Consider the following 72,089-nt stretch of genomic DNA (forward strand, 5'->3'; position numbering starts at 1 on the left):
AACTGAATCTCTGTAGCTATTAAACACTAACTCCCCACTTTCTCCTTCCAGTTCTTGGCATCTGCCACTGTGCTTTCTGCCTCAGTGAGTGGACTCTTCCAGTGTTTGTTCTTTAAAGACCGTTTTACTTTATCCTTCTGTATTAGCAAGGGACACAAACTACATGGTAGTGTTCGTGGGTGTCTTCTTAGTATCTAATTTAAAAGGATGTATGCGTACTCTTTGGTTTCCCAGGTGGCACTAGTGGTAAAGAACCCACCTGCAAATGCTGGAGACATAAAGAGATGCAGGTTCGATCCCCGGTCAGGAAGATCCCCTGGAGGAGGGCATGGCAACCCACTCCAGTATTCTTGCCCAGAGAATCCCATGGACAGAGGAGCCTGGCGGACTATGGTCTATAATGTCACAAAGAGTTGGATACGACTGAAGCGACTTAGCAGGCATGCACACATGTGTGCTTATTCTTGGCTGTTTATATTGATAGAACCAGAGAATAATAGAGAAGAGTCTTCTTCAGGCACCTGGCATTTAAGCCTCAAGTATAAGGTTTGTTGATAGACTGAAATTTGAGTGGTACAGAAATTATCCAGGTATTTCTTCTCCAACTGTCGAGCTACTGAATGTGAAAATCCAGGACAATGTAATTAAAACAGCGTTTTAATGTATTTTAAAAATGATGTATTTATTTTTACATTGTACACAGATTTCCAGCATAGTATTGGAGCGAAAGCACAGAGTCAACCTACGGAATGCAAATAAGAAATAAAGACAAAATGAATGTGGCAGAGATCCTTGGGCAATTGTGTAATACCTGAATCTGGGGCCCAAAGAAGGGTGGGCTCTGGTCTATCTGATCGAATGAGACTGGCCAGGCAAGTTACATGATTCCCATTTATGCTTGGGCTGAAATATGCTGATGCTGAAGCTGAAACTCCAATTTTTTGGTCACCTGATGCGAACAGCTGACTCATTGGAAAAGACCCAGATGCTAGGAAAGATTGAAGGCAGAAGAAGAGAGCAACAGAGGAAAATAGGGAGACAGAGGATGAGATGGTTGGATGGCATCACCGATTCAATGGACATGAACTTGGGCAAACTCTGGGAGATGGTGAAGGACAGGGACGCCTGGCGTGCTGTAGTCCATGGGCTTCCAAAGAGCTGGACATGACGAGGAGACTCAACAACAACATACTTGCCAAAAAAAAAAAAATTTTTTTATTTAGTGGTTTGGAGATGGCAGAGGGGGCTTGTAAAAAGTCAGATCTACAAATGTAACATGTCTTGACAGGCCAATAAATTGAGAACAGTAAAGGTGAGACTTTTGAGACCTGTGTTTAGATTAGCTATCTGTATTACTCAAATTCCCCTCTCTGTGGTATGGGGAGGAAAAGGGGGAGATGGAGTGGCTGGAGGTCACACAGCTCCATGAGCAAGGCCAGGAAACAGGATTCTCCTTTGTGGCTTTGAGCATCCTGAGATTCTGGGGGACACATGAGCAAAGAGCTGAAGAAGACATCCAAGTTCAGTAAGCTGGTTTAAGAGGTCTGAAGGGTTGTGAAATGCAAACAGGGTCAGAGATCATTATCAGAATCAAGAACTATAAAGCTAAGGATTTATTAAGTAACAGTTAAGACATAATTGGGCTGCAGTCTTGGGCAACAGCCAGGATGAGATGTTTTCTGTGATCATGGCCCATGATGAGTGTAATCCAGGCAAGTTTAAAGGTCTAGGAAAATTACAGGCATATGGTACCCAAATTGCTAAACAAGTTGCAAGTATTTTACTATGTAGACTTGTCCAAGGTGCTATGTCACTATCTCCTTTCCCTAAAACCTGTCTCCTCTAGGTGTGGGACATTAGCCCAAGCTCTGTGACCAGCCTCATATTCCTGTTATGGATCAACCACCCAGATGCCAGATGCTAGTGTAATGGGGGAGGGGTGTCCTAACAAGGTAAGTTCTCGACCCTCCACGATTCTGCCTGGACTAGAAATGTACATCCCACTTTGAGAGCCCTGCAGTTGTCTGAGAAACTTTGGGTCTTACACAAAACCATTTTCATGTCTAATACACATTTAGCTCTTGCAGAAGTGATAATGGGCCTCCATTTATTCTTTTAACTTCCTTTGACTATTGAAAGAAGTAGTTATAGAGTTTGCTGAGAATCTTTGCAGCCCAAGTGCAAGAAAAATGCATATATCATGGATAATATAAATGTGGTATATATGTGTGTGTGTGTACATATATATATATGGCTTCAGAAATCAGCCTTTGCAACCTCAGGTCCTACTTCTGGACCAGATGATGTTTTTCTTCTTGGGTCATGTGATATGTGCTTCAGTCTGAATAACATTAAAAATATTTCTCTTAGCAGGATGTGGTGGGTTGTTTTCTTTTTTAATTTCAAATAACACCACTCCTTGAACTGGGAACAAACAATTCACTTGCAGCTCGGCTCTGCATTTATTTGTAATTTTCACATAAATCAACTTATATGAAAATGTATTCATAATTTGAGCTTTCTCTATAGCGATAAAATGTTTCTGCTTCTGTGGTAGAAAATAGCTTATTATGCAAACAACATTGCCACTCTTACATTATGCATGGGATTTACCTGGAGAACATCACAAAAGCTTCAAGAAAAAAAAAAGAAAAAAAAAAAAAGACTGGGGAGGGTGAAGGGTGCTTCATTTACTGCACCACTTACCTGTAATAATTAGCTACAAATGAGCTAATACCTGTATTTAGCAACTTGTTTAATATTGCTTTGGTTAATTCAGTGAAACAATGGAAGGAAAAGAAAAAAATACAAGGGAGGTCTCCTGACAAATGGTGCCTTTCAGGATGTCAGCCCAGTGAAAAATGAGATCTGGTGGTTTCAAACTTAGGCCAGTGGTGGTGAGTAATTAATGCCTAACTCATTTGAACTTGCATGCTCGATCTAATTTGGGATATTGAGAGTTCACACTGATTTGCCTTTAAAAAAGAATGTCTCTGTCAAATAAAGTGATTGTATAAGATTGATATGGAGATCTCCGACTTGGATGTATAGCCTATTTTATATTTACAAAGGCAGCAGCAAACAGTATTATTTCTAACTGTGTGTGCAGTGGGACCACCATTTCTGGAGGGAAAGCTGTTGTCCTTTCTAGATAGGATTCAAGCAGGGATCACTTTGGGTATAAATGGTGTATGGTACTTATTTTTTCACTCTTATAATAAATACATTTTGAATGCCTTTTCACTGTATTCAGGCCTGTGGATAAAGCAATAGTATAATATGACCTCCTATGTTACCTCCTTTGTAACTGGGGAGGGCAGTGGGTAGGCAAAGAACAAGTAGCATAAATAAATGAAATAATTGCAAGATGAGTGATAACTGCTATGAAGGAAACACACAAAGAGCATTATTTAAAAAGTATGGGGGGAAAATGAAGAATATGGAGTGTTGCATCACCTTTAAGATATAGAGTGTAATCCTTGACAAACGATTAACCTCTTTAAACTTACTCTTTGTAAATTACAAAAAGAAGATATGTACATGAATTATCATTATTTAACATAGTTTTATACAACCCTACACAGTTGCCCTTCATGAATCCACTATCTTAAATCACTGTTTGTGGTCCATTTGCTCCATCTGGATGATCCCATTTCAAAGGATCAGATACCAAGGAGGTCGTTCTCTGGTTGTGGCTTCTCAGCAGTTCACAACTCTTCTTTGTAAGGCTTGTGACTGCTCCACTGGGTATTCTCCAAAGGTGACTTCTTTCATTGGTCCTGCTGTAGAGTTTCTGATGTCTTTGTTTCGGTCAGGATTTGAGGCTTATCCTGGAGAGAGGAGGTGGTACACGGTTAGACCAAGGTCCAGGCCTGGAATCACGACCCTGGTATTTCATTCCTAACTTCATACATAATAGCTGCTTCATGTTAGTCAGCCTACATACCTTTCTGAACGTCTACTCCTTGTCATGTTTAAAAGTTGCATAACAATAATACCCTTGCTCCAAAGAAAAATAATAATAATACCCTCTCTCATAATATCTAATAATACCTTTCTAAGTTGATGAAGTAAAATTATGAAGTAAAATGAAAATTCCTATGTTATGTAAATAATTTCAGGCCCTAGGAAAAAACAGACAGTCCTGTAGTTCATTTTATAAAACTAATGTAATCTGATAAGTGTATATTGATTTCACTTGTAAACATGATGCAAAAGTCTAATTAAAACATTGGTTTACCAAATCTAGCCCTGTATAAAATGAATAACACACCATAACTCAGTAGGCTGTATTATCAACATAAAAGTTCTTTAAATGAGCAAACTAAAAGAAGAAACAAGCATGGATTTAAATTATAACATACTGTAACATAACTTTATAAAATTAAATAGCCATTCTTGACTAAACTATAAGCAAAATAGGATTATAGGGATATTTACTTAAACATGAAAAGACTATCAAATCCTTTTAGCAAATCTAATATGAAGTCCAGTGTTGAAGTTATTTTGTTTAAACTCAGGAACAAAATAGAGCTCCCTTTTATGACTGCAATTATTTACATTGATTTGGAGGTACTAGCTAATGTAATAAGATGAGAAAAGTAAGTAATAGATATAAATATCAGGAGAGATAATGTATTTGTAGTGATATTGATTGGTTACTTAGTACACCCATGGAGACTAAAAAATGTTCTAGATTTGATAAGGTGTTTGGATAATTGATGGGAGAAGGCAATGGCACCCCACTCCAGTACTCTTGCCTGGAAAATCCCATGGACAGAGGAGCCTGGTAGGCTGCAGTCCATGGGGTCGTTAAGAGTCCGACACGACTGAGCGACTTCACTTTCACTTTCACTTGGATAATTGATAAATATAAAAAATCTGTAATTTTTCTTTTTTACTAGTGTCAGTAAGCTAGAAATAGACTTTGAAAAAAAATCCCAATTATAAGCACAAAATTTAAAATACAGAAGAATAGTTTTACATGATTTGAACCCATATTAAAAAAAAACCTAAAACAACTTATTGAATAAATGGAGAGATGTACAATCATCTATAAGGAATACTTAAAGCTGTGTAATTTTCTGTTCTTTCAATAAACAAATATTTGCAGTTTCATTCAGAATTTTTAATGTTTTTGTTGAATAAAATAATTTAAGTTCAAATGGAAGAATAGGTATCTTAAAGTGGGTGCATGCTCAGTCTCTCAGTCTTGTCCAACTGTTTGTGACCCCATGGATTGTAGTCCCACCAGGCTCCTCTGTCCATGGGATTCTCCAGGCAAGAATACTGGAGTGGGTTGCCATTTCCTCCTCCAGGGGATCTTCCCAACCCAGGGATTGAACCCATGTCTGCTGTGTCTCCTGCACTGGCAGGCAGATTCTTTACCACTGAGACATCTGGTAAACTCATCTTAGGGTACAAAATGCAAAAGAATAATAAGACATACTTCCCTCACTAGATAGTAAGCCTAGTTTTAGAGCCACTGTAGTCAAAATGGCTTGTTATTGGCATAAAATCAGATAAATGTAGCAGTGAAACAGAATTGAAACTCCAGAAAGAGATCCAGGTGTTCATGAGAATTGCCCATATGTTAAAAGTGGCATTGCAACCTATGAAAAGGGTGGCTTATTTAATAAATGATGCTGGCAAAATTGGCTAAACATGTGGCAGAAAGCAAAATTTGTAATTCCTACCTCTTAATACAAAAGATAAAGTCCAGATGGATTAAAGAAAGTAATATGTCGATAGCTATTAAAACGAGTAATGTACCTAAGCTCCGACCTTGCAGAGTGAGTAGAATTCTAGCCAATAGAATTAAAGCACCAGTATGTAAGGACGTGTGTACTAATATTTATTACAGCACTGCTTTCATTGGCAAACAAACAAAAATTGGAAACAACCTTACTTTCCATCAAAAGAACTATTGAATAAGAAGATCCATACATTGGAATTTTATGCAGTCATTTCAAAGAATGAATTCCACTTCTAATTGTTCACTTGGAAGGATTTCTATAATGTAATTAAAGGAGAAAAGCAAACTGCAAAATTATGTGAAGAGTATGATTCAATTTTTGTATCTATATATTATATACACATAAAAAGGTTTGAAAGTGTATAGCTGGCCATTAATATCTGTTTTCTCTGGGAAGAGAGTGAGAATAGAGGAAGATTTAAAGAGAGATGCATAATTTTTTCTTTATACGTTGTTAGATTGTATCACTGGTTACAATGAGCACATGTTCATTTAAAAATTTTAAAAATGATTAAAAATATTTAATGACCGAATGAGAGTAGATGTGATATGCTCTGTCTGATTGGCATTATTTCTTGCCTTTGCCTAATTTTTTTTTTTTTTTTGGCCCTAGAATAGAAAATCAGCTTATTGAGAATGGGCCAATTCTTTAATTAAATAATATTTTTCCAAATATACTCCATGAAGTAAGCCTTCCTAAAGAATCCCAGAATCTCAGCTCTTCAAATCCCAATTACTTCCCTTCAGACTCTAATTGTTTTTCAGTCACCCAGTCGTGTCTGACTCTTTGAGACTCTGTGGACTGCAGCACACCAGGCCTCCCTGTCCCTCACTCAAGTTTGCCCAAGTTCATGTCCATTGCATCAGTGATGCCATCCAGCCATCTCATCCTTTGACGCCCTCTTCTCCTTCTGCCATCAATCTTTCCCAGCATCAGGGACTTTTCCAGTGAGCCGTCTGTTCACATCAGATGACCAAAATCCTGGAGCTTCAGCTTCAGCATCGGTCATTCCAATGAGTATTCAGGGTTGATCTCCCTTAAGATTGACTGGTTTGATCTCCTTGCTGTCCAGGGGACTTTCAGGAGTCTTCTCCAGCACCACAGTTTGAAGGTGTCAGTTCTTTGGTGTTCTGCCTTCTTTACAGTCCAGCTCTCACAACCACACGTGACTACTGGGAAGACCAAAGCCTTGACCATATGGACCTTGTCGGCAGAGTAATGTGTCTGCTTTTCAACACACGTTTTAGGTTTGTCATTCCTTTCCTGCCAAGAAGCAATTGTCTTCTGATTTCATGGCTGCAGTCAGCATCCACAGTGATTTTAGAGCCCAAGAAGAGGAAATCTGTCACTACTTCCACCTTTTCCCCTTCTATTTGCCATGAAGTAATAGGGCTGGATTACATGATCTTAGTTTTTTTAATATTTGGTTTTAAGCTGGCTCTTTCACTCTTCTACTTCACCCTCATCAAGAGGCTCTTTAGTTCCTCTTCACTTTCTGCCATTAGAGTGATATTATCCGCATGTGGTTAGCATCCACATAGTCTCTAATTACTAATATTAAAAAAGTACATTGGACAATGTTGTTTGTTGTTTAGTACCTAAGTTGTGTCTGACTCTTTGTGATCCCATGTACTGTAGCCTGCCAGGCTCCTTTGTCCGTGGGATTTCCCAGGCAAGAATACCAGAGTGGGTTGCCATTTCTTGCTCCAGGGGATCTTCCTGACCCAGGGATCAAGCCTATATCTCCTGCATTGGCGGGTGGATTCTTTACCACTGAGCCACCAGGGAAGCCACATTGGACAATAAGAACAATTGAAAACAATTAAAAACCCTTTGGTTGGAAAATGACATGAGATCAGTCTCCAAAGGAACAGATCGTAGGGCCTGTGGAATTCTGAAAGGATATTGGGGTTCCACTTGGGAATGCTAGGGCCCCCTCATGCCTGACTGAGAATCTGTTCTTTCTAGGGCCCCATACTACCTCTCAGTCTGGACAAAGGGCACCAAACCTACTCCAAAATGGAAATATTTTCTCTCCCACCAATTTAGAAGACCTCTGAACATTTTACAGACTCCTATCCTGAACTGTGAGTATCACATAGCTCTGAGGATGGTGTGTTGTTTTGAACTCTTTGGTTTTCAAGACACTGAAGTAAACATTTTCATAGGCTGGCCCTGACCATTTTCTGCCAGACCTGGCACGACACCTGCAGTCAAACTGATGCCAGCTTCTGTCTTGTTCATTTTACTGCGGATCCGGTGAAAGTTAGAGATGGTTTGCAGTCTGGTGAGAACCGAAGCCTCTTGGTCCAGTGCCATGAATCTCTAGGTGTCTGACATGGGCCAGGGTAGCCTGGGGAGGCAAGCTGGTGAAATGGATGAAGCACATGCTCCAGGATTAGAGGCACGCCAGCCCAGGCCTTCGTGTGTGTGTGTTTGCAAGGCTTAGAATTGCCTCGATAATGATCACAAGCACGTCCTGATGTTTGCAACCTGTGAGCAGATGCCAGCAATTGACTGGCTAAGCTGGATGAGTGTCCCAGAGGATGGGCTGTTGGCAGCTGTTCTTGGTGTACCTTTAAGCATCGTTACTTGTGAGAGAAGAAATAAAATTTGAGCAAGAGAACAGCTTGGCTTCATTCCTTGAGTAGTGGGAAAGGATTGTGACTCAACCTCATCTATCTGTATCCTGATGTTAAGAGTAGCTCAGACGTAAATTTCAAATTAAATAAGAAAGTCTGAGAGAATGCATTATGAGCTCAGTGCTCAATGAACAAAATAGAAAAAGATTTCAGCCAAGGGAGTTAATTTTACTCTGGGGATAAGTTTCTGTTTCCTCTTTAAGCATGCTTGGAATTCAGTTTGTTTGTTTGTTTTTTTAATATAAATTTATTTAATTGGAGGCTAATTACCTTACAATATTGTATTGGTTTTGCCATACATCAACATGAATCTGCCATGGGTGTACTCCCACCTCCCTCCCCGTACCATCCCTCTGGGTCATCCCAGTGCACCAGCCCTAAGCTTCCTGTATCATGCATCGAACCTGGAGTGGTGATTCATTTCACATATGATATCATACATGTTTCAACGCCATTCTCTCAAATCATCCCACCCTCACCCTCTCCCACAGAGTCCAAAAGACTGTTCTATACATCTGTGTCTCTTTTGCTGTCTCGCTGGAATTCAGTTCTGAGGGTCAACTATTGGCATTTACGAGATGACTTCTTGTATTATACAGCATGAATAACTGTAAATACAGTCATCCTTCGTATCTATGGGGGATTGGTTCCAGGCCCCCTGCCCTCACCTTGACTACATGCTGTATTATGAACAAATCACACAAACATAATATCAGTCACAAGAAGCCAGATATGAAAGAATACACTCTATGATTCCGCTTATATAGAATTCAAAACCATGCAAAACTCATCAATGGTGTCAGAAGTCAAGAATGTGGCTGTCCCTGAGGCAGGAATGACAGGAAGGGGCAAGAAGGGGTTTCTGGTCACAATTTCTTGATCTAGGTGCTGAGTTTATGAGTTTGTTCGGTTTCTGAAAATTTCATCTACCTGTATACTTATGATAGGTATATTTTTCTTATGTATATGTCAATAATTATACAATAAGGAAGTAACAAAGATGTAATGTACATTATTGTGACTATAGCCAAACATATTGCAGTGCATATTTGAAAGTTGCCGAGAATAAATATTCAAAGTTCTTATCACACACACACATATATATGTACCTATCATAACTATACAGGTAGATGAAATTTTCAGAAACTGAACAAAGTCATCCACGCACAAAATTTTAACTTCATGTGGTAATTGATGGTAATTAGAGTTACTGTGGTTGTCATTTCACAGTATACAAATATTGAATAGTTATGTTGTACATCTGAAACTAATATAATGTTATGTGTCAACTATACCTCAATAAGAAAAGAACCTCCCCCCCCAAAAAAAAAGTAAAAAGAAAAATCCATTTCTTGTGCCTTTCTTACCTGCTTTAGTGTCTGTGGTAGACGGCAACTGTTCTTTCTCCATGACACTTCCATCCTCCAGGTAAATCTGTAATCAGGGCTGCAACTGACTAAGTGTTACAGTCAGCCCTCTGTATCCTCTGCATCCATGGAGTCAGACTATCTTGGATTAAATATATTTGGAAGTAAAATTCCAGAAAATTCTAAAAACCAAAACTTGAACTTGCCACACATTGACAACTATTTACAAAGCATTTCCATGATATGTACAGCTATTTACATTGTATGTACAGCTATTTACATAGCACTTACATTGCATTAGGTATTATAAGTAATCTAGAGATGATTAAAGTATTCCAGATAAGCACAGATTCTATGCAAATACTTCACCATTTTATATAAGAGACTTGAGCAGGCTTGGCTTTTGGTTATTCATAGGGGTCCTAGAACCAACCCCCTGTGGATACCGAAGGATGACTTACAAACTGTTTTGAGTCCTTGACTACTTAGAATGACTTCATTTGTTACAGTTTTTTCCACCTTATATTTTACAGAGGAGGCGGCCTAATAAAGAGAATAGGTGCAGACAGCTTTAAATAAATGTTAAGCATGAGGAAAATAAGGCCCATTAACCTCACACAGTGAAGGGTGCTATAACTGTAGATAGAAAGACAGCTTTCATCCTCTTCACAAATTTGCCTAGGGTCTGGTCAGCTAACTGAACTTTTAATCTTTGTTCTGGATAGTTTCTTTATTTATTCTCTCTAGTGCCAGGGCATTGACTGGAAACCCTCTGGAGATCTTTTCTCCTTTTTATTTCAGATAATTAAACCTATCGGGACAATAATCATGAATGGTAAAGCTGTAGAATCTTTCAAGCATGGTTAGGAGATGAAATATTATTATCTTTCTAATAGAAGGAAGACCTCCAGCATCCTCCGGCTGTGAGTAGACCACTTTTTCTGTGGGTGGTCCCAAGCAGAGACCACATAGGAGTGAATGAAGGCAATGATGACTTCTGCTTGGCCATTAGGTCAGGACCTCTTGCCTTCAGCTCAGTAGCATCTTTTCAGCCCCTATCCCAACCCTTTTCCTCCTGAGCCCATCCCAGCTGCCCATGGCTGACTTACCTGTGGTTTGTTTGCAAATCTTACTTAACCATTATTTATGTTGAGGTCTCCTGGTACCCGCTCTCTGCACAAATCCATCTCTCACCCCTGAATTATGAGCCCAGGCATCATTCTGAGTGGTTTCTTTCAGTGAGAGATGGCCATCCGCCTGTTGGTACTTGCCTAGCATTATACTTACCTTTTCTCTCCAAGAGGACTCCACCCCAGCTTATCTTGGAATATTTTTTCACTAGGGCTTCTGCTGTCCCTTCCTCATATATCAATGGATCTTAGCTGGCACTAAATAGACAAAAAGGAGAAGTGGGAGGAGAAGAAGGAGAAACTGATAAAATGTGCTAGTCTGTCTTCACGGTGCTTTAGTTCAAATGTTAATTTCTTATACAAACCTTCTCTAACCTCCCTTTCTAAAATGACTATCATTTTCTATCATAGTACTCTCTTTGTTTTTTTCACTACTGAAATTATCTTGTTAATTATTTTACTTGTTTGCTGTGTAATTCTCTACTTCTCCACGACTGTAGTCTCTATAAAGAGATTCTTACCTTTCTTGTTCACTGTGACATCCTAACATGAACAGGACTTGAAACCATGGTAGGACTTACCTGATAATTTTGAAAGAATAGGTGAATCACTAAAAATACACTAAAACATGGAGAAAGTTTGAGCTACTCTTACTCTGAGTATAATATATGAAAATTAAAATAGCCTTGATCACTATCAGTTCAGTTCAGTTGCTCAGTCGTGTCTGACTCTTTGCAACCTCGTGGTCTGCAGCACAACAGGCCTCCTTGTCCATCACCAACTCCTGGAGTTTACCCAAACTCACATCCATTGAGTTGGTAATGCCATCCAACCATCTCATTCTCTGTCGTCCCCTTCTGCTCCTGCCCTCAATCTTTCCCAGCATCAGGGTCTTTTCAAATGAGTCAGTTCTTCGCATCAGGTGGCCAAGGTATTGGAGTTTCAACTTCAACATCAGTCCTCCAGTGAACACCTAGGACTGATCTCCTTTAGGGTGGACTGGTTGGATCTCCTTGCAGTCCAAGGGACTCTCAAGTCTTTTCCAACACCACAGTTCAAAAGCATCAATTCTTCGATCCTCAGCTTTCTTTATAGTCCACTCACATCCATACATGACTACTGAAAAAACCATTGCCTTGACTAGATGGACCTTTGTTGGCAAAGTAATGTCTCTTATTTTTAATATGCTGTCTAGGTTGGTCATAACTTTCCTTCCAAGGAGTAAGTGTCTTTTAATTTCATGGCTGCAGTCACCATCTGCAGTGATTTTGGAGCCCCCAAAAATAAAGTCTGACACTGTTTCCACTGTTTCCCCATCTATTTGCCATGAAGTGATGGGACCATATGCCATGATCTTCGTTTTCTGAATGTTGAGCTTTAAGCCAACATTTTCACTTTCCTCTTGCACTTTCATCAAGAGGCTCTTTAGTTCTTCTTCACTTTCTGCCATAAGGGTGGTATCATCTGCGTATCTGAGGTTATTGATATTTCTCCCGGCAATCTTTATTCCAGCTTGTGCTTCATCCAGCCCAGCATTTCTCATGATGTACTCTGCATATAAGTTAAGTAAACAGGGTGATCATACACAGCCTTGACATACTCCTTTTCCTATTTGGAACCAGTCTGTTGTTCCATGTCCAGTTGTAACTGTTGCTTCCTGACCTGCATACAGGTTTCTCAAGAGGCAGGTCAGGTGGTCTGGTATTCCCATCTCTTGAAGAATTTTCCACAGTTTATTGTGATCCACACAGTCAAAGGTTTTGGCATAGTCAATAAAACAGAAATAGATGTTTTTCTGGAACTCTCTTGCTTTTTCGATGATCCAGCGGATGTTGGCAATTTGATCTCTGGTTCCTCTGCCTTTTCTAAATCCAGCTTGAACATCTGGAAGTTCACAGTTCACATACTGTTGAAGCCTGGCTTGGAGAATTTTGAGCATTACTTTGCTAGCATGTGAGATGAGTGCAATTGATCACTATAGTCATAGTGATTTTGTCTTACAATATCTAACTGGTCAAAGAGTGTAGAACACCCACTTGGGTGTTACACCATGATGCCAACTTAGACTTTCTTAGGATAAGTGCAGATCATTGGCCTATGTGGAGAGGTTGCTTCTGACTCTGGAGAGGAGTGTGGCTTTTAGTTACCGAGTTGGGAAAGCATGCAAGGTGAATTCTGAGTTAAGCTTCAGGATTTTCTCCCTAGGGAGATCTAGAAATTGCTAAGACTTTACATTAATATGTAACCAAAATTTAAACTCATATTTCAGCAACAAGGAATAGTAAATAATGCATTGCTTCATGAAGATTTGCTTAGTTTATTTACTTACATTATTTATAGGTTATGTTGGGAATAGACTTGGCTTGCTTTGCTTTGTTCACAGTAACATTCCATAAATATAACAGCAAGCGATAAAATAGCATTGATTCAGAAGTGAGCTCATGGCTTCATAGAACATCAAACATAAAAGCTGTGTTACAATGATAAATACTAAATCTTTAAAATATCTTTAAAATATCATTGGCTTTTTACTGCCATTACTTATGCAGTGTGTATTTCAGATTTTCCTATTCAGTATTGAATATGAAATGTATAATACTGTGAGTTATATCCTGAGCTTTGGTGCAGTCTGTACAAAATTGGCATTTTGAAGTTGTGGATGGTGGCAGAAGAACTTGATTCAGGTTCAAAAGATCAACCTAAATAGTTCAGGAAAATCTCAGGAAAAGAACAATTGGCAATAAAATATATTAGCTTTTTTTCCTATGTGTGACGTTTAAGTGATTTGGGCAAAAATAGTGAGAATTAATAAAAGTTGTGAGAAACAGACATAGAGAACAAACATAGGGACACCAAGAGGGAAGGGGAGATGGGATGAATTTGGAGGCTGGGATTTAAATATATATACACTATCGTATAAAATAGATAACTAATGAGAACCTACTGGATAGCCCAGGGAACTCGACTCAGTGCTCTGTGGTGACCTAAATGGGAAGGAAATCCAAAAAAGAGAGGATGTATGAATACATACAGCTGATTCACTTTGCTGTAGAGCAGAAACTACCAAACATTGTAAAGCAACTGTACACCAGTAAGAATGAAAAAAGGTCTTTTATTCTTTCTATGGTAGGAGATGCCTTTGTTTTCCTATTTGGTGTCTCCTTGAGTCTTCTCAATTCCAGAGAGTGTCCACATGGCCTCATGTTGGTGTGATATAAGCCAAGATGGTGCTGTGAAGACCAGGGGAGATGGGTGTGCTAAGATGTAGTGGTGCTAAATCTGGACCTTGCAGTCAGGTAGGTCTGGCTCAGGTTCTGGCTCTGCTATTAACAAGTTGTATGTCCTTAGGCAAATGACCATTTGAGCCCCAGTTTTCTCATCTGTGAAACAGAGATAATCCCATATTCCTAATAACGAGACTATCCAACAAGGTACTGTTTGTAGAGTGTTGTGCCTGATATATAGTGAAGGTCTATAAATACCCTGTTGCCTTGCAAATATGCTGAGGGAGAGGAGATGAAGGTTATCGTGGCCATGTAACCAAACTAGGATTTGCAAATTACTTGGTATTTATAACAGAAATGAATTACATGAAATGGTCATAATTATAGATTGAAACCTCACCTTAACACTACTTGGCATAAGGCATGTCTGTCATGGACTTTTTTTCAAGAAAATTTTTAAAAGCTGGTTTAACAAAAAAGCCTGTCATACAGGTGGATTTATGCATGTCTATTTCTGTGGCAAAGGCCTGAGGGCAGTGTGAATATATTTTAAAAACAGAATCTGTGATATAGCCGAGTCTGAGTGTTGCATAATTTTGTGATTTTTTTTCAAAGCCCTTATGAAGGTACAGTTGAGTTTTTAATATAATGAAAGACTTAAAGGAAAATGGAGAAGATGGAGGGGAGCAAGCCCCAGGAGGGATGGCCCCCATATGGAATCAGTCAGAGCAAGCCTCAATATTTATGGGGCACCCCTCTCTATCTGCAGTCAGGTAGTCTGTGCTTGACTCTCAGATTGGAAAGCAGTGGCTCTGATGTTTAGAGCCCCTTGTGAGGTGACCTGAATTACAGCCTCTGTATACGGAGACACAGGGGATTTGTTACAAAATTATCTTTTCTCTCTTATGGCATCCTCAAGACTTACTTAATCCTCTCTCAAAGTTTGAAGAATACATAAAAATTATGGTATCTTGTTGGGAGTATCCTTTTAAAAAACTGTTCACCTTTTAATTTGTAAAGTTTCATTTATTGCTAGGTTCAAGAGTAATGTAGTGAATGGCCACATATCTTAACCTGGCCAACCTGTTATTATTTTTGTACATTTGCTCTATCTAGGCATATCTCTATCATAGATGATATGTAATATATTTTATTTCTTTGTTTCATGCTGAACCCTTGGAAAGTAAATTGCAGAAGCAGTGATGGTGGCAGCCAGTGTTTCCTGAGAACATTGACATTGTGAACCCATCAAATCTGGCATATTTTGCATTGATCCAAGGCTATTATCTATTACACCATCCATATTCCAATTTTTCTATTTGTTCTAAAAGTATCCTTCCTAGCAATTGTTTTTTTCCACTCTAGAGTCACACATTGCGTTTAGGTGTTGTGTTTTTTAGCCTCTTTTAATCTGCAGCTTTCCCTGGACCTTCTTTTTTATTTCCTGACATTGCCATTTTTGAAGAGTACTGGCCCCTCATCTGGTAAGATGTCCCCCAGTGTGGGTTTGTCTGATGGTTTCTTTATGATCTGTTCCGTTTTTGTCAGGAATGCCCCTGCTGGGAGGCTGTGTCCTTGTAAGTGCCTCATCACAGGGGATATGCAATGTCAGTTTGAACATTTCCATTGGCATTAAAAAATATTTCTAATAGTTTTACTTCTTATTCGTTAACATGAAGACTCTGGAGTATTTCTTAGTTGGAAAAGTCTCCTTGAAAACCTTACTACATGAAACATTACAACCATAAGACTTGCCACCATTTCTTGGAAAAATGGTTGTAGATTCATCATTCTGGTCTGTATCACTAGCAATAGTGCTGATGTGTTTAAATGTTTAAATATCTTAGGGACTTCTGCTAAGATGCCTTGTTATCAGGAGAATTCAATTGTGCTGGAAGTCTGAGGGTGCTAATTAATCACTGTCCCCTTTCTACAGGTTCTTAACACAAGGAGTAAAATGCTGATCAGCTTTGTTATGAGCAAGGCTGGAGGATGTGGCAACGTCTCTAATCTCCCTCTCCAAAGCAGAACCTTTAATGCTATCCCAGTCCTGACCTATTCATGCTCAGCCCATATTGGAAAGGTTGAGGCCTGACCAGGCTCAATCTGTCCGCTGCCTAGTTGGGAGAGGAAGGAGCCAGCCATCTTGTTGAACCCATGCAGACCTGAGAGGCGGAGGGCAAGTGAGAAGGGTGGGCCCAAGCTGGCCCCACTCCTGAAAATGGCCCATGATTGTCCTAAGGGGTCAGTAACTGAGGAGAGAACGTGCAGATGCTCCAGTGTTCCCCTAGAGACCAGAGATGAAGCCTTGTCTATGGTTCAGGGTAAGAACATGGAGATGGAAGGAAAAGTATTCTTATAATATTGCCCACGTTGATTTCTCAGGTTGTATCAGATGGGGTGGAAAAGGAGACACTTTGAAGACTACTTGGGAAGTGAAGTTACTTCTTCCCAGCTGATGCTGCAGATTGCCAGGACATCAACTTTCCTTTTCAACTTGGGAAAAGCTATTGAAGAGAGAGGAAGCATTTGTCAGTTTTGCCAGCCTAGTTAGACCATTACTAAAACAGTGTCTCCTGAACTGTTGTTCATTTTCATAAACAAATAATATTGATACATTCACATGATGAAACATTTTAAAGTCACAAAATTTACAAAAATCGCCTTTTCCCCTTTTCCCTCTACTGTCCACTCTCTTCCCTGAGGCACCAGGCTGCCCTGTACTGTTTTATTTTATGTTTTTAGTTTTTAAATTAATTTTTATTGGCTATAGTTTCTTTACAATGTTGTGTTAGTTTCTACCAGATAGTAAAGTGAATCAGCTATACATATACGTATATCCCCTCTTTTTTGAGTTTCTCTCCCATTTAGGTCACCTTAGAGTGCTGAATAGAGTTTCCTGTGCTAAATGGTGGGTTCTCATTAGTTATCTATTTTATACATAGTATCAATGGTGTATATATGTCAATCCCAATCTCCCAATCCATCCCACCCTCTCCTTCCCCCGTTTGGTATCCATACATTTGTTCTCTACATCTGTCGTAGAGATTTCTCTATTCTATTTTTGCAAATGAAGTCATCTATACCATTTCCTAGAGTCTACATATTTGCATCAATATACAAGACTTATTTTTCTCTTTCTAACTTACTCCAGTCGGTATGACAGTCTCTAGGTGCACCCCCTGTACTGTTCTGAGAATTTATTCATCTTTCAGACGAGTCTTAATCACCTGAAGCTTCCTCACCCTTCCCTCCCGGTCCCAATCTTTTGATATTGAAACCATTTAAAATCAGAGTCCACCTCCATGCTCTGAGTGCCTCCTCTCCTGCTCTGGATTTTCCATAGCACTTACCAGTTTCTAAGACATGGTATCATCTAATTTTTAATATTATGTTTGTTGTTTATTTTCTGTCTGTCCCACTGGAAGCAAGTTCTGTAAGGGCAGAGATCTTTGTTTGTTTCCTTCTCTAGTGTAGCTTTGGCACCTGGCTACCAGCCCACAATAGGTAATCAATAAATGTTGTTGAAATCTGAAGGAATAAAGCCATCTCTCCCTTTCCTCCAGACAGAAACTGAGGAGGTAGAGGATCCAATTAAAATATATCACATTACCCCTTGAACTGAAGACTTCTCCTTGCATTTCTAAGGGAGCAGCTATTAAAAATATATGGCTCAGAGCTGGGTGTCTTTCTTATTTTCTGTGGGTCTGAGGAGACATGGTTTGGAAGTGGAAAATGAAGAAAAGAATGGAACAGTGTCCTGCCTATTGATGGGATGCACTGACTCTTTTGAGAGGGCAGCGTCTTGAAATTGCTGAGCAGTTAGAAAATGATTTCTCTTCATCTGTCCAGGTTAAGATGTCGCAGATGAAATGCATCTCTTCCCCACATCAAGCCTGTCCAGCCCCTCAATATGCATTAAATCCTTTCTATCTGCCGACGATACCCATGTTTATGTCTCCAAGCCTGACATCCCCATGTGTACGTTCTGTCTGATTTGTCCCCCTCTCCTGGCTTCGCCATCTCTGTAAATGGCACCATCACATACATACACAGTGGCTCAAGTCCCAGACCTCCCAGTCATCCTTGATTCCTCTTATTGCTTCACTCCTCACAGCTCATTCAATGGCAAGTCCTCAGAGTTCTTCCTCCAGAATGTATTATATCCAGACACTGTTCACTGTCCATCTCCGCTGCCATCACCCTCATTCATGTGACCATCAGGTCTCCTCCGGACTGCTGCCAGAGACTCCAACTGATCTTTCTTCTGCCTCCCTAGTCCCCAAGAATCTATTCTCACAGATCAGCCTGAGGGAATTCTTTCAAAGACATGAATCTGATTCTATCACCCTCCTGCTTAAACCCCTCTAACGTCTCCTATGAAATTAGGAGTCAGCTGCTCAGCATGGCCAGGGCTCCACCTGGTCTGGCTCTTGCCTGCTTCTCCATCACATCAAGGTTCTCACACCTCCTCCTTTACTACAGTGAACTCTTTTTTCCTTCTTTGAATATATGGAGCTCATTTCCTGCTTCAGGTCATTTGCACTTGCTTTTCCCTTTGTCTGGAAGGCTCTGCTCCAGAGTATTGCTGAACTCCTCATTAGTCACATTACCTACTCAAAGAGTCCTTCCTGACCGTGCTGTATAATGCCTTCCCATGCCAAATGCACAGGTTTTATAAACAGTGCCTGGAATCATTTTGATTACTTCCTTACATCAATGAGGTTCTAGAAGGAAACATCCCACTCAAATGAAATAGTGAAAAGGAAATTAATAAAGGGATTGTTTACAAAGATATAGGTGGGTAAAGGGAAAGCAACAAGTGATGATGGTGGTCTTGGTAGCAACATCAGGGAAGGCTGCCATCTCTAGATCTGAATGGGGCAGGGGCAGGGAACAGCTACCTGAAACTGGACGGAAGAGAAATAATTTACAGGAGAGGCCATCTGGCGGTACTGTGGCCCAGCGGAGAGGACGTCAGCAGGGTAGATATTCAGCTCTGGCTCTGCTGCTTCCACCCCGTCTTTTGCTAGGTCCTCATTGGCCCAACCCAACCAGAAGCCAAAGGGCAAGGCTGCCTATTGATGCGATCTGCAAAGGTGGGTCTCCGTGACACACAGTAGGCTTGTGACAGAGGATCTGGCAGGGCAGACAGAGGGTACTCAATATCCAGCACATGCCTCTACTAGAATGCAGGCTTCATAAGAGGAACAATGGTCCCCAAAATCTAGGAGAGTTCCTGGCATGCATAGGTGCCCAATAAATATTTGTAGAATGAATGAATGAATAAATGAATGAGAATTCTTTGTCTTTAGGGGATGTGTCTGTGTAGCCCAACAGTTATTAGCTATAAAATTGGGAAAATATATAGATGTGCCTCAGTTCACACTGATGGGGCAGAAGACCATGAATGGACTTACTTTGGCAGGTCTGTGCCCTCTGGATGCTGTACAGTGGTGAGCAGCTGAGAGCCTGCCTCTTCCGACCCTCCTCTTGAAGCTTGGGTCAAGGTGCTGCTGTGCACTCACCTCTCAGACTTAGAGAGATACACCTTGGATTGGTGTGTGGGAGGGGATTCGTTCAGGATTGAGACCAGTCTCTGAAAGGAGAGGCTGCAGTTTCTGGGTTAAAGTACCCAGAAGATGGGTACTTTAACAGAAATGTGCAAACTAGAAGGTGGGGTTCCCCGGGAACCGTTACCATCTGGAGGTGGCATCTGAAAACCCTTAGCTGCCGTTTTATGTAATACTTCTTGCTTCAAGTCAGAAGACAGAATGTCAACATTAAAACTGTTTTTCTTAAGGAAGAGATGCCAAGGATCACTGCATCTGTGCTTGTATTAAGGGGCAACAAATGATATATGCAGATTTGTTACTAGGAATTCTCCTCTCTTGATTCCTCTTAATATCATTAGTGAGAGACTGGTTCCTTGTTTAAGATCAAATGGGATTAGACCTTGGGGGAAGAATGGTCACTGTGGGCCTCTCAGTTTTTGCATCAGGAAAAGTTAGAGCGTGAGAGGAGAGGGAGAGAGGGGGCGAGAGAGAGAGAAGTTGGGAAAAGAAGAGGGAGTGGTAGGTGTGTTAGGCAAGTAGTCAGACATGAGTAGGTCGCCACCTAATTCTGGATGGGATCTTCATTCCCTCTCCACCTGGATGCTAGTGATCAGAAGGCACCAGGAGGTTCTCCCGCTTCTGGTCAAGGACTGCTACATTTTCAGCCTTATCAGGACCAAACGAGATAAAACTCAACAGCACAGGTTGGCACAGGCATGCCAAGACCTAAAAAGTGACTCAGAGTGACCCAGGGTTCATTAAGCGATATTTGTAATAAATTAGCATTGTGGTTTTTACTGTCCCCCTCCCCCATGGTTTCATTCACATACTTGTGTTTAAGTACCTGTGCTCTAGGAGAAAAGTTATATAACCTAAAGCTGTCAATCAACTTGTCAGTCAAATAACACAGGACGAAGGGAGGGATCACCACTCTAAAACATCCAACTCCACCCTCATTACTTCCCAGATGGCTCAGTGGTAAAGAATCTGCCTGCCAACACAGAAGATGCAGGTTCAATCCCTGGGTCAGGAAGATCCCCTAGGGACTAGAAGGGCAACCCACTCCAGTGTTCTTGTCTGAGAAATCCCATGGACAGATCTGGCTGGCTACAGATCAGGGAGTCTCAAACAGTTGGACATGACTGAGCACGCATGCATAGCCCATTACAGAGCTGTTTCTGGTTCCCAGACAGCCTGCTCTCATTCTTTTTTGGAAGTGTATTTTGCTTTGCTTAATAAACCCTTGCTACGTGAAACTTCTCTATGTCTCTCAATTGAACTCTTTCCTTTTGGAGGACAAGGACTGAAGAATTGCCATTTTGCCTGTAAGATAGATCAGTCTTTTTTTTTAATTGGAGTTTAGTTGATGCACAATTTTACATAAATTACAGTTGTACAATATAGTAACTCACACATTTTAAAGGTTATAGTTGTGATACAACTCTGGCTATGTGCCCTCTGTTGTGGAACAGCCTTTTTAGGAAGGGGAGATAAATGTTAATCTCTTCTTTGTGACATTGCACATATACAGTCTTATTTATCCCTATGACAAGCATATGATGTCAGCAGTATTATTGTTTCTTTTCTATAGAGAGGTAAACAGATTAACCAAGAGATTAAGTAAATCATCCAAAGTCACATAGCTAGGCAGTTGTGAAACAATTCTCTCTGTTTGAGAGAATCCTGTACCTCTCTCAAATCCTTTCTTTCCCCTGCTAGACAGAATTAGAATGGAAGGTTGCTGGGAACTCATCTGGAACCTAATGGACTTCTCCTTTCCTTCCTGGCATTTCTCCAACACAGTAGGCCCTGCTCTGAAAGAGCTTCCCAATGAGAATGAAGGATTGATGGGATGGGGCCACTGAGCCCAAATGGAGTGGGAGGAAAGGAATTGGTTCATTTGTGTTTCACACTCTGATATGGTGAACACAAATCTGTTCTGGTTTAAGAAAAAAGTCTCTTAGTCATGTCTAACTCTTTGTGACCACATAGATGTAGCTTGCCAGGCTCTTCTGTCCATGGAATTCTCCAGGCCAGAATACTAGAGTGGGTAGCTACTCCCTTCTCCAGGAGCTCTTCCCAACCTAGAGACTGAACCCAGGTCTCCCACATTGCAGGCAGATTCTTTACCATCTGAGCCACCAGGGAAGCCCAAGATAAGAGAGAGTGAGTTAAAAAATATCTTTCTAACCAGTCAACAATGATTAGGAAGCAATATGGATAACGCACTGGTGGTTAATCAAGAGTGAATATTGCAGAGTAGTGAGTGTAATGATCTTCATTTCTTGGCTTTTAAGGACAGAGGATAGAACTCTCTTAGAGAACATGGAAATATTGGCTCAAAGGGCTTCTGCTCTCTGCATGCTGTTTTTGTAGTCAGAGAACATCCTCTATGTAAAAGAAATTTGGGATTGGGGAAGGAGAGGAATATGGTAACCCAAGATTTTTCTTTGGTAAAAATAAGAAAGCATGAGAGGAATAATTGTTGCCAGAAAGGTTTGTGCAGAAAAACACAAAGCCACCCCTAGCTCTATCTGGATAGTATCACATGGAAGATATTGTACCTTCACACCAACCATGTCCATCGAGCATGGGGCAAGGCAAGCCTTGTATAACACTTTTATCCCATATTTTGAGGTCTTTGAGGTTTAGAGATGATTCTATTGCCCTGGTTTCAAACTAAAACAGCACTATGTACTTACTAGTAGATTTCACTAATGCCCACTGATATTTCCAGTTTCCTCCCCTCCTTGGACATAGGAGAGACTATGTATTCCTGCCCCTCCAGGAGTTTTGGGTGGAGCAATGTGACTAATTCCAGCCAATAGGCTAGGAATAAAAATGATGTGTGTCCCTCCTGGGAAAAACAATAAGTGTTGGTGTGTTATTTCCCATCTTCCCTCTCCCAGCAGGGTGAACCAGGAAGCATCATGCTGAGATGGAGAATGCCTAAGATGAAAGCCTGAAATGATGAGCCACTACATGGAGAATAAATGTCCCAAAGAGCCATCTAGGTCTGCAATAGGTTTGGTGTGTTCTGTTGTGTTAATGCCTGGAGATTTTGGGGTGATGGTTATTGCCACAGCCTAAGCTAGCCTATTCTGAGTAACACACACATACACACACGTAAATTGAGAAGAATGTATAAAATATGCCATTGGTTCTGTGTCTAATTATCTTCTAAGTCAGACAAATGGCATAGAGGATGGGGATTCAAGGGTGAATCCCCTCCTCTGCCTTTTGCCGTCCACTGCTCGACTGGGTACTTGTAACCTCAGCTTTTGGAGCTACCAGCTGTTCTTGTTTCTCAGGTGGTCCTTGCCTGAACCCACACTTTTTGTTCTAACTTCCCTTACCTGGGATCTGGCAGCCTCTCCTTCCTCACCTCTGGGGTACATTTCCCTCATTTCATTTTGTCCTGAGGAGAAGACTGAAGGTACTTAGGATTCTTGTGTAAGAATCATCTCTAGGGCAGTCAGAATTTTCCCCTGTTGGGATGTCTTCTCTTAGCAGGGCTTCTAAGAGTTCTGACAGAATCCAGTATCTGGATTGTCTGCACGTTGGTCTGTGCTGTGTCTTAGGAAGAGGTGTTTGTGTGTTTGAGGACAGATGGCAAGAGCAGGGAAAAGGACCGCCATGCTGCCACCCTGAGAGACAAGAAAATGAGGCTCATCTCTGCTAGAATTCTACAGATGCCCAGAAAATGCTGCTGCTGATGGCACCTGGCTTTTCATATATAAATGCTTTTCATTTTTTGTTTCTGCCCTAACCTGAATGTGGTGTCAAGGGAACTATTAATGGCTGCTCTTTAGGGACATGTGACTGGGTATTTATATATTACCTGCCCACTTCATAAAGTGCTAATGAATGTTTGCAAAGCTCTTTGAAATCCTCTGGTGAAAGGTGCAACGTTAAGTGAAAAATATTATTATTATTATTAGAAGGTAATAGACAGCTTTGAATGATCGGTCGTAGGAATAATTGACACAGCATTAAAAGAAGCGCCAGAAATCATCCAGACTGTTTCAGCTCCTCCAGCCCCATCAGCCTCCACATTACATATATTACACTGTTTCCCTGACACCCATCCTAATAACCATATAATTCACACGTTAAATCACCACTTCCAGGGAAAGGTTGAGCTCACTCATAGCTCTACCGATAGTGACACTGAGAGGGTATTAAGTGTTGAAAGGTCTGAAATGGAGAAGTGCTTCATAGATGGAGAGGCCAGATTTAGCCACTGAATGGCCACCACCTTTAAGAGGAGATGAGCATGGAATGAGTCAAAAATACTTGGAGAGGAAACTTTAAAAATAGATGTGAGATTGGAAAGCCTTGAAAACAATATAAATTTGAAGTGAGATTGCCTATTCAGAGCAATATTTTTTATTGTTTGCCCCATCTGGTTTGAAAAATAGCAGCAAGGGTTTCCTAATGTCTTTAACTTGGAGTTATTTAGAAGTTCTGTCTTCTCAGTAAAATACAGTTTTGGTCAGAGTTGGGAAGTTGGATCCAACTCACTTGCTAGCTCTGGCTGGATGGCAGTAGTCGCTTTAAGTACAGTGTTGAAAGAATGATGGAGGTGTGTTTATACTTGGCCGGAAAGTGTGCTGTGATCTATTAGCAATGTCTGCCCTGGGACGGGGTGGAGGAGCCGTGGCATGTATGTGGGCCAGGCCTGACTGGGTGTGAGTATGGCTGAAAGGATGGCTCCAACTTAGTTCAAGGTTGCTTTTATTCTGACTTTTAACCAAAGCTATTAATATTAAAAAGCATTCTAAGGGCTTTACTCTTGGTCAGACGACCCCAGGTCACTCAGAGGATTAAGAACTAGCGGCCTGTTGTCTTTTGTGCTGGGAAACCACTTATGCTACCTCCTAAGGCTGTACTTCTGCCAGTCCGCAAGCTTGTCTCCCAGGCCTGGTGTCTGGGCTCTGGGCCCTCAGCTGCAGGGTCTGGGCACTGTCCACTTGTGTCCAGCACCTGTCAGGGGCAGGCCAGTGCGCCACAGTGCACCACAGAGTGTCTGTGTCAAGTGGTTCTGGAGTGGCATTGGGAAGGTCTCTGAGCCTCCTCTGGCCAACAGGCTGCTGCTTATTATTCACCATGAAGGGGTTTATATTGCAAACAACTTTGCTTTGAGAAGCTTAGAATTCTATGATTTCCATTTGGTTTAGAAAAGTAGATACCGCAGCGTTGTTGTATCAATAGAGAAAGGAGGAGGGGTGGCCAGGTGGCCTTTGGGGACCATTTGCTCAGTAACTTTTGTAATAGTACTAACAGCTAACATTTATTGAGCACTTACTGTGCAGGAGGCATTATTTTTCTAAATATTTGTTTTCATTACCTCATTTAATCCTCTCAACAGCTGGACTGTCCATTGTACAGATGGGAGCACTGAGGCTTGGATTTTCTCAGGCCACACAAGCAGGGCGTTAGGGCTGCTTTTGAACCCAGGTCAGGTGAACTGGCACTCACTGCAGTGCACCCACCCCTCCCTGTGTGCCGACCTGAATCCTTGTTGCAGCAGATAAGGCTATCTCCTTTGACCCCTCCTGGTGGTTATTAAACAGTCTCCACAGAGAACTCAAATGAAATATTTTGGTTGTCTATTCTGTCCCTTTAAAACTTCAGTCTCACATGTAACCTTTGGATAATGTGTCTACTGCAAATGTCACATTTACAGTTTGTCCCAAAGGACTTTGGTTTAAAATAGTGGGTAACATTTCCCTTTTTTTCCCCATTATTTGATTTAGAAAAAACCATAACGAGGCAAAAAACGAAATTGGTAACATCTATCATCAATAAACTCGCCCTTGATGCCAGTCGTCTCTTTCATTTAAGTTAATATGTAGAAGCAATGTAGCTGTTCATTCTCTTCCTTCTTTAGGTGACATAGAGCCTTTTAAAACAGCATATAATTTCTTATCCTTTCTTATTAGCATCCTAGTTGCTTGTCAACCAGCTTCATTGCTTCAGTGGGTAGACTCTTGGTTTTGGGGTGTCATAGTGACAAAAGCGACTGCACTTTCACTTTTCACTTTCGTGCACTGGAGAAGGAAATGGCAGCCCACTCCAGGGTTCTTGCCTGGAGAATCCCAGGGACGGGGGAGCCTGGTGGGCTGCCGTCTATGGGGTCGCAGAGAGTCGGACACGACTGAAGCGACTTAGCAGCAGCAGCAGCAGTGACAAAAGCACTGAGTACCTTTATAGCTTTCCTACGAATTCTCTTCAAGGCAAAGTTGTTATGTCTATACTGGCACGCACTGACTATGGGGCATATCATTAAAAATTACTTGTCATGGAGGAGCCCATACATCAGAATGAAGTTGCTAATGTATCAAGATTCTAGTGAGGATGATGGAATTACCTTCAGAGATTTCAAATGTGGGTTTATGGATGCCTTTTGACTGTGCAAGGCTGAAGTGGTTGAAATTTGATAGTATGAAAAGTCATTGGTTTACTAAAAAGTAGCCTTTGCTTTTATTCTCTCGGGTTCCCTTGGGCCAATTCCACTGGAAAATCATTAGCATGTTCACATGAATAATTTCAACCCACCAGCAGGTAGTGTGGAGATCTCAATCCAGTTTTGTTTTGTTTTTTTAAGTGGAACTTAAAATGGATGTCTAGATACAGTCTTCTCTCCCATCCTGATGCCTGTCCTGTTTGTCTTTACCAGACAGGGAGCAGGGAGAGAAACAAAGATGAAGGAAAACGAGGGGAGCCAGGTTGATCTTGAAAACCTTGCGAGACTGCAAAGAAGTTGTAATTCATAATGCAGAGAATATCATTGGGAAAGCTGTTTGACTTACTGATATCTGTATAACATCAAATAATTTCCAGTAGGGAGTGATCTTAGAATTCTGAAAAGACTAAAGGTGATTAGACAGTTGGAGAGTGACCGCTAGACCACTCACTTTGGGTGGGATTTAGAGTCACCTCAGTCCCTGCCAAGATCTTTTAACAGTCTCCTTCAGCCCCTTAAAGATTGGAGCCAGGTCCTAATCCTTTCTGCATCTATGCTGAATCCTGTGCTATGATACTAGGTGCTTCATAAATATCTGTTGGGTGATTGAACTCTTAACTCCCAATGTCAGCAAAGGATGAGGCTCTCTGTTCCCACACCACTGTGGTGCCCATGGAGACAATGAGAGCAGTTCAGTTATTCAGTTCTCCCTAAACCTGGTTCATCGGATGCTCTCAGCTATGTATTTGGAACCTCCTTTTCCTGTTCAGTATTGTCTCCCACAGGACTTCTCAGTCTGACTCCATAACTTGTCATCCACTTCTGATTACTAGAATAGCTCCAATTGTATTATTAAAGACTCGCTTCCCAGGTGGCTGCTAGTGGTAAAGAACCCACCTGCCAGTGCAGGAGACATAACAGACACAAGTTCAATCCCTGGGTCAGGAAGATCCCCTGGAGGAGGGCATGGCAACCCACTCCAGTATTCTTGCCTAGAGAATCCCATGGACAAAGGAGCCTGGCAGGCTACAGTCCATGGGGTCGCAAAGAATCAGACAGGACTGAAACAACTTAGCACACACGCATGCAGGGCTCGTCTTTTTTTTTTTTTTTTATCTTTGCTTTTTTTCTTTTAAATTTTATTTCATTTTTAAACTTTACAATATTGTATTAGTTTTGCCAAATATCGAAATGAATCCGCCACAGGCATACATATGTTCCCCAGCCTAAACCCTCCTCCCTCCTCCCAGGGCTCATCTTTGAAAAAAAAGTCAGTCTTGCATGTGATTTAGATCTGTGCCCTTCCCTCTCTTGTAGTATGGGTAAGAGTGTACCTGCACAGTATGTGTAAACTTGTTTAAGTGTATCTAATTGTATGTGTAAAGGTGTAAGTGTGTATGGATGTGATAACCATGGTATGTGCCTGTGTGTGTGTATTTATGGAGGGGAGTTGGTCTTGCTCTTGGACAGCTCCTCCTTCTTCTAAGAACTCGCTTCTCCAAGGTGCTGGGAGCAAGGGGAAGAAAAGGTCAAATACCTCCCTGCCATTCTGGGCAAGTTTCATCCGCCTCTCAGTTGGCCATCAACGCTCTTCCTGCTCAGTGTCCATGTAGGAATGGTGGTGATTTTGATGGTAATCATTTGTTCTTGTCTATTGACCAAGGGCTCATGCCCAAGCAGTTCCCTGAGCATTAGCAAATCCTTTCAAGATTCTGGGCTTTCCTCGTGGCTCAGACAGTAAAGAATCTGCCTGCGATATGGGAGATCCAGGTTCAACCCCTGGGTTGGGAAGATCCCCTGAAGAAGGGAATGCCTACTCACTCCAGTGTTCTTTCCTGGGGAAATCCCATGGACAGAGGAGCCTGGCAGGCTACAGTTTATGGGGTCGCGAAGACTAAGCGACTAAAACGTTCTCACTTTCAAGATACAGTGCATTATACACAGAGCCTGGCTGGTGGTATACCATTGCATTTCCCTGATGTGTGCACCTCATTGTCCTTCATGCTGTGAGGGTCCCCAGTCTCTGCTCCAGGAGCTAACTCTCCAGCATTATAGGCTCCACCCCCTGTACCTTTCACCTCCAAAAACTAAAGGTCTTGGCTTCCTTTCCCCTGACAGTTTCATGCCTGCCTCTCCTACCATGTCACATTTTCATACTTCTTTTTTTCATGGTCACAAGCACTGGAGCCAAATCACAAGTCTCCTAGCTAAGCAGTCGTCTAACTAGGTGATGAAAGGTGGGTCAGCTCTTCCTTTAGGAACGCTTTTCTCAACCAGTGCATCTCTTGAGGCCTTTGTTGGGATGAATGGAGGGAAACGTCTTACTACAGTCCCCCTAATGCCACCTCCTCATTCTTAAGATCACCTCTTTATATTGACTGGGGTGACGTAAATGGAGGCAGTTGGTGATAAAGCCAGTCCAAAGATACTTCTTGCCAATTCTTGTAAGCCTTGGAGAAAGGAGACCACCCCTACTTACAGTGACCATGCTTACAATGTGGTGTATCGGGCCTTATCTCCCATTCTAGGACAGTAAGAAAAGTGCTAGCATATTTTTGTACAGACTTCAGATGAGCATTCTAACTCTTTATTTACAGCCAAACTACACTTAACTTTAAACTTAACAAGTAGCATAAGCTAAGAAGTAAAATAAGAGGCAAAAGGTAAATAAAGAATAAAATGAAACAAATTAAAAATACAAAGCAAAATATTTACTAAAAATATAAGTCCATTTAATAATAATAATGGCTTACTCTATGTCAAATACTGTTCTAAATTGATGTGTATTATCTAATCCTGGCAACAATGCTATAAGTTCTTTTAAGCACTTATTTATTTATTTTGTTTTTGGTTGCACTGGGTCTGCATTGCTGCTTGTGGTGGGAAGGAACAGGTAAAATTAATTTAAATAGTATATTTTACTTAACCCAAGAGTTGGAACTTAAAGAAGGCTGAGCACCAAAGAATTGATGCTTTTGAATTGTGGTGCTGGAGAAAACTCTTGAGAGTCCCTTGGACAGCAAGGGGATAAAGCTAGTCAGTCCTAAAGGAAATCATTCCTGAGTATTCATTGGAAGGACTAATGCTGAAGCTTCCAATATTTTGGCCACCTAATGCAAAGAGCCGACTTATTGGAAAAGATCCTGATGCTAGGAAAGATTAAGGGTAAGAGAAGTGGGTGTCAGAGGATAAGATGGTGGGATGGCATCACTGACTCAATGGACACCAGTTTGAGCAAGTTCTGGGAGATGGTGAAGAACAGGGAAGCCTGGCATGCTGCGGTCCATGGGGTTGCAAAGAGTCAGACACAACTTAGCGACAGAACAACAATATATTCAAAATGTTATCGTTTCCACATGAAATTAATATATAACTATTAGTGAGGTATTTTACATTCATTATTTTTTGTTCTGAGTCTTGGGAATCTGGTGTGTCTTGCATACCTACAGGCACATTCAGTTTGGACTGGCCTCTTCCACATGCTTAATAGCCCTGCATGGCTGGAGGCTCCTGGAAGGGGCAGTGCAGCTGCAGAACGCTTAGAACAGTGCCAGGCACACAGTAAGTGTTATTCAAAGGTTATTGATTATTTTACTTTCCAAATATTTTTCCAATCAATCACTTCTCTCCTTCTCTGCTGACACCCCTTAGATCAATTTATCCTCATGTTTGTCAAAAAAGATGGATGGACCTCCTAACTTGGCCTCCCCGAATTTACTAGCCACAGCCCTTGGCCACCTATTTTTCACCCTGAAACCCAAGAAATCCCTTGAAAATATGTCTCTGGTCACTTCCTCACTCCATTGCCCCTGAGCCTTTCCTGGGTTGAGTTCCTGCTTCTCTGTGTGTCAGCCGCTCACCTTTGTTCTATTCCTCCGATGGTCACTTCCTTGCTGAGCTTTGACTGTGTTGCCCTTTCCCCCCACACCCCCATTTCTACTTCCTCTGGCACCTCTGTTTGTACTTTCTCTCTCCTTTATATCTTCCTCAGGAAGCCTTTTCTGGTGGCTTCCAGTCTCTGTCAGATGACTTTGTTAAAATGCTGATGTAGAATCATATTTTCTTTCCAGAGCTCTTATCGCTCTAATTTTGCTTTCATTACTGCAATAAATTAATTAATCTGTCTACTGCCCCAACTTGACTGTAAATTCTTTCATGGCAGGTGCTGCATTTGTTTCTTTTCACCATTTTTTCCCCCACACCTAGCCCTCAATGCCTGACACTTTGTGGACTATCATGAAATGTTTTAATAAGTAATTGAAATAGGTTAGTGTGCAATTATTGCTCTGCAGGACCCTACAAAATCAAAATAAAGGGAATTTAAAACAAGGAGGAAAATGCTGCAAGGTCACCTTTTAGTTTAATTTAAATTCTTAAAAGATAAGAGCAAAGAAATAATGCACCACATAATAAGATTCAGAAAACTTCACAAACATAGTAATACCCAGTGACGTTAGACAAAGACAGGCACTGATTGTGCTGTTAACCACCCCAATCATGGAAAATCAGCCTCAAAAATGGAAAAAAAGGAGATAGGAAGCAGGAAGGATACTGTGAGCCTGGTTTTACTTCTCATGTGCCTGAAAAGTTGTGCTCAGTGAAACACTGGGGGTAAAGGTAGCCTGGGGCCTAGATGACCCAACTTTTAAAATGTGACAGTCTTATACTGTTTTCTCATAAATAGTTAAAGTATCATGGAAATTCTAGTATCTCAGCAAATAGCAATTAAATGAAGTTGGTCGATGAATCAACAAATATTTATGTCTTCCATATGCTGTGTGCTGCGAATACAGAGGAAAACAAGACAGCTGTGGCGTCTGTATTATAGATTTAGGAACACCATCATTTCTTTCTTCCTTCTCTCTCGGCCCTGTGTCAACTAAGCCCAGAGCTGAGAACTAGATTAGGTTTAACATACAGTATCAGGACATGTAAAATAAGTGACAGTAAAAGTGGTTCAGTGACTCTAACAAGGTAGGCGATTCATTCTTCCCACTCGCCTTCTAGGAGATGGTGGAGAAACGAGTGGAAGAGTCCTCCAATGCTTCTCCCTACCGGAGTGTACGGTGCAAGACTCCTCTTTTCTAAGAACACATGAAAAATAGATGAGCATATCTACTCACTGCTAGCCCTGAGTTTCTAGCCTCATCAGTTGGGTGGAGAGAGAACACTAGAAAGAGGAGCAGGTTGGAAATGGAAAGAAAAAGAGAGATCAGACGACTTCCATATTGGACAAGCTAAGTTATGCCCCTATAATAAATTCCTCACAAAATCGCAGGGACTCACCTCAACAAAGTTTTAGTTCGTGCTCACACAATGTCTGTTGTGCCTTTGGCAGCTTGCTGGAACAGCTCCTCTCCAAGCAGGAAAGAAAGCCACTCATTTTCATCTTGTGGCTCTGTGGTCTCTCCCACAACTTCCAGATTTCCAGGTGACTTCTAGATTGCTGACGCAGTGGAAGAGAGAGTGGGCATTCACTGCCTGAGACTGAAAGTGACATTCACTTGCGTTCACAGTCCATTGTGCAGAGATAGTCATATGGCTTTCCCTATCTGCAAAGAGGGCTATAACGTGTTGTCTTCTATGTGCCCAGGAAAAAGGACATATAGACGTTCGTGGACATTAAGAATGCCCATCACACATTTGATGCATTTAAGATACCCCTGAAATGTCCAAGTGGAAATATCCTATAGGCATTTGGATACATAGATCTGGAACGGTGAGTCTCAGACTTGACTGGATCAGGATCATCTGAAGGAGACTGTTAAAATTCAGATTCCTGGGTCCTGGTCTTAGAGGTTCTACTTTGGTAGGTCTGGAGTTAACCTATGGAATCTGAACTTTAAACCTCTGCAGAGGTCATAATTTGACAAACTCTAGTCTAGAACTTTAAAAATTCAGCAGAATAGGGATGGTATTAGTTGCCACTGGGGGAAGTGAGGTCACCATTAGAAAAAATCTTTCGAAGAGGGTGGAGTAAGAAAAAGAAAAAAAGATCCAGCCTAAAACCCCAGAAAATTCCAAGGGGAAAGACTAGTGCCAGAACATGGGATTGGGAGTGCCCATTTACGGCAGATGCTGCTGAGAGATCTTCTTGTAGGATAAGAATTGAAAAGATTCATTGTGTTTAGTGACCAGAAGGTTACTGATAATCTCAGCAAGACATGAAGGCTGACATCAAGTCTGTGTTCACTGAAGAGTAAGTGTATTAGTCCCTCAGTCGTGTCTGACTCTCTGCATCCCCTGTGACTTTAACCCTCCAGGCTCCTTCATTGATGGGATTTTCCAGGCAAGAATACTGGGGTGGGTTGCCATTTCCTTCTCCAGGGGATCTTCCTGACCCAGGGATCAAACCTGGGCCTCCCGCATTGCAGACAGACTCTTTATCGTCTAAGCCACCAGGAAGTCCCACCAGGAAAGAGTCAGTGGGATTAGACAAACTGGGGAAAAGTTTTTGAGGAAGTACGGCTGCAAAGAGGAGACAGGTTGGTAGCAGAAGGGGAGGGGGGCGGGATCAGGAGGATTAAGAAAATATTGGTGAGACTGAACATGATTAAATGCTAATAGTGAGAGTAATGTTGAATAAAGAGGAGATGAAATTGTCAATAGATTTCCTGCGAAAGTGTGTGTGGGGGTGGGGTGGAATTTAAAAGAATGATTAGGAAGACTTGGCTTTAGCTTGGCAAAGGGAACACTCCTTCAGGAAGAGATGGGTATAGAAAACCAGTTGACTGGTTGTCAACTTTGGGTGTTTATTGGAATCACCTAAGAAGCTCAAAAATATGTACTTTGACCTGCCCCAGCCCTGAAATTCTGTTTTTTTTTTTTTTTTAAAGATTTTTTGATGTGGACCATTTTTTAAATCTTTATTGAATTTGTTTCAGTATTGCTTCTTTTTTATAATTTGGTTTTTTGGCCACCAGGCATATGAGATCCTAGCTCCCTGACCAGGGATGGAATCTGCACCCCCTGCATCAGAAGGTGAAACCTAATCACTGGACTGCCAGGGAAGTCCCCTGAGATTCTGTTTTGTGTGTTGTACAGGTTTGGCATCAGGATTTTAAACAGACTCTCCCAGATGATTCTAAGGCATGACTGAGGCTGTGAGGTTTTCACTGAATTAGGAACAGCCTTGTTTATAGTTTTTCTAGATTCTTAGGTCACAGTTTGGACAGTACTTCTTAGAGAAGACTTCCAGGATACCAACTAAATTAGGATCCTGGATGTATGTTCCTATGTTGTTGTTGTTGCTTAGTCTCAGTTCTTTTGTGATCCCATGGACTGGAGCCTGCTGGGCTTCTTTGTCCATGGGATTTCCCAGGCATGAATACTGGAGTGGATTGCCATTTCCTTCTCCAGGGGATCTTCCTGACCCAGGGATAGAACCTGCATCTCCTGCATTGAGAGACAGATTCTATACCACTGAGCTGCCAGGGAAGCCTGTATGTTCCTGTACATACATATATTTAGAATAAATACTTAGATATTTTTTCTTTTGACACAGGCCTGGGACCTGGGACCCTTTGGTGCAGTGCTGCAAAGCTTGCACCTGGACACACCCCTCCTCCAGCTACAAAATACAAAGAAACTATAAGGGACTAAAAATAACTGTGTGCATGCTCAGTTGGGGAAATTCTGGACCAAAAGATACAAAGACAAAAAGCCCAACTGCCACTTCTGAAAAGCCAGGAGCAAAAACAGGGTGTTGGGAGCAAAAGCAGTGTACTCTGTGTGACCCCCTGCACTGAACACCACCAAAGGGTGGGCAAACCACCTAAGCCACCAATCCCTGGACACACCCTGACCCTTACCCCAGGTAAGGAACAAGCTCACAGCTCCCCTCCAACTTGTTATTTGTTTTCGCTTTCTTCAGCCAGTGCAGAAGCTCCAATAAACCTTGCCTGAATTTCTTGCCTGGACGCTATAGTTAATTTCTATTGATTGGGGAACAACAAGAACCCTGGTCAGTATCACTTTCATTTTTACTGTCCTGTTCTATATCTTCCTTACGAGATTGGAGGCATGTAGCAGTAGCCCCCTCTGTCCTATTTACCACTGACTGCCTAGCAGGCAGAGAGTGGACATTCCGTAAGGTGGCAGGAAAGGGCACTGGTAGAAGAGACACTGTGGTGATTTGGGAAACTGTGCCCAAGCGGGCTCCTCCGGTCATGGCTATGTGGGAGCTGCGAGGGTGCTCTGTGCCTCTCCATGTAGAACTCACCCAAACAGCACCCGTGTAATTATAGCTGCCAGGCAAGGTTGTTTGCAATGAAAGGTGATAACAATATTGAGCATTTCTTGTATAATCGAGCATAGTTATTTTGTCTGTAGTTTAAAGTTGTTTGAAGTTCAAGATTACTTAATTATAAAATTATAGTTTGTTTCCAGAGGTGTACAGGGACTAGGGAAAAAGGAGCCCTATCATGAGACTATTTGAAAGAATATGACTTCTTAAACAATCCACGTGTAAGTTTTTGTAGCTAAACTGATAAACTACTTATAGCAAGACATCTGTTATTTCGCCAGTCTTCACCCCACTGCATGCATCCACAGACCCTTCCCTTTTATCTAGTTGCAGTATGGTTGGGATGTGTGATGCTGGGTCATAATGATACAACCCAGGGGTTTATAAACTTTTTTCTTTAAATAAATATTCAGTGTTTTGTGGGCTATAGCAGTCTCTCCATTGCTAAGGCCCTAAGGTAGCCTTGGACAATACTTAAAAAATGAGCATGACTGGGGTTTTCCCTGGTGATCAGGTGGTTAAGACTGCGCTTCTGCTGCAGGCTGTGTGGGTTTGATGCCTGGTCAGGGAATTTAAGATCCCACATGCCGGGTGATGCAGCTGCCCCCCCCCCCCTCCCCCAAGAAAAAGAGCATGACTGTTGTATTGTTTTATTACTGTGTAATAAATTACCACAAACAGTGGCTTAAAACAGCAGACATTTATTATCATATAGTTTCCATAGACCAGGAATCAGCTTGCTGGGTCCTCTGCTCCTGGTCTCACAAGGATATAATCAGGGTGTTGGTAGTGGCTGCAGTTTCATCTGAGGCTTGGGATCCTCTCTCAAGTGTGTGTTGGCAGAATTCATTTACTTGCAGCTGTCTAACTCATGGCAGCTTACTAATGATAGACAAGGTATCATCTATCTCATCTAACTCATTTCAGCAAGAGGCTCAGGAAAAGCCTAAGCCATTTAAAAATGTTCACCTAATTAGGATAGGCCCACCCAGGGTGTTCTTAGTTACCTTGCAATCAACCGATTAAAGGCTTTCATTACATCTGCAAAATCTTTTTATCTTTGCTATTTAAGGTAACATGATCTATAGGAATGATATTGCATCATATTCACAGGTCCAGAATGTTGCAGAAGTCGGTCCCTTGGGAAACCAAGCACCACACTGGGGGAGTTGGAGAACTCAGGTTTATTACACCAGGGGCCCACAGTAGTTAACACTTGTAGCTCTTAGCCCTAAACAAAGGAATTACAGAGTTTTTATAAACAGTGCATGACACCAGGCATTAGTGGGTAGTGCTGTTAATAGGCTAGTTCAATCTAGGGGTTTCTGGGCATGGACACAGCAGGGGGGATGCCAGACCTTTACACAAAGGAAAGTGGTTAAGCCAGATTTCAGGAACTGGGTAATTGACAAGGGTGAGTGAGGTAAGTTTCAGCTCCTAGGATTGTTAAGTTTCTGTCCTTCCCCCAAGCCCCCCACCCAAACTATGTAACTTACATGACTTTGCAAGCAGCTTGCAGAATTGCAGAAGCATAACCAGCATGAGGTTATTTCCACTGCTGCTGCTATGTCGCTTCAGTGGTGTCCGACTCCGTGCGACCCCATAGACGGCAGCCCACCAGGCTCCCCCGTCCCTGGGATTCTCCAGGCAAGAACTCCAGAGTGGGTTGCCATTTCCTTCTCCAATGCATGAAAGTGAAAAGTGAAAGTGAAGTCTCTCAGTCGTATCCGACTCTTAGCGACCCCATGGACTGCAGCCTACCAGGCTCCTCTGTCCATGGGATTTTCCAGGCAAGAGTACTGGAGTGGGGTGCCATTGCCTTCTCCGGAGGTTATTTCTAGCTGGGTGCAAATTTTTAAGTTTTCCTCTTCAAACCCACACTTGACGGGAGGAGAGATTTCACAGGACATGTATATACTAGAGAGTGGGAATATTGGGGGCTGTCTTAGAATTAATGGACACTGAAATGTGAGTATCAGAAAATAATATTTCTGATATTCTGTCACAAAATAATTTTTTTGATTATTTTTTCAACCCTTAAAAAAAGTAAAAATGATTTTTGTGGGCTGAAGAAACAAAACTCAAGAAATAGGCAGCTAGTTGGATTTGGCTTGTAGGCCATAGTTGACCATCCCTGATATAATCTGTAAAATGGAGTTAAGATAGCCCTGCAGCCTACTAAGAAATGGTCCCCAAAACCAGATGCTGGATCCAGAAGGTATGGCTTTGTAATATATGGAAGCAAAGCTGGAGTTTAAGGGTCACCTGCTGGGGTATAAGACACTAGATCCTTTCTCTCAGAGGTTCTTCCTGTGACTTTGAAAGATCTAAGCCTGAACAGACCAACATCAGAGTCACTACCCTAAGTGTACGCCCCCTGTGAGGACACAGGGAAGCCGGGGCTACCCACACTCCCAGCCCCATATCTCTCAGTTGCTTTATGAATGTGTTGAATGTGTCTCCTTTGTGCTTATTCATGTAAACTGAAGCATCTTTGTATTTTTCTGTTCAAGTGCCCAATCAAATCCTCTATGAGGCTGCTGCAACTTCACATAGTCAAAGATCAGCATGCTTTTTAATGTCACTGTAAATGTAATTCTGCTGCAATGGAATTTATGGCATAAGAAGCAATCGTTTGCTTTTTCACATCACGAAGGCACTATTGTTTCAGATATTTGGGTTGTACATCTAGGCTAATTTTCATATTGTTCAGATCCAAATTTTCGTCTGCACAAACAAAAAGATTAAGGATGTGAAAAACATTCTTGGAGCAGAAGCTAAAAAAAAAAAAAACCAAACCTGTAATAGTACTGTGTGAAATATTAGATCTTAAAATCATGATATCCTGTTTTAGCCACAAATGTACTTATCAAATGTTTATATAGTGCTTCAGTTCAGTTCAGTTCAGTCGCTCAGTCGTGTCCAACTCTTTGCGACCCCATGAATCGCAGCACGCCAGGCCTCCCTGTCCATCACTAACTCCAGGAGTTCACCCAGACTCACGTCCATCGAGTCAGTGATGCCATCCAGCCATCTCATCCTCTGTCGTCCCCTTCTCCTCTTGCCCCCAATCCCTCCCAGCATCAGAGTCTTTTCCAATGAGTAAACTCTTCACATGAGGTGGCCAAAGCACTGGAGTTTCAGCTTTAGCATCATTCCTTCCAAAGAAATCCCAGGGCTGATCTCCTTCAGAATGGACTGGTTGGATCTCCTTGCAGTCCAAGGGACTCTCAAGAGTCTTCTCCAACACCACAGTTCAAAAGCATCTATTCTTCGGCGCTCAGCCTTCTTCACAGTCCAACTCTCACATCCATACATGACCACAGGAAAAACCATAGCCTTGACTAGATGGACCTTTGTTGGCAAAGTAATGTCTCTGCTTTTGAATATGCTATCTAGGTTGGTCATAACTTTCCTTCCAAGGAGTAAGTGTCTTTTAATTTCATGGCTGCAGTCACCATCTGAAGTGATTTTGAAGCCCCCCAAAATAAAGTCTGCCACTGTTTCCACTGTTTCCCCATCTATTTCCCATGAAGTGATGGGACCAGATGCCATGATCTTCGTTTTCTGAATGTTGAGTTTTAAGCCAACTTTTTCACTCTCCTCTTTCACCTTCATCAAGAGGCTTTTTAGTTCCTCTTCACTTTCTGCCATAAGGGTGGTTTCATCTGCATATTTGAGGTTACTGATATTTCTCCAGGCAATCTTGATTCCAGCTTGTGCTTCTTCCAGCCCAGCACTTCTCATAATGTACTCTGCATATAAGTTAAATAAGCAGGGTGACAATATACAGCCTTGACGTGCTCCTTTTCCTATTTGGAACCAGTCTGTTGTTCCATGTCCAGTTCTAACTGTTGCTTCCTGACCTGCATACAAATTTCTCAAGAAATATAGTGCTTACTGGGTACTTATATGGTGCTTACAGGCACTGTTCTAAGCATGGCACAAATTTTAATTTATTTGGATCATAACCCTTTGAAGATATATTATTATTATCATCCTTGATAAGGAACCAGAGACACGGAGGACAATTAAGTAGTAACTTGATGAATATCTCCTGCTTAGTAAGTAGCTGCCCTGGGATTTGAACCCTAGCAATTTCATTCCACAATCTGTTCTCTCAGCTACTATCCTATGCTACTTCTCCAGCATATAGTAATAATTTTAAAATGATTCTGGAATACGCTGATGTTATTCATGGTGTACAAATAACTAATAAGATATTTCAGTGAAAATTCTGGAATTGGTATGAAAGTTCTTGAAGGTCACCTCCTGTCAGGTGACTGAAGTGGCAAATTAAATGACCATCTTCCCTCTAGTCTAAACGTCAGGCTTGTTGATTAGCTTGTTAGCATGTCATCCAATATTCCTAAGGCCAGCTTTGAGATTCTTTTCCAATAATACCAATATCAGAATATCAGTAAGGATCAGTTGCATGGCACACATTTGCAACAATTGTATTAATAATTCATCAGATTTTCTCAATTGATGTAGACGTTATTGTAAAATTATTCAAAATTTGTTACATTTCTATAATATGAGTGAAGATACTGAAATAACCCTGTGATTTTATCAAAGACAAATTTGGTCCTATTCAAACATAAGATTTCTGATACAGATGCCTGTTCTCAGAATACTAATAATGTTTCAACCATTACAGGCTTAGTTTTTATCAGTTGAAAGAGTTCCATTGTCAAGACATTTTCCAAAGATCCTAAATCAAAACAATACCATTGCAATTTTCTGTGACATTTTTTTCAAAATGGAGGGACAGAATATTTCTCCGTGTGAATTTCTGCATTTTAATAAGAATTGAAGAGAAAGATAATGTTAATGGTTTAATTCTTAAAATAAAAGAATTTCATAAGAAAATAGTAATGTTAAATATTCATTGTGATGTGGATTTAGTGAAACTGATAAGGGAACAGGAGTTAACTTATCAACCTATACAAAAAAAGCCTTTAACAATTTTATATTATTTGGAGAAACAACAGAAACTTGTTAAAAAGAATGATCTGAAGAAAGCATGGAATAGTTTCTAGGATATTTTATTTTCTATTATTATGAAGACTTTTCAAAATGAGATCCTTATCTTTAATTACTTGAATACTTGTTTGCTAAGTAGGAGCAGAAAACAAAATTCTTCCAGAAGTGTTTTCATGGAAAACAATGCTTCAAAGTTTCACACCACCTTTTATGACTCCAGTTCATCAGGTCATTTTTAATAACAACTTGGGAATTACTAAAGTAATTGATATAAAATCTCTCTTGATAAACCAAATGAATTACTCAGACTTTCCAAGAGATGTTTGAAAAGATAAATTTTAACTTCCGAGTTGAATTCTACAAATGAACATAAAAATGTGAAATCCTGTTATCAGCTTCAACAGGGATTATGAAAATGACAAAAGTTGTATTAACCCGTCTGTAATTTTTTGCAGAATTTTGTATTCATTCTCATGTACATTAACTTTTGTCAGTAAAAGGTGATTGGTTAAATGTAGAACATACAAAATTTAATTTTTCTAATTTTTGAGGCTTTCTAAAAATAAATTCACAAATAAAAAGCACGATTTGTCAGAACATGAATTCAGACTTGGGGCTTGTTGTAAATATGGTCACCATATGAATGTTCTGGATCAGAAAGGATGAAGCTAAGAAGGAGTCGCAGTGGATGGAATTGGAAGAAAAATGAAGTGTGGATGATTTGAAGATTAACGGGACCTTTTTTCCTTGTCAGAAAGAAAACCATTGCAGACATAAGATGATTCTTGTTAAGGTAATAATCACTTACTATAATCAAACTCTAAGTACTTCAGCTAGAAACTTTCTGAGCACCAGGAAAGAGCTATTAGGCATTGTTAAAGCAATTGATCGCTTCCATCATTATATGTATGGCTGAAATTTCATAATCAGAACATATCATACTGCATTATGAGGCCTGCTGAAATTCACAAATTTGAAGAGACAAATTGCCTGGATGCTTACAAAACTGTAAGGCTGTCATTTCTGAATTGAATATTGACAGAGGGTAAAAAAACATCATAAAGTACATACATTATCCAGGCACCCCGTGTTGGGATAATGCTTCTAAATCTGATTTTAGGCAGGAAGAAAAGAAACAAATAGTTTAAAAGATCTGGTAGTTAGTGTTTTGGAACAAGCAAAGGTTTCTGGCTGGGAGGGTGGAAAACACTCCTATTTCCTCAATGGAAAGTTATGAAATGGCTCATTCATTTGTCCAACAAATATTTATTGAGTGTGTGCTACATGCCAGGCACCAGACCAGGCGTGAGAAATGCACTAGCGAAAAAGACGAATCATAGGGCTAAGGGCCCAGCAACATAGAGAGTGAGATAGAAATACTGTGTGAAAGCTGCATTGTGAGCTGTGCTTTGTCACTCAGTCATGTCTGACTCTTTGTTACCCCATGGACTGAGCCCACCAGGCTCCTCTGTCCATGGGGCTTCTCCGGGAACGACTGTAAGAGTGGTTTGCCATGCCCTCCTCTAGGGGATCTTCTCAACCCAAGGATTGAACCCAGGTCTGTTGTATTGTAGGCGGATTCTTTACTGTCTGAGCCACCAGGGAAGCCCTGTAAGAAAAAAACATATTTTCTTTACTCTATGTGCCATGTGCTGTGCTGTGCACTGTTGCTTCAGTCATGTCCTACTCTTTATGACCCCATGGACTGAGCCCACCAGGCTCCTCTGTCCATGGGATTCTCCAGGCAAGAATACTGGAGTGGGTTGCCATGCCCTTCTCCAGGGGATCTTCGTCTTTCTGACCCAGGGATTGAACTTGTGTCTCTTGTGTCCCTAGCATTGGCAAGGGACACATTGGGTTATTTACCACTATCACCACCTGGGAAGCCCATTTACTCTGTGTATTGCCACTGTTAAATATTATTGGATGTCATGTAAATGCAGTCAAACTTCTAATTAAAATTTCTTTTGCATGGAAGTTATATTTGATCATTACAGGTTATGCTAGGAAAGTGTATGTGTTCCTTTCTTAAAAAATGTAATATTTAACTATTGCACAATCCCAGAATTTTGTTCATCTAGTTTTTCAAGAGAATTTAAGGCTGTTATACATGATCAACCAAATTAAAAACAATTTGGGAATTTCCTGGTGGGTCCAGTGGTTAGGACTCCACACTTCACTGCCAATGGCTGGGTACGTTCCCTGGTGGGGAAACTTGGAACCCACAAGCCACATGATGTGACCAAAATAAATACAACTGATTTGTAAAAAAGCAGATTTAGCGTATATGACCTAGAAAATTTCACCTTTGAAGAAAACACAAACTCCATAGAATTCTACCTTATATTTTCTTATAGCTAAAAGTGTTTCCAAGGAATCCACACATTAAAAAAAAATCTCTAATGTACTGAATTTAAGATATTTCTATTATTTTTCAGATATACCAGGAAGATATTCTGATAGTTTTCTATAAAGGATTAGTCCTGAAAAACAAATAAAATTTTCTGAATATTTTATACAGTGGTTGGCACATGTAAGGACTCATTTAATATTTATAGACAAGAGTACGCAAATTGGGCATGACAAGTTAACATCACAGTGATTAACTAGTAGGGTCAGATCCAGTTTTATGGAATCTGAAGCTTATCCAATAGGGGTGTTTCTCTTTAAAAGAAAGAATACAAAATTATATATATACATTTAGGCATGAGAGTGAGTATTTACAATGAGAAAATAAATCACTACAAATTATAATATTTAAAAGGATAGACAATTACAACAAATTTTTAAAATGAGTTTTTGGCTTCCACCAGGATGTTTCACTTCATCATATTTATCAAAAATCTACAAAAATATAAACAATGAATCTGAAATGAAGGCATAAAAAACAGGAATACAAATGCATTTTTTGGAAGGCTGCTATTTGTATTGAGCTATATAATTGTGTAATCAAATTATTCATATCGCATGTAGTAAGTTATGAGTTTTATCACTGGAGCCCTTGTTTCGCGGGCCATTTTGCTGTGTTGGTGGCAGATTTGCGGGGCACCTCTGGAAGCTGCCACACTTGATCAGCACAAGATGTATCAGAAACAGTAAAGTCTGATCTGGTGTACACTGGGGTACACAAAACATGTGACTTCACATACAGAGGTATTAATGTTTACTGTTGAGGGAACCCAAAGCTGGTGCTCTGTGACAGCCTGGAGGGATCGGGTGGGGAGGGAAGTGGAAGGGGTACCAGCAGGAAGGAGACACATGTATGCCTATGGCCAATTCATGTTGATGTATGGCAAAAATCATCACAATATTGTAAAGTAATTATCCTCCAGTTAAAATTTTAAAAAGAAACAAACAACAAAAATAGTCCCTGTTTACTGTGCCACTGTAAGCTTGTACCTACAAATACAGGAATTCTATTGAGTTCTGTTTAATGGGATTCCTGCAGTGCCTGCAATGCAGGAGCCCTAGGTTCGATCCCTGGGTTGAAAAGATCCCCTGGAGAAGGGACAGCGTACCCACTACAGGGTTCTGGGCTGGAGAATTCCATTGACTGTATATCCATGGGGTCGCAAAGTCACACACGACTGAGCAACTTTCACTATAGCAGCTAACATTTAGCAGCTAATGAGGTTCCCAGCAAAAGATAGAACTAATGTATGTTGTGTTTATAATTGTATATACTGCATTATGGGCTTCCCTGGTGGCTCAGTGTTAAAGAATCTGTCTGCAATGCAGGATACATGGTGGGAGCCACGAGTTCCATCCCTGGGTCAGGAAGAGCCCCTGGAGAAGGAAATGGCAACCCAGGCCAATATTCTTACCTAGGAAATCCCATGGACAGAGGAGCCTGGTGAGCTACCATCCATGAGGTCGCAAAGAGTTGGACACGACTTAATGACTAAACAACAGCAACAACATACTGCTTCACTGAGCATGTCTAACAGAATGGAACTCCTATTTTGACTAAGCATCATTGAGGACTGAATCCCTCACTTAAATTATACATGTCTGACAATTAGAAGACGTAGCCATAGACTAGCTATATTTTAAATCTAGTTTCCCCTCCATTAACCATAATCTACAGGTTTCTCTTAAAATTCTACCCCTGACCCTGGATTGGAAAAGACTCTGATGCTGGGAGGAACTGGGGGCAGGAGGAGAAGGGAACGACAGAGGATGAGATGGCTGGATGGCATCACCAACTCGATGGACATGAGTTTGGGTGAACTCCGGGAGCGGGTGATGGACAGGGAGGCCTGGCATGCTGTGATTCATGGGGTCGCAAAGAGTCGGACATGACTGAGCGACTGAACTAAACTGAACTGACCCTGGATTTCACATCTGACGCTAAGTGAGCTAGCTCAGGGAGGGTGGGGATGGTAAAGGGTTAAATGGCCCTCTAACTTGCTGCTGCTGCTGCTGCTAAGTTGCTTCAGTTGTGTCGGACTCTTTGTGACCCCATGAATCGCAGCACACCAGGCCTCCCTGTGCGACCCCATAGACAGCAGCCCACCAGGCTCCCCCGTCCCTGGGATTCTCCAGGCAAGAATACTGGAGTGTGTTGCCATTTCCTTCTCCAGTGCATGAAAGTGAAAAGTGAAAGTGACGTCGCTCAGTTTGACGTCGCTCAGTTGTGTCCAGCTCTTAGCGACCCCATGGACTGTAGCCTATCAGGCTCCTCCATCCATGGGATTTTCCAGGCAAGAGTACTGGAGTGGGGTGCCATTGCCTTCTCTGCTTCTAACTTAGGTGGACCTGTTTATTCATATGTTTCCAGACTTGGGGCCAAGTACCAGTGTTTGGGTTTCATCGCATCTGGCTGGCTGCTTGTGAATGGTGTACCAACTGCTGTAAGACTGGCTTCCTTCCCCAGCCCTGCTCAATGGCCAAGAGAACTTTACCAATGTATGGGCACCTAATGTTGACACTGATTTGCATAATGGTGCAATAAAAGACATTCTTCAAGTCCTTTTTGTGTGTAACCCATCAATAAAGGGAAATCAGAGCTTGTGGCAACTTGGAGATGGAGGCAGCCTGTCAGCAGAGATTGTACCTATGACCTTGACACAGACTCATGCAAGAGAAGGAAGCTGTCAGGAGGGTTCTCACGCGGAATCACCCTCTGACCTCTGACACTCCAGTTATGCCCTGAACCCTTGATGCGGAGCTGTCAGTTCTTTCCCCATCAGGGCTGGATCCTACTGCCCATGTTCTGACCAGGATCCTATTCCATCCTAAGTCCAGCACAGCCTGGACTTAGAAAATTGTCACCCTCTTGCCCAGAGACTCTGCTAGTTCTCCCAGTCTCCAGATCCTTTCAGAACAGACATAACCTGAATTCTCTGTGCTGTCAGACACTCAGATGGAGTGGTGTCTTTTACCTCCCCCTAGAAAGCAAACCTACGACTGAGCTTGCCTCCCGAGCTTGGGCACTGAGGTTGCGGGACCCTTGGTGTCAAGATTAAGGGGGTTGTCCTGGGCTTCCTGCCTGAGCCCCTAACTTCTCTGCTCACACCCAGCCCTGAGGCTGGGTGCTGAGAAAGGTGACACAAGACCTCCCAGACCCAGGCTTTAGCTTCCTGAGATCTACCTGGACAAGAACAGGTGCGTGTGGGCACAGGTGGATCATGGCGGGGTGGAGCTGCCTGCCCCGGGTGCCAAGGGCTGAGGGTGGGCCCAGAGCCATGCGCAGAGCCCTCAGGAGCTGGTGAGCCATGATGGCAGTGGTGGCACTTGCCTGATCCCCAAGTGCTTCTGGTGGGAGGAACAGGAACAAAAAAACTCTGGGAATATCCAGCACTTCTGTTTTTATGGTTCCTGGGATTATACATGGTCTGTGCACCTGTCTTACTCACAGTTAAATCCTGGATTTTTTTAATATGTCTAGTATAGATTTTTGGTTTTTAGTCACTAAATTGTGGCTGACTCTTTGCAACTCCATGGACCATAGCCCACCAGGCTCCTCTGTCCATGGGATTTCCCAGGCAAGAATAGTGGAGTGGGTTGCCATTTCCTTCTCGAGGGGATCTTCCCCTATTATAGATACACACTGTTTTGTTTGTTTGTTTGTTTTAAGTGCCAAGAATGCAATGCGATCCTTGCTTTTACTCCTGACAATAAGCAATGGATGCTACTTGCTTGAAAATTTCCCTCTCACTCTGCCTGGATTCCAGGGGGAACAGCGTGTCCTCATAGTTCACACTGAAATCAGGCTGGCCAGGAGAAGATTTACGAATAGGATTTGATTCATTTCTATCACAGCTTTACCTGTGTCTTCTCCTATGTCTTTCTCCTCTGCCTGGGTACACTTTGTCCCTTTCTTTATCTTGCAAATTCTTCTTCCCTCAAAACACTCCTCATCCATCACCTCTTCCAGAAAGCCTCTCCTGACACCCCCAAACCTGGAGTAGGTCCCAGCCTGCATGGTCCTGGGACAGCCCTACTTGTCTCTGCTGTGGCACTTAACCACTGCCTTTCTAGGCAGGCTGCCCACCCATCTGAGTTCCCGATAATTCTGGCATCTTGAGGAGAGAAACTGCATCTGTTGTCTGTATATTTCTATGCCTAGTGACCAGTAAGTGTGCAGTAGGTGTTTGTTGAATGAATGAATGAGGTTTATTGACTTTTGGGGCATCAAACCATTCCAGACCCTAGTGGTCTCAAATTCATCATCATATTCTGTAGAAACTGATTGGATATCGATCACATGCCGTGGCTTCAAATTCTACAGAAAGATCTTTCACAAATATATGCAGCTATAAAACAACAAAACTGATTCTACAGGCCACACATAAATATCAGTCTCATTATTTTATAATCATCCTGGGTAAGAGACTAAGAAAATTTGAAATGATTGAGTTGCAGTCAGATTAGAACACATGCTTTAAGAAGCATTATTTTGCTTAGTGTAAAACTAATAGTTTCATTTAAAACTGTTGGGAAGAATCAGGTTGGCCTGGAGAAGATTTACAAATAGGGTTTGATTTCATTTCTGTCACAGCTTTATCTGGTTTGTTCCTAGGTCCTAATCTTCAAATTCTGTTTCTCAGTGAAATCAGTACCTGTGTCCTTGGAGACTCATCGTCAACATAAACCTGCCACACACAGGAGACTCTAGGCACCTTATTCCATTCCATGAAGTTTATTGAATACTTGCTACTCACACTGTGCCATTATTGAGATAAGGTCATGGAGTCTGGATATTTGGGTACAGTGTTTTTTGTTTTTGAATCTTTCATTCCTTCATTAAACAAGCACTGTAGAACTTCTCATGTGTATTCATTAGGCATTGTTCTAAATGCCATGGGGCTGGGGAAGATCAATAAGTTCCTGATTTCAGAAAAAGTATAGTTTGGGAGATAAAATACACAGGCATAATATGTTTAACATCAACACTGAAGCTTAATAGCAACAGCAATTGATTATATAAGAAGCATCCTATGATTAAGTCCATTCCCTCGTGGATTTCTTTGGCTCTCGGAGTTCACCTCACACGCCAGGTTATGCTAGAAAGATAGAGACTTCAGAGACAGACTGGTGTCTGAAAACAGGGGCAAGTTGCTGGCTTCAATTATTTCCTATGTCTAGTGTGCATAGGGTTATCGGGAAGAGTAACCTTAGAAAAGCATCTGAAAGTGGTGGTAGAAAACTCAATTTCCATTTCATTTTTTCCTCCAGTTTCTAGAGGAACTAAATACAGCCAGGTAGCACCGTGGTAAAGAATCCGCCTGCCACTGTAGGAGACAAAAGAGACACGGGTTCAGTCCCTCAGGTGGGAAGATCCCCTGGAGTAGGAAATGGCAACCATTCCAGTATTCTTGCCTGGAGAATCCCGTGGACAGAGGAGCTGCCAGGTGGGCTACAGTCCATGGGGTCGCAAAGAATCGGATGAGACTGAGCATGGCATGCACGTGATAAAGCAAGCTGCCAACAATCTAGGTGCCCCATGCTTTCCCTGAGGCTAGGGGTGGCACCAGCACCATGACACACTGAGCCACCAACCACCTCCCCAGAATCGAGCATGGGGTGGAGGTGAGAGAGAGTGGCCACATTCTTCCATCTGCAGAGTGTGGTCTTGGCCACAGGAACATTTCCTCTCTTCTCTGTAGGAGAGGAAAGAGGGGGCCTTCCCGCACCTTCAAGCCTAACTGGAGGCAGTTGGCTTCAAGAGACTCTGTAGAGATTGGGAGTTGTCTGTACCAAAGAAAAGAAGACATCTCGCTGCCCAACTGAGCTGTCATTCCAGCCCTGGAGCTTCTGGTGGGGCAGAATTGGGTGAGTTGAAGGATCCCTCAGGATAACCTGAAGGTGGGGGTTGTGCTCAAACATGGGAATTAGTCCCACATTTTTTATGAAGTAGGAAAGTCATGAGTAAATCTTGGAAGTGAAGGATGAAGGCCATCTTGTGCACATCCCAAAGGCCTCTAGGGTAGGGGTCCCCAGCTCTGGGATCTAATGCCTGATGATCTGAGGTGGAGCTGATGTAATAATAATAGAAACAAAGTGCATATAAATGTAATATGCTTGAATAATCCAGAAACTATCCCTCCACCCCCAGCCCTCCCATCCAAAAGTTGTCTTCCATGAATCTGGTCCGTGGTGCCAAAAAGGTTGGGGATTGCTGCTCTAGAGGATATGGAGGAAATGGAGCAGGACCAAAGTGTTCCCCACAGACCCCAGGAAGGGGCAGGAAGTTAGGGGAGGGACCCTGGGAGCTTCTGGGTCTGGCCAGGCAATATCTTTACTCAGAGAACTGGCTGAAGGGGTGGATTCCTGGTGGGGCCAGGAATCAGGACTGCCTCTTTGAGGTAGTTCTGGAGACAGGAGCTGGAATGAAGCTGAACAGAAAGCACCCCAAGAAAACCACTTCCATCATCTGTAAGGAGACTGCCAGATAAAGCCAGAGCAGACCAGACTGAGGTCTGGGAGTCTCCCTACGATGGCACCACACTCCCACCCGAGAAGCCAGCCATGAGGGGAGGAGGCTGGAAATATTTCCGCACGACCTCAGGCCAGCGCCCTGCTGCCTGCGCTGGAAGAAAGGGCAAGAAGTGGGATTTAAAGTACCTTTTAGATAAACCCTGCATTGAACTGGACTTTAATAATCAAAAAGGACTGTAAGTTATAAAAATTGACCCAGGATTCATGGAGAAACAAGGAAGGTGATTTGATATAGTAGCACAGTTGGAGAAATTATGGGAAGAAATGAAATGATTTTATGTTCATACCACCTCCAAGAGTCCTTAACAAACTCCGGGCCCACCTGGGGACACACATCAGCAGAGCTACTCATCCCTGGGAGCTAGACTCAGGAGCTCTTCAGGGACAGCCCAGGTACCCTCCCTCCCCTCACCCCTACTACCGCCCACCTCCGCCCACCATCTACTCAAAATATGACTCCCTACAACTCAAGCAGCAACAGGCATCTCCAGTTTAGGAGCACGAGGGCTTAGATCAAAATTAAATTGAGTTTTAAAAGGGCTGCCTGCATAGAGTCTGGGGCCAAAACCCTGTGTCCTCTTGGTTTTTCCACCTATGAAATGAAGATGATATTAAAACCTCCCTTTGAAGGTTTTTAGGGCTCTTTTGAAAAGAAAATGAATTTATGATTATAAGGTACTTGAAAGTGTCTGGCATGTTGTTGTTGCTAGACCTCCAGGCTCCTCTGTCCATGGGATTCTCCAGGCAAGAAGACTAGAGTGGGTTGCCATTTCCTTCTCCAGGGGATCTTCCCCACCCAGGGATTGAACCCGCATTTCCTGCATTGGCAGTAATAAGCATTATATATATTTATATTTAATAAATATAAATAAATATAAAATAATGGGATGTTTCTTGCTTGTCCAGATTTATGAAGTAAGAATCATGCCTCCAACTTCCAGTTTCCTGTTTGGCATGGAGGAGCTGAGATGTCACCACTCCATCCTAACAAGCGGAAAAAACGAAACAAACCGGAAATTAACAACTCTTCTTGGGTATGTCAGAGCAGTGAGATCACAGGGCACTATACCCTAAGCTGGAGAAACAGACACATACGGAGAATCACAGCTTACCAGAGCTGGGACCCACAAACAGAAACTTCTGTGGGAAATTAAACAACATGAATTTAGTAAGAAGCACAGGTTCATTTTGAACCCAGACTATCTCTCCACAAAGCATGTTTTATTCACACAATGAACATTTATTATGTGCATAAGTGCTGAGCTCCAATACAAAATAGGTTAAGATGGTTATGCTCTTACCTTACCCATGCGGTTGGTGACCTTGATGCTATCTGAGGCGATCCTGGAGAGGATGTGTTTAGGAGAACAAATTCCATGGATAAACCAGAAAAACAAGTGGAGATACTGGCTATGTACTCCCATTCTTACTGGCGTCATTGCCTGATTCCCAGGGCTGCAAACGCACAAGATGATATCCTTGTACGAGAGGCTTCTTCCTTACTCTTGTCTCATCTAACCTAAAAGGCAAGGCTATAATGGAGAAAATGAGCATCTGCCCTGAAGGAGCTGAGATAACCTTGAAGGGAATAAATGATCATGCATATTGATGGATCAATTTGAGTACATATTGATTCCTGGTAACTGGTGCTTGGATTCTTAGCTCATATAATAGGTAGTAAAGGTTACTACTTATAATCAAGGCTACAGAATATTTTTTTCTAAACCCAATAAACCCTTAGGGAATCTTTTTATTTTTGTTTATAAATAATCAGTTGATAGCGCAGTGTGGCCTGTGGTTTCATGCTTATTGATTTACAGGCCTAATTAACAGAACCTTAAACATGTAGGTTCTAAAGAATAGCAAGAAGAGATAAGAAAGCCTTCTTCAGCAATCAATGCAAAGAAATAGAGGAAAACAACAGAATGGGAAAGACTAGAGATCTCTTCAAGAAAATTAGAGATACCAAGGGAACATTTCATGCAAAGATGGGCTCAATAAAGGACAGAAATGGTATGGACCTAACAGAAGCAGAAGATATTAAGAAGAGATGGCAAGAATACACAGAAGAACTGTATAAAAAAGATCTTCATGACCTAGATAATCACGATGGTGTGATCACTGACCTAGAGCCAGACATCCTGGAATGTGAAGTCAAGTGGGCCTTAGAAAGCATCACTACGACCAAAGCTAGTGGAGGTGATGGAATTCCAGTTGAACTATTTCAAATCCTGAAAGATGATGCTGTGAAAGTGCTGCATTCAATGTGCCAGCAAATTTGGAAAACTCAGCAGTGGCCACAGGACTGGAAAAGGTCAGTATTCATTCCAATCCCAAAGAAAGGCAGTGCCAAAGAATGCTCAAACTACTGCACAATTGCACTCATCTCACATGCTAGTAAAGTAATGCTCAAAATTCTTCAAGCCAGGCTTCAGCAGTACGGGAACCGTGAACTTCCAGATGTTCAAGCTGGTTTTAGAAAAGGCAGAGGAACCAGAGATCAAATTGCCAACATCCGCTGGATCATCGAAAAAGCAAGAGAGTTCCAGAAAAACATCTATTTCTGCTTTATTCACTATGCCAAAGCCTTTGACTGTGTGGATCACAATAAACTGAAAAATTCTGAAAGAGATGGGAATACCAGACCATCTGATCTGCCTCTTGAGAAATTTGTATGCAGGTCAGGAAGCAACAGTTAGAATTGGACATGGAACAACAGACTGGTTCCAAATAGGAAAAGGAGTACGTCAAGGCTGTATATTGTCACCCTGTTTATTTAACTTCTATGCAGAGTACATCATGAGAAACGCTGGACTGGAAGAAACACAAGCTGGAATCAAGATTGCCGGGAGAAATATCAATAACCTCAGATATGCCGATGACACCACCCTTATGGCAGAAAGTGAAGAGGAACTACAAAGCCTCTTGATGAAAGTGAAAGTGGAGAGTGAAAAAGTTGGCTTAAAGCTCAACATTCAGAAAACTAAGATCATGGCATCCGTTCCCATAACTTCATGGCAAATAGATAGGAAACAGTGGAAACAGTGTCAGACTTTATTTTGGGGGGCTCCAAAATCACTGCCGATGGTGATTGCAGCCATGAAATTAAAAGACACTTACTCCTTGGAAGGAAAGTTATGACCAACCTAGATAGCATATTCAAAAGCAGACATTACTTTGCCAACAAAGGTCCATCTAGTCAAGGCTATGGTTTTTCCTGTGGTCATGTATGGATGTGAGAGTTGGACTGTGAAGAAGGCTGAGCACCGAAAAATTGATGCTTTTGAACTGTGGTGTTGGAGAAGACTCTTGAGAGTCCCTTGGACTGCAAGGAGATCCATCCAGTCCATTCTGAAGGATATCAGCCCTTGGATTTCTTTGGAAGGAATGATGCTCAAGCTGAAACTCCAGTACTTTGGCCACCTCATGCGAAGAGTTGACTCATTGGAAAAGACTCTGATGTTGGGAGGGATTGGGGGCAGGAGGAGAAGGGGACGACAGAGGATGAGATGGCTGGATGGCATCACTGACTCGATTGATGTGAGTCTGGGTGAACTCTGGGAGTTGGTGATGGACAGGGAGGCCTGGCGTGCTGCGATTCATGGGGTCGCAAAGAGTCGGACACGACTGAGTGACTGAACTGAGCTGAACTAAACATGTAGGTGGCTACGGAAACAATCCTGAGCAGAGAGCAAACGTAATTTTCTTTTGGGACACTGATAATGCAAAGAGGAATTTTTCTAATGGGGAAAGGATGAGGGAGGAAATGGCAATGCACCCCAGCCTTCTTGCTTGGGAAATCCCATGGACAGAGGAGCCTGGAGGGCTACATTCTTTGGGATCACAAACAGTCAGACACAACTGAGCGACTGAGCACACACGCATTGGAAAAGAACCCTGTTGGTTTTTTCTTTCTGAAAGGGGAATTCTTCCTGGAAGAATCCACCTCACTGTAAATTGAATCAAGTGCAAAAACGAGGATCAAGAGTGATTGTAATGCAGCTAGGATTCTGCTTCTATTTCTACTCAGTCATTCACAATTGTTAAATCACTTGTATTTATTTAATGTCTGGCACTCTCAAAATAGCCTTTCAAGAACTTCCTTCTCTTTTTTCATCAGCGTCACACCATGAGCCAGACAGAAAAATCATATTCTTGGCTATGTATGAGAGCAGAGTGAGGCTGAGTGTCCACTGGTAGAGTCTAGGGAAATGGACATTTAGTAATATTGCAATTGAAACATCCACTTATCTGTCCATTCATCCATTACCCATTTACTGAGTTCCTGATATTGCGTTGATGTCTGGAGATATATAGGTAAACAAAACCCAAGTCCTTGGCTTGGGAGGTCACAGTCTTGTTAGGAAGAAGGGAAGATGGCTGTATAAGTGAATGTAGGCATCTTCATCATCCAAATTTAACCTTTTAAAACAGTGCTGGATTGCGTATTTTCAGGTCAGGTGTATTTCAATATACTCCACTGTTTTAAATTGGAAAAATAATGTGTCCCCAAAGGAGAAGGGGACAGCAGAGGACGAGATGGTTAGATAGAATCACTGACTCCATGGATATGCATTTGAGCAAACTCTGGGAGATAGTGGAGGACAAGGAAGCCTGGCATGCATCAGTCCATGGGGTCACAAAGAGTCAGACATGACTTAGGACTGAACAACAAAATCCCATTCAAAAACCCCAATAAATTGCTCCAAAAAATATCTCAAAACACTTCTAAACACCTATGCAACCATCCACTAAAGATTTCTGGTTTAATATAAAACATCTTAAATGTCAATCGTGATTTTTTAGCACTTAATGAACTCTTTATGGTTTTGTGAAGTGTATAGTGATATGGATGGGCACTGGACATGAATCGTGTTTTACTTTTATTGCAAAGGACATACCCTCAGTGTGTCTCATTCAGATTGTGGCCATCAGTCCACTTTGTGTGATCTTTCTATAGATTTAAAAGATAACTTGCCATGTCCAGAACCAAAAACACTTTCAAAATTTTTATGCATTAGTTGGAATTAAGATGGTGGAATAGAAAGATCCTGAGCACAACTTCTCCCATGGAGAAAATTATGAACAGCTGCTGCTGCTGCCAAGTCACTTCAGTTGTGTCCGACTCTGTGCGACCCCATAGACGGCAGCCCACCAGGCTCCCCCGTCCCTGGGATTCTCCAGGCAAGAACACTGGAGTGGGTTGCCATTTCCTTCTCCAATGCAAGAAAGTGAAAAGTGAAAGTGAAGCAGCTCAGTCGTGTTCGACTCTTCGAGACCCCATGGACTGCAGCTTTTCCAGGCAAGAGTACTGGAGTGGGGTGCCATTGCCTTCTCCAGCTATATGTCAACAAACAGGACAACCTACAAGAAATGAATGAAGTTTTAAAATCATGCAATCTTCCAAGACTGAATCATCTATAAACAGAAAAATATGAATAGATTGATCACTAGTACAGGATTGAAACAGTAATAAAAACATCCGAAAACAAAAATCCAAGATTGGATAACTTCACAGGTGAATTCTACGAAACATTCAAAGAAGACTAATACCTATCCTTTTCAGATCGTTATAAAAAATAGAAGAGCAAGGAACACTTCCTAACTCATTTGTGAGGCCAACATTACCCTGATACCAAAACCAGACAAAGACAACACAAAGAAAATTACAGATCAGTATCTATGATGAATATAGATGCAAAAATCCTCAACAAAATGTTAACAAACCAAATACAAATATACGTCAAATACACCATGATCAAGTGGGATTTATCCCAAGGAGGCAAGGATGGTCAATCAACTTGGTATACCACATTAATAAAGAGAAGGAAGAAAATCATATGATCATTTCAATAGAGAAAAAGCATTTGACAAAATTTAACAAGTGGGTGTATAGGGAACATACCTCAACATAAAAAAGACCATATAAGCTAACATCATATTCAATGGTAAAATGCTGAAAGCTGAAAAATGCCATTTGCAACAGCATGGATAGATTGAGAAGGTATAAGTGAAATAAGTCAGCGAAAAAGACAAATACCATATGGTTTCGATTATATATTGAATCTAAAAAAATCAAAACAGAAATAGACTTATAATTACAGAAAACAGGTGGTTGCCAGAGGGCCAAATCATGGGGGATTGGGTGAAATAGCTGAAGCGATTAAGAGGAACAAACTTCCATCTATAGAAGAAATGCCACGAGAATATACTGTACAGCATAGGGAATAATGTCAGCAATATTGTAATGTCTTTGTATGGTGTACTACTGTACATCAAATATACTTCAATAAAAAATAAAAAGGAAAATATTTGCAAAGAAAAATATAGCTACAAGAATAATATTCATAGTAGATGGCGATGTATACACGGCCAAACTTGTGTCCTCTGTGTGTTTAGCTCTCTCTGTTCTTTGTCACTTCTAATATACGGACTTCTACCAGGCATCTTCCATTAATATGCTTCCTCTGATACATCTCTGGCGACATTTTCCCTTAAGACTGGGAGAGACGTGAAAGCAATGATGCACAGTGCAGAACAGTGCAAGCTCGTGATGAGACAGTTTTGGGAGAACATTTGACATATGACCACAGGGCACTGTACTCCCTGTTGCCTGCATTTCCATGCATAACTATGCAGATTTATTGTAATGGGTTCCTGATTTGGATAGAGACTGATGGGTGAACATTTTTGCAAGTCATTACAGCAAATGTTCATATAATGAGTCCTCAGATAGCAAGGTCCTCTGTAATTTCCAGAGGAGTGGGCATAAGTTAACATGGTCACACAGAGGAGAGTGATGGACTCTGCCTGGAAAGGTTGTGGAGGGCTGCTCCAAATGGGAGCAGGGCCGGCCAAGGGAGAGCTGCATGGTGGCAGTTCAGCATACAGGTCGGGTGGAGAGGTCCAATGGAGGGCAATTCAGGCAGAAAGAAAAACGTACCAACTCAGAGAGGCCACACACACATGCACACACCCATCATATTGAGTTCAGGGAATTGAAAATATTTCCATATGGCGGAATTATAAGGAACAAGGAAAATGAGTCTGGAGGAAGTGGCATCAATCTGAATGGAAAGGGCTTTATTTATTCTGGAAGACATGAACCCTAACTGAAGGCCTTTAAGCAAGAGAATGTTAGCATGACGTCTGAAATTTGGAAAAACACTCTAGAAACAAAAGAGAAGCAGGATCTGAGGACAGATACCTATAGCCAGAGATGACAAGGATCTGAGAAAGGACCACTGCAGAGATGATGATAAAGAGGATGGGCTGGGCCGCCGAGAGAGGCTGACAGGGGTTGACAGGAGTCAGTGATCTCTGACGGGGAGAAGGCAGCTCTTTTTATCTCAATGTCATAGATTAAGAAGTTAAGATCAGGGGGTTGAGTATTTTACATTAAATATCTCCCAAACCTAACAGCTCCTGGCAGATACCCAATACATGGTAAATGGACAAATTCCATTTTTCAGCCAACACATCTTCAGTGAGGTACTGAGGAGAGAGTCAAATAATGAGTCAGTGAGTTAGTTAATAAATGAAAGTCTGCTTTCTTGGTAGGGTCTGATAGTCTCCCATGGCATTCTGGCTTCTCTTTTTTTTCATTTCTACCACTGTCCCCATCACATGGAGAGCACTGGAATATTGCAATATTTTCTGAATTGATCCTCAGCCTCTATTCTCTTGTCTTATAATCCCAAAGCCACACTGGTCTGGAAGTGGGGTGCCCTGCCTTTCAGCCCAGGATATTCCAGACATCAGCTGAGCACCCCCTCCACTCAACTTTTTTCATCATTTCTCGCTTCCCGATGGAAATAATGATCCTTATTCATCCGCCTCACACAAATGTTGGACAGATTGATTAGTTAATGTGCAAAAATTGCTTTGAGGATGCAAGTGCTGATTATTATTATTATTATGTTGTCTAAGTGAAATATTCTGGCATTTAAAGGGAGCTGCAGAATGGTCACTGATGTTTCATTTGAATGTTCTGCATCTCACAGGTGGAATACTCATTTACCAATAGAGAAAAATATCTCTACATAGAATGGACTTTCCTGGTGGCTCAGACGGTAAAGAATCTGCCTGCAATGCAGGAGACCCGGGTTCGAACGCTGGGTTGGGAAGAAGGGATTGGCAACCCACTTCAGTATTCTTGCCTGGAAAATCCTGTGTACAGAGGAGCCTGGTGGGGTCCATGGGGTTGCAAAAACTCAGACACTGTTGAAGCAACTGAGCATATAAAATAGCTCTCTGAAGCTCTTTCATCTGTTTTTAAAAGACATGACCACATTGCCACCATGGAATGTAGCTGGGCGACCTGGTTAAGGTCCACGTCCAGGCTGTTGTCAGCAAGGGGTTTGTCTTCTTATCCAGAAGCACCGATGGCTTTGCCTTTTGTCAGTTACCTGTTACCTCAAAAGCTACTGACATCGACTGAAATCATATACAGGGTCTCAGAGCTGTATATATAATTTTTTTCCCTTTCAGAACACTTTGAACTTACAACCTTGGCCAGGAGTGAGTTGTGGTTTCTCAGGGAAATCTTTCTTCTTTTCTTTGTAAAAACGTCATTACATTTTCTTCAATCATGTATTAGTTTAGCTAGATTTAGTGGTGACTTTGTTACAAATATTGAAATGATGAAAACAAAAATTACAAACTTGAGTTTTTAAATTTTCTACCTCTCAAAGGTGATGACGTTATTTCTGTGAACCACTAAATTAATTAGCATTATAAGTGTTATAAGTGAAAGTCGCTCTGCAGCTGCTGCTGCTAAGTCGCTTCAGTTGTGTCCGACTCTGTGAGACCCGAGACGGCAGCCCACCAGGCTCCCCCGTCCCTGGGATTCTCCAGGCAAGAATACTGGAGTGGGCTGCCATGCCCTCTCCAGGGGATTGTCCCTATGCAGGGATTGAACCCAGGTCTCCCACATTGTGGGCAGATTCTTTACCATCTGAGCCACCAGGGTAGCCCAAGAATACTGCAGTGGGTAGCCTATGCCTTCTCCAGGGGATCTTCCCAACCCAGGAATCGAACCAAGGTCTCCTGCATTGCAGGTGGATTCCTTACCAGCTGAGCTACCAGGGAAGCCATTAGTGTTATACACTTCTATTATATTTTACTTCTAATGCTGTTCTCATCTTGATTGCTTATTCTTTAAATATCCACCAAACCCACACCAACTAAATAGGACTCTTTGGGGTGGGGACCAGGCATCAGTGTTTTTTAAGCCTCCCTAGGTTACTACAACACACTGATTGAGAACCAGTGCTCTAATTCAGGAGCACCTTTTTTCATTTTTTTCCTATCCTGAGGTGATTTTTATGCATATACCTCAGAAAGTCCAGTATTGAATAACAGCAAAAAGAACAACAACAAAAAACAAGTGGATATTTTGAGTTTCTTTTCTCTTTTTAAATTTTTTAAAGTTTGGGGCTTGATATAAAGTCAGGGAAAGTTTTAAGAAAGCGTATATTTAGACAACAGGGAAAAACCTTAATCTGCAGTGTGTGAATATAGAACTGATAACTGATGCTGGTGGCTGATATTCCAAACTTGATTTGGTGCCACTTTTCTTCAGCAGCTTGGGCTTTTAGTGTGATTTATGCCTAAACTTTAAGAGTAAAATTTATGAACTGCATTAAGTGCTAAGGAAAAAGCATAAAAATCAGTAATTTGAGAGTCTAGAGAAGTTGAATGCGGTGTACAAATAAGCTAAATGAAAATAATAGGCTAATAGATGCATCGGAGAAAAGCAAATGGCTTTCTGACATCAAGGAACCAGAGTTTTGGGAAATCCTTTAATTACCATATTATTGGTTGGGTGAGATAGTGTTGCTAAAGATATATAAAACCAAAGAGCTCTCATTTAAAAATGAAATAAGCTTGGGGAGAGAAATGATGAAATGTATGGTCGGGTTTCATGAAATTAATCAACTGGATCAGAATAGAAAGTCAGAGAAACCACCATCTTAGGACTTTGCCCAGCAGGTGGCAGAAGTGAGGCTTCAGGACTAGGTAACTGCTGCTGAGCTATGATCTGTTTTAAAAATCCTGTCCCTGTGGCTGCTTCCCAGGCGGTGCTAGTGGTAAAGAACCTGCCTGCCGGTGCAGGAGACATGAGAGACGCGGGTTCAGTCCCTGGGTTGGGAAGGCACCCTGGAGAAGGGCCTGGCAACCCACTCCAGGATTCTTGCCTGGAGAATCTCGTGGACACAGAGCCTGGCAGGCCACAGTCCATAGGGTTGCGAAGAGTGGGACACAACCGAAGCGACCGAGCATGCGCATGCGCACTGTGGTGGCAGATGCATTATCCGGATGGCGGGGTTTGGCAGAGCAAGGTAATGAATGGCATGTGTCAGGCTGGAACAGCGCTTATGGGCCTGGTCACTCTGCACCTCTGTTCTTTCCTTTTCCCAAATGTGTGGCAGGCTCCTCTTTCTCCCACTATTCTACCTATGTACTTTCCCTCCAGCCTTTTCTCTGTATTGGAGAGCAGTTGCTCTGGACACTCTGACCTCTGTTCTCTGCTGTCCAGCAGTGCTAACAGAATGAGGAGAGGATGTGGGAGTCAGTGCGCATGGAGCTGAGCTAAGAGTTTCAAGTCCACCCTTCTCACATCCCTATGGGATAGATACCATTTCCCTTTTGACTGATGAAGAGACTGAGGCTCAGAGAGAATAAGGAGCTTGCCTACGGTCTACAGTAAGTTTTGGAGCTGTAATGTATTGTTTTCTCTTCAGTGTTTCTTGATTCTTCCACCAATTCCTGTAGCACCTAGATTCCCTGGCATCACAACCATCATAATCATAGGAAAGGACTTTGCAGGAAACAGACAGGGCACAGAAAAACTTCATGACTCAGGGAAAACCCTCTCAGGCTAGGTAGAGATTCTCTGGGTGTACTAGTCAAGATTGTCCAGAGGAACAGAACTAATAGGGTAGATAGTAGAGGATGGATGGATAAGATAGATGTTGTTGTTTTAGTCTCTAAGTCATAACTGACTCTGCAACCCCATGGACTATAACCTGCCAGGCTTCTCTGACCATGGGATTTCCCAGGCAAGCATACTGGAATTGGTTGCCATTTCCTTCTCCAGGGGATCTTCCCAACCCAGGGATCCCACATTGGCAGGTGGATTCTTTACTACGGAGTCACCAGGGAAGATAGATAGATGATAGACAGACAGATAGGGGTTGGGCACTGCCCTCCTGCACTGATGCGGCTGAACTTTACTTAACCTAGTAGCATTCAAACACTAGTCTTTTTAGGAGACACTCCCAAATATACCCAGAAATAATGCTTCTTTAGCTTTCTGGGCATCCCCTAGCCTAACCAAGTTGACACAAAATCAGCCATCACAGCTGGGGGGTGTGGGGTGGGAGAACTGGAGAAATGAAAGGGAGGAGACACTGTGGGTGCCCCAGAAAGAAAGGCCCTTGTGCTTAATCTTCCAGGTGGGTTGGGGGTGAGGATCAGGGGAAAACAAGAGCCCCTCTAGTTTTGGGGGCGGGGCAGAGTCAAAGTGCAGAGCGATCTGTGATCCTCTTTCCAGGTAGCGGTGAGACCCCCAGGAGCTTGGCTGTGGTGTGCCTTGGCAGTGGGGCTTGAGGCAGCCTCACTGAGTTCCCCAGCAGCAGAGTGATCTCCCGTTTTTCCCGGAAAGGCATGGATCCTGAAGGGGAGGACCAGACCGGAAGGTAGGAGTCTCTGGGAACACAGGGGATGTTGGCAATGACTGTGTAGTGATGCAGCTTAACACTGGATGGGAAGGGAATAGCTCAGTGGATGTGCCAGAGAGCAGAGGTAACGATCAAGACTAGCAGCCAGCTTGCCATGTTATGTCACGGCAAAATCCCCTTTTCATCCCCATCAGGTGCCAGCGTAGAGAAGCTGTGATTGACTCAGAGCACATTTCTGCCCCCTGGTGGAACAGGAGCTCATTACAGAAATTAAGCTTAGTTGAAAATGAAAGTGAAAGTGGCTCAGTCCTGTCCAACTCTTTGCGACTGTATAGTCCATGGAATTCTCCAGGCCAGAATACTGGCGTGGCTGGCCTTTCCCGTCTCCAGGGGATCTTCCCAACCCAGGGATCGAACCCATGTCTCCTGCATTGCAGGCGGATTCTTTACCAGCTGAACTATCCTTAGACCAACTAAAAAGTTTCATGTTTGTGGACTGGGATCTGCAGCCTCAAACAGCATTGAACCTGGAGTTTTCTGGCTCTAAGAACTGTTCATTTCACTACATCAAAATTACATTAACAGATCCAGAATCTGACATAATCAGAAGCAAATGCTATCTCTGAATTATCTGTGTTTGTATGTGTCTAACCATTTGCAGCCTCACGGACTGTAGCCCACCAGACTCTTCTGCCCATGGAATTTAACTGGAATGAGGTTCCTGGCCATTCCTTTCACCAGGAAATCTTTCTGACCCAGGGATTGAACCAGTGTCTCTTAGGTCTCCTTCATTGGCAGGTGGATTCTTTATCACTAGTGCCACCTGGGAAGCTGCCTAATATTAGTTTTAAAATATTCCACGATTCAAACCAAGTCAATTCATTTCCATTCCATTTATTTATTTATTTATTGGCAACACCCGGGGGCATGTGGGATCCTACTTCCCTAACCAGGGATCAAACCCATCTCTCTGCTGATGGAAACAAACTCTTAACCACTGGACTGCCAGGGAAATCCCCATTTCCATTCAACTTTATGAGATTTTATTGAGCCAAATCACCAGGGATCTTTCAAAATATTTTTAGTGTGTTATACAAAAGAGGTATTCTCTGTCAGTAAAATATAATTTTTTCCCATGAAGACTTAAATAACTTCAAGATAACACAGTTTCCAATCACACCATATATCAGAGCTTCTCACAGAAGAATTATTCATCTATTTGAAGTGAATTTTCACACATTGGTGTTGTTCGATTGCTCTTAAAATTGGGCAGCATATTCAAGCAGAGGAAAGAGTTCAAAATGCATTTCTATCAAGATTTTATTGGCTTATAGCCAGCCCTCTATCCCCAAATCTGCTGATGCAACATTTCCAGGATATTTTCAGCCTTTATTTTAAAAAGTTACCTGACTTGCCCAGGGTCCTGGTGACATTGATCCTAAATGGCATTGATTGGTCCTCTGCCCTGATTTGTGCAACCTCCGAGTAAGGGAACAAGATGGTCTTGTAGGGGTTAGCGATTCACCTTTAGGGCAGTAATGGTTCTTGCCAACATGGAATTGAGGACTGTCCACACCATGGGCTTAACGTTTTCCTGGTTAAATCCCTCTGTGGGGGCTGAGCTGTGCTGTGCTCTGGGATCAGCCCAGCAGAGAGAAAAGCATCTTCACGATAGTTAATAATGTTCACTAAATTTCATCTGGGCTTCCCAGGTGGCTCAAGTGGTAAAGAATCCATCTGCCAGGCAGGAGACACGGGTTTAATCTCTGGGTCAGGAAGAGCCCTTGCAGTAGGAAATGACAACCCGCTCCAGTATCCTTGTCTGGAAAATTCCATGGAGAGGATTCTGGCGGACTGCATGTAGTCCATGGGGTCGCAGAGTGGACACCACTGAGCTACTGGGCACACATGCACGCAAATTTCATCCAGCCCAGCTCTTACTATGATCATCAGTACTGACTTCAGGTCTGAATTAAAAAAAGAGAAGCTGAAAATGGACCTAAACTTTGCGCACATATCCTGAGAAATGGACGCTGTCCATGATTCAGCCTGGACAAGAGCGGCTCGATGTACCCCGCCTACCAGTGTGTAGCTGCAATGGAGGCAAAATTCCTCTAGAGGGCACTCACAGCTTCTCCATGAATGAACTGCTCTCGAAATCACGGTTTTACAGAAACGGCAGACTGCAAAAAGAGAGTCACATAAACAGATACGTGGATGTGCAGGTTACTTTTTTCATTATAAAATAATACCTCTTTGTCTTTTTCAAATAGGCATCAGTGAAAACCATGCACATGTGGGAATGTAAAATATGGACAATTTCTTCTTGTTTCCTTTGTGAAAGAATACTGAATCCTTACCTCTAAGGGAGTGTGCTGTAGTTCACTGTGTCATATTTATAATTATCATGAGAAGGAGGGAAATTAAAAGATTCAACTGCTTAACTCTTCAGCAGTTGAGCTGTCGGCCCTGGGGACATGCTGGGAACTTCATGTTCTGGCTGAGCTCTGTGGAAATCCTCAGGAATGGCCTCTTGACCTCTCACTTGGCCACCTGAGGAAATCAGCTCGGGTTAGATTAGATGGACCATAATTGGCTTTTGAGTTGCTGAAGCACACTCTGGGTACACATTTCTCCATGTTTTGAAAGACCTGTGTTTTCCTTGGATGAGATCAGGGTAGAGCGAAGTCAATCACTCCTTGGGTGGGTGGATGGACCAGGATGCTGTTTCCCAAGATCTGCTCTGCCTCTCAGCCTCCCCAGTGACAGGGAGCTTGCTTGGCCCCTCCATGCCCTCTGCCCACTCCCCTTCAGGGTCAGGGGAAGGGGTGAGTCATTGTGAGTCTGCAGTATAATTTGCAAGGGAAGTACCGGGCTGGATGATTTTTAAGGGTTCTTGTCAACTCTTAGTGGAGAAGGAAATGGCAACCCATTCCAGTACTCTTGCTTGGAAAATCCCATGGACCGAGAAGCCTGATAGGCTATAGTCCATGGGGTCAAAAAGAGTCACACTCAGCTCTTAGGGCCTATAACTCCATGAATTTTCAGATTCTGAAGTGAGGAGAACATAAAAATGAGTCCATGTGACTTCAGCATTGTAAATGGCATAAGTGTTTTCCTTGCCTCTGGTCATGCCCCTCCCCAAACCATTCTCTAGCAACCAGTGTGATCTTTCAAAAATGTATATGAATCATGGTTTTCTTTTTCACTTAAAATTCTTCAAAGGCTCCATATTGCCTTCATGAAAAAGCCCAAACTCCCTAGCATACACAATTAACAAGACTCTTCGTGATCTGCCCCCTCAGCCCTTCCTCCTGAATGACCTGTAGCTCCCCAGTGCAATGGAGAGCCCTGGGTCTCTCACCGCCAGGTCTGTGCTGTCCCTTCCACCTGAATGTACCCTCCCACAACATACATGTTCCTTAGCTTGGCTGATGTTTTTCTTGCTGTAAGTCTCAGCTTGGGTGCTTGTTCCTCTAAGAAGCTTTACTGTAGCAGGAAGGGAGACCCATTTCAGGGGTCTTATCTAACATACAGAAATGAATTGTCCAAGGAGGCACAAAGCAAGAGATTTTATTGGGAGGGGGTGCCCGGGCAGAGAGCAGTAGGGTAAGGGAACCCAGGAGAACTGCTCTGCCACGTGGCTCACAGTCTCAGGTTTTGTGGTAATGAGGTTGGTTTCTGGGTTGCTTGGCCCTTTTCTGGCCTGACTCAGGGTCTTTCTGGTGGCATGTACATCTTTCAGCCAAGATGGATTACAACATGAAGGATTCTGGGAGGTGGGCAGGACAATGTAACGGGCTGGTGTCTCCTCTCTTCTTTGGGCACCTCCCGAATTCTCCTGGACAGGACTCCTGTTGGGAGACAACTCATGCAAGTGGTCATCAATGTGCCTGGCCAAGGTGGCTGGTTTTGATCAGTGGTTCACTAACATTCAGTTCAGTTCAGTTCAGTCTCTCAGTCGTGTCCGATTCTTTGCAACCCCATGCATCGCAGCCTGCCAGGCCTTCCTGTCCATCACCAACTCCCGGAGTTCACCCAGACTCACGTCCATCGAGTCAGTGATGCCATCCAGCCATCTCATCCTCTGTCATCCCCTTCTCCTCCTGCCCCCAATCCCTCCCAGCATCAGAGTCTAACATTACTGACTCTCAAAGAGTGGGTTTGATGCCCATTCCTATGTTATCTTTGCATTCTGTTCTATCCTTAATCCTGGAGACATAGAGTTTGCCTTCAAAGCTGAAGAGGTTTCTCTGGGATGCCTTTCTGAATATTCAAACCCATCTAGTCAGTCTTCTTATCTACCTCAGAACTAAACCTCTCTACCCTCACACTCAGCCTGGACTCTGAGAACTGGAACCATACTTTCCTGTCTCTGTGAAATTGACTTTTTACTACTCCTCTGCTTTTGTTCAGTTAAGTTCAGTTGCTCAGTCATGTCCGACTCTTTGCGACCCCATGAATCACAGCACGCTAGGCATCCCTGTCCATCACCTACCCCCAGAGTTAACTCAAACTCATGTCCATTGAGTTGGTGATGCCATCCAACCATCTCATCCTCTGTCAACCCCTTCTCCTCCTGCCTTCAATCTTTCCTAGCATCAGGATCTTTTCAAATGTCAGTTCTTCCCATCAGATGTCCAAAGTATTGGAGTTTCAGCTTCAGCATCAGTCCTTCCAATGAATATTCAGGACTGATTCCCTTTAGGATGGACTGGATGGATCTCCTTACTGTCCAAGGGACTCTCAAGAGTCTTCTCCAATACGACAGTTCAAAAGCATCAATTCTTTGGCTCTCAGCTTTCTTTATAGTCCAACTCTCACATCCATAGATGACTACTGGAAAAACCATAGCTTTTACTAGACGGACCTTCGTCAGCAAAGTAATGTCTCTGCTTTTTAATATGCTGTCTAGGTTGGTCATGGTTTTTCCTCCAAGGAGCAAAGGTCTTTTAATTTCATGGCTGTAGTCGCCATCTGCAGGGATTTTGGAGCGAAAAAAAAAATAAAGTCTGTCACTGTTTCCACTGTTTTCCCATCTATTTGCTGTGAAATGATGGGACCAGATGCCATGATCTTTGTTTTCTGAATGTTGAGCTTTAAGCCAACTTTTCACTCTCCTTTTTCATTTTCATCAAGAGGCTTTTTAGTTCTTATTCACTTTCTGCCATTAGGGTGGTGTCATCAGCATATCTGAGGTTATTGATATTTCTCCCAGCAATCTTGATTCCAGCTTGTGCTTCATCCAGTCCAGCATTTCTCATGATGTACTCTGCATATAAGTTAAATAAGCAGGGTGACAATATACAGCCTTGACGTACTCCTTTCTCGATTTGGAACCAGTCTGTTGTTCCATGTCCAGTTCTGTTTCTTCCTGTCCTGCACACAGATTTCTTAGGAGGCAGATTAGGTAGTCTTGTATTCCCACCTCTTGAAGAATTTCCCACAGTTCGTTGTGATCCACACAGTCAAAGGCGTTGGCATAGTCAATAAAACAGAAGTAGATGTTTTTCTGGAACTCTCTTGCTTTTTTGATGATCCAGTGGATGTTGACAATTTGATCTCTGGTTCCTCTGCCTTTTCTACATCCAGCTTGAACATCTGGAAGTTCATGGTTCATGTACTGGTGAAGCCTGGCTTGGAGAATTTTGGGTATTACTTTGCTAGAGTGTGAGATGAGTGCAATTGTGCAGTAGTCTGAATATTCTTTGGCATTGCCTTTCTTTGGGACTGGAATGAAAATAGACCTTTTCCAGTCCTGTGGCCACTGTTGAGTTTTCCAAATTTGCTGGCATATTGAGTGCAGCACTTGGACAACATCATCTTTCAGGATTTGAAATAGTTCAACTGGAATTCCATCACCTCCACTAGCTTTGTTTGTAGTGATACTTCCTAAGGCCCACATGACTTCACATTTCAGAATGTCTGGCTGTAGGTGAGTGATCACACCATCGTGATTATCTGGGTTGTGAATATCTTCTTTGTATAGTTCTTCTGTGTATTCTTGCCATCTCTTCTTAATATCTTCTGCTTCTGTTAGGTCCATACCATTTCTGTCCTTTATTGTGCCCATCTTTGCATGAAATGTTCCCTTGGTATCTCTAATTTTCTTGAAGAGATCTCTAGTCTTTCCCATTCTATTGTTTCCCTCTATTTCTTTGCATTGATCACTGAGGAATGCTATTCTTTGGAACTCTGCATTCAAATGGGTGTATCTTTCCTTTTCTCCTTTGCTTTCTCATCTCTTCTTTTCATAGCTGTAAGGCCTCCTCAGACAACCATTTTGCCTTTTTGCATTTCTTTTTCTTGGGGATGGTCTTAATCACTTTCTCCTGTACAATGTCACGAACCTCTGTCCATAGTTCTTCAAGCACTCTGTCTATCAGATCTAATCCCTTGAATCTATTGTACTTCCACTGTATAGTCCTAAGGGATTTGATTTAGTTCATACCTGAATGGTCTAGTGGTTTTCCCTACTTTCTTCAATTTAAGTCTGAATTTAGTAATAAGGAGTTCATGATCTGAGCCACAGTCAGCTCCCCATCTTGTTTTTGCTGACTGTATAGAGCTTCTCCATCTTTGGCTGCAAAGAATATAATCAATTTGATTTCAGTGTTGACCATCTGGTGATGTCCAAGTGTAGAGTCTTCTCTTGTGTTGTTGGAAGAAGGTGTTTGCTATGACCAGTGTGTTTGCTATGACCAGTGCATTCTCTTGGCAAAACTCTATTAGCCTTTTCCCTGCTTCATTCTGTACTCCAAGGCCAAATTTGCTTGTTACTCCAGGTGTTTCTTGACTTCCTGCTTTGGCATTCCAGTTCAGTTCAGTTCAGTTGCTCAGTCGTGTCCGACTCTTTGCAACCCCATGAATCGCAGCCCGCCAGGCCTCCCTGTCCATCACCAACTCCTGGAGTTCACCCAGACTCACGTCCATCGAGTCAGTGATGCCATCCAGCCATCTCATCCTCTGTCATCCCCCTCTCCTCTTGCCCCCAATCCCTCCCAGGATCAGAGTCTTTTCCAATGAGTCAACTCTTCGTATGAGGTGGCCAGAGTACTGGAGTTTCAGCTTGAGCATCATTCCTTCCAAAGAAATCCCAGGGCTGATCTCCTTCAGAATGGACTGGTTGGATCTCCTTGCAGTCCCAGGGACTCTCAAGAGTCTTCTCCAACACCACAGTTCAAAAGCATCAATTCTTTGGCGCTCAGCCTTCTTCACAGTCCAACTCTCACATCCATACATGACCACAGGAAAAACCATAGCCTTGACTAGACGGACCTTTGTTAGCAAAGTAATGTCTTTGCTTTTGAATATGCTATCTAGGTTGGACATAACTTTCCTTCCAAGGAGTAAGCGTCTTTTAATTTCATGGCTGCAGTCACCATCTGCAGTGATTTTGGAGCCCCCAAAAATAAAGTCTGCCACTGTTTCCACTGTTTCCCCATCTATTTCCCATGAAGTGATGGGACCAGATGCCATGCTCTTCGTCCAGTCCCCTATAATTAAAAGGACATCTTTTGGGAGTGTTAGTTCTAGAAGGTCTTGTAGGTCTTCATAGAACCATTCAACTTCAGCTTCTTCAGCACTACTGGTCAGGGCATAGACTTGGATTACTGTGATATTGAATAGTTTGCCTTGGAAACGAACAGAGATCATTCTGTCATTTTTGAGATTGCATCCAAGTACTTAATTTGTTGACAAAAGTCAACAAAAGTCATTTGTTGACTACGATGGCTACTCCATTTCTTCTAAGGGATTTTTGCCCACAGTAGTAGATATAATGGTCATCTGAGTTAAATTCACCCATTCCAGTCCGTTTTAGTTCACTGATTCCTAAATTGTCAATGTTCACTCTTGCCATCTCTTGTTGGACCACTTCCAATTTGCCTTGATTCATGGACCTAACATTCAGGGTTCCTATGCAATATTGCTCTTTACAGCATCAGACTTTACTTCCATCACCAGTCACATCCATAACTGGGTGTTGTTTTTGCTTTGGCTCCATCTCTTCATTCTTTCTGGAGTTATTTCTTCACTGATCTCCAGTAGCATATTGGGCACCTACCAACCCGGGGAGTTCATCTTTCAGTATCCTGTCTTTTTGCCTTTTCATACTGTTCATGGGGTTCTCAAGGCAAGAATACTGAAGTGGTTTGCCATTCCCTTCTCCAGTGGACCACGTTTTGTCAGAACTCTCCACCATGACGTGTCCATCTTGGGTGGCCCTACACGGCATGACTCATAGTTTCGTTGAGTTAGACAAGGCTGTGGTCCATGTGATCAGATTGGTTAGTTTTCTGTGATTGTGGTTTTCAGTCTGTCTGCCCTCTGATGGAGAAAGATAAGAGGCTTATGGAAGCTTCCTGATGGGAGAGACTGACTAAGAGGGAAACTGGATCTTGTTCTGATGGGCCAGGCCATGCTCAGTAAATCTTTACTCCAATTTTCTGTTGAAGGGCGGGGCTGTGTTCCCTCCCTGTTATTTGACCTGAGGCCAAACTATGGTGGAGATAATGCTGCTTTTCTTAGCAAAACTTTATTTTTCCTGAAGTCTTTCTGTTCAGGCAAGTAGATTGTTCATCAAGGAACTTCCAAAAGAGTCTTCCCAAGTCTTCAATGGAAAGCAACATCAACAGACAACGAGTGCCCGCGAGCGTCTTTGAATCCCATGCCTTAGCATTCTCGGCTTGTTATTTCCGCCAGGTCTGTTGTGTTATGATCCTTACCTAATCCTAACAGGCTCCCTGCTTTGCAAAGGAGCTTCCCTGATTCCTCCCTCAGAAATACTGCCAAACCATTGCAAGATGACATTCTCCCTTAATGAGGAGGTGATAAAATCAGTTTGTCTTATCGACAATTTGTGTTAGTAATGTTTGGGGAGCCAACCTTTGGCAAACCTCTGTCTTCTGGAGGGTTGGGCAGCTACCCCTTAAGAAAGGATAACAAGCTCTATTGAGTCTGAAAAGCAGTTTGGCTCGATTTGAGTGTTTGAGTTCTGAACCTAGAGCTCCCAAGGGATGGCTCAGGAAATAATAGTTTGGTAAAGCAAAGGGTCCATGGTCTCTCTCACCTTCAAAAGCTTGTTCTCCATTTACTCCTTAGCTCAAGGTGCCTGTGGATTTTTAAAGTATTCCAGTTAGGGGTCTTGGTAAGGGGCAAGAATTTATCCACAAAGCTTTATTGAGAGTATGGGGGAAGGGAATCTCTTGCAAATCAAGTCCAGCCTGGAGAGTTATGAAAGCCAGGCAAGCGTTGTCTCACTAGGATCATGAGGTCTTTGGGCTTTGCTTTTCTTGGGGCATATGCTCCATGCTTCCTCCACTTCCCTGTGGTTCTGGGGCAAGTGCTTGAAGTTATCCTGCCAAAATGCTGACCTTGGCTCTGACTCTACCTGACGTTGAGGCCCAGAATCTGTGTCTGGCTCTCATCTGTGTTTCTTTGGTTCATATTCTTGAGAACCTCGATTAGTCAGTGACCAGCCAGTAAAAGCTGGGCTGGAAAGGAATTTGGTCCAATCATACCAGAACAGGAGTTTAGGGTCACCTGACCTTTTACCCTTTCAGCAAGGGTTGCAGAAGTTAGCAGGTCGTGAAGGTTTTATGACTTAAAATTTGCTGATGTAACAGATTCTACTTGTTAGAATATACGTATGTCTGGTTTCCTCTTCACACCCTTGAATGGGCTTTCTCCATACTTAGCCAGAAGCACCCTAGCAGGAATCCCAATATAAAGAAGGAATCGTGTGCAGCTTTGAATTTAAAGCACGATCTTGAATTCTATAATCAAACAACAGTCTTGAAAAGTGGGCTTTGTTGAGAGGAAAAAAGGGATTTATCAATTACAAAGGCTTCTTTTATATATCAAGAGTGGAAAAAGAATGCATTCAACTTGGTGATCTGAACTGAGAGTTGTATTTTAAACCAAAGACAGACAACTCAGGATGTGCCATAAGGAAAGTTATACAGTTTTGGGAGCCAGTAGTCAAAAAGGAGATCCATGAAAGGGAAAGAAAGAAGCTTGAAATTTCACAGGAGGATCCTGGCCCTTCTCCCTGGGAGAGGGGCAGAGGTGATAAAATATAGTGCAGAGAGAAGCGGGTTCCTAGTGTATCAGTTCGTGTTCCTGTTTCTTAAGAATAACATGGAAAATTGTCAGCCCCTTCGAGGAGCTCTATATTTAGCATGGAGCTGGAGCCTCATGGAGGCACCCAGGGTGTAGTTAGCAAAAGGGAGCTTCCTGGGTGGCTCGGTGGTAAAGAATCTGCCTGCCACTGGTCTGGGAATATTCTACATGCCACAGGGCAACTAAGCCCGTGTGCCACAACTATTGAGCCTGTGCTCTAAGCCTGGGAACGGCAACTACTGAGCCCATGTGTTACAGCTTCTGAAGCCTGAGAGCCCTAGAGCCAGTGCTCACCAACAAGAGAAGCCATCGCAATGAGAAGCCCTCACTTCGCACCTGGAGAAAAGCCCGCACAGTAAAGAAGACCCAGCACAGCCAAAATTAATAAATAAAGTTATAAATAAAAATAAAATGGCTGGGGAAGATACCAAGGTGAGAAGCCAGGGAATATGTGTCCTGGGATGCTGGAGAAGAGCGATGAAGAAGGAAGAATCTGGGCTCAGAATGGGCCTGCAGCAGTTGGGGGGTCACCCCACGTGATGCTCAAGAAGGAACCCGTTGGCCTTAATGAGGACCCACAAATCAGAGTAGACTAGCCACACCACAGTAGGGCCATCATGAGGATGTGTGAGCTTCCCCTGACACTCTGGCCAGGCTTTTGGAAAAAGGATAGAGCCCTGACAGAAAAGTCAGTCTTTGAATCAAGTGAACACTGAGAAGACTGAGTTAGATGGAGAGGGTCTGCTTTAAATGAGAAGAGATTGAACTATTTTTAACTTGCAAGTTTAAGTTTCTTTTCTACAATCAATAGGAGAGGGGGCTCAAGATCACAATGTGAGCAGTAAAAGTGACAAAATAGATTATTTTTTTCACTGAGGCATCATGTAAAATTTGCTTTTATTACAGTGTTAGGTCTACTAAACCCCTATATTTCTACCCATCATTATTTAACTATAAGTAATGGAATGGGCATGGGTAAGGTCATAGCATGGAATGAGACAGGTGTCTCAAGACAGGTGTCGACTGGAAAAAAAACACAATGTGGGAGCTGTGAGTTCAGTTTCTTTAAGGCTCTGTAGCCTATAGCCCAGGAGACAGCCTCTCAGACAGCTTTGAGGAACTGCTCCAAAGGTCATTACATATGTGATTTTGGTGAAGAGGGTACATGCATCCAACACACATCTCAGTGTGAAGTGACAGGGGCAGAATACACGGATGGAGTGGGCGATTAAATAGTCCAACCAGAGGATTGTAAATAGAGAAAATATTGTAAATATTGTAATATAGAGAAAGAAATATAGATTGTAAATAGAGAAAAAGTATGAGAGACCCATGTAAGTTAATCATCAGTCAAGAAAGCAGGTTGTTTAACAACAAAGCCATGTAGCAGGAGCATGAGACTTGCCCCCCAAAATAAAACAATGGTGGCATGAGCCCCACGTCCTGCCCGCTGGAAGTAAGTTAATAATTCCTAGGACATGCTTCTCCGGGTTCACCAAAAACAGAAACATAGAGATAAGATGACATTATGCTGAAACCTGAGATGATTTACTATATTTTAGTGTATGTTCTGCTTCTGGTTCAAAACCACCCTTCTGCTGATTGGAATAGCATCATGACAGTCCTGGTTTTGAGGCAGGAGATAGATGGGCTCCTGGGGCAAACAGCTGGAGTTTGTTCTCTGTAGACTGATACTCCAAGATGAAAACGAAATCAAAGGAAGAGGCTGGGTCCTGCCCGGATCGAAGAGACCATATATTTCTCATTCTTAAAATCAGGAGACCTCCCTGACTACACATGCACAGAAAAGCTCCTGGGAGGTCAAAAAGAGAGGAGGCGCCACCCTGCAGTGAGCCATGCCAACTACCCATAAGCCTTTTTGTTGGAATCCATCTGGACTAAGAGATGCATGTATACATGGGAGGGCCCTGAGATACATGAATTATAGACTCAGAGTCAGGCAAAG

At 42.3% G+C, this 72,089-nt stretch overlaps 4 long non-coding RNA genes across 5 annotated transcripts; 3 read left to right on the plus strand and 1 right to left on the minus strand.

Moving 5' to 3' along the window:
• Nucleotides 1-3,545: 3,545 nt before the first annotated feature.
• On the minus strand, nucleotides 3,546-34,023 carry LOC101903036 (uncharacterized). Of its 2 annotated transcripts, XR_003035145.2 has the most exons (4): nucleotides 31,430-34,023; nucleotides 11,053-11,153; nucleotides 9,766-9,907; nucleotides 3,546-3,830 (listed from the first exon to the last, which is right to left on the minus strand). It is a non-coding gene; the product is annotated as an uncharacterized lncRNA (long non-coding RNA). The 2 variants fall into 2 exon arrangements; XR_001500502.3 differs by having other exon boundaries at nucleotides 9,766-11,153.
• LOC132345509 (uncharacterized) lies at nucleotides 6,358-22,688 on the plus strand. Its single transcript, XR_009494882.1, has 2 exons — nucleotides 6,358-7,843; nucleotides 22,584-22,688. It is a non-coding gene; the product is annotated as an uncharacterized lncRNA (long non-coding RNA).
• Nucleotides 32,255-34,106, plus strand: LOC132345510 (uncharacterized). The gene is made up of 2 exons (XR_009494883.1): nucleotides 32,255-32,342; nucleotides 34,017-34,106. It is a non-coding gene; the product is annotated as an uncharacterized lncRNA (long non-coding RNA).
• Nucleotides 34,107-34,985: 879 nt separating this feature from the next.
• LOC107132567 (uncharacterized) lies at nucleotides 34,986-44,346 on the plus strand. Its single transcript, XR_001500504.2, has 2 exons — nucleotides 34,986-40,167; nucleotides 44,155-44,346. It is a non-coding gene; the product is annotated as an uncharacterized lncRNA (long non-coding RNA).
• Nucleotides 44,347-72,089: the final 27,743 nt, after the last annotated feature.

This window comes from Bos taurus, chromosome 6 (assembly GCF_002263795.3).
Source record: "Bos taurus isolate L1 Dominette 01449 registration number 42190680 breed Hereford chromosome 6, ARS-UCD2.0, whole genome shotgun sequence".
In the NCBI taxonomy this organism is placed as follows: Eukaryota; Metazoa; Chordata; class Mammalia; order Artiodactyla; family Bovidae; genus Bos; species Bos taurus.